Source organism: Stegodyphus dumicola, chromosome 7 (genome assembly GCF_044657685.1).
Source record: "Stegodyphus dumicola isolate Sdum_Otavi_A_Nest chromosome 7, ASM4465768v1".
Taxonomy (NCBI): Eukaryota; Metazoa; Arthropoda; class Arachnida; order Araneae; family Eresidae; genus Stegodyphus; species Stegodyphus dumicola.
The window spans coordinates 103,442,308-103,503,255 of NC_140774.1; the positions used below are offsets into that span (position 1 = coordinate 103,442,308).

The 60,948-nt window shown below is 29.8% G+C and overlaps 2 protein-coding genes across 5 annotated transcripts in view; one reads left to right on the forward strand and one right to left on the reverse strand.

The window, feature by feature from the left end:
- Positions 1-7,341, forward strand: part of LOC118191862 (very-long-chain 3-oxoacyl-CoA reductase-like) — a 13,271-nt gene extending 5,930 nt beyond the window's left edge. For both annotated transcript variants that reach the window (XM_035362715.2, XM_035362714.2), the window contains 3 exons: positions 935-1,000; positions 6,166-6,312; positions 7,113-7,341. In XM_035362715.2, the coding sequence (XP_035218606.1) occupies positions 935-1,000; positions 6,166-6,312; positions 7,113-7,238 (339 nt within the window). In that variant the 3' untranslated portion in view covers positions 7,239-7,341. The remainder of the gene's footprint in view (positions 1-934; positions 1,001-6,165; positions 6,313-7,112) is intronic.
- A 2,496-nt stretch (positions 7,342-9,837) lies between these two features.
- Positions 9,838-60,250, reverse strand: nSMase (neutral sphingomyelinase). 3 transcript variants are annotated; one of them, XM_035362713.2, is made up of 8 exons: positions 60,041-60,245; positions 53,137-53,233; positions 47,790-47,866; positions 38,310-38,493; positions 33,409-33,630; positions 25,360-25,480; positions 18,488-18,607; positions 9,838-18,397 (listed from the first exon to the last, which is right to left on the reverse strand). In XM_035362713.2, exons 1-8 carry the CDS (start codon positions 60,082-60,084, stop codon positions 18,015-18,017), a joined length of 1,248 nt encoding a protein of 415 aa, XP_035218604.1. In that variant the 5' UTR covers positions 60,085-60,245; the 3' UTR covers positions 9,838-18,014. The 3 variants fall into 3 exon arrangements, with proteins under 3 accessions (XP_035218604.1, XP_085676789.1, XP_085676790.1); XM_085820664.1 differs by lacking the exon at positions 9,838-18,397 and adding an exon at positions 22,661-22,776 and having other exon boundaries at positions 18,489-18,607; positions 60,041-60,250; XM_085820663.1 differs by lacking the exon at positions 33,409-33,630 and having other exon boundaries at positions 60,041-60,249.
- Positions 60,251-60,948: the final 698 nt, after the last annotated feature.

Below are 60,948 nucleotides of genomic sequence, written 5' to 3' on the forward strand. Positions count from 1 at the left end.
TATTCTAGTCTAAAATATTCTGTCATGTGCTAGATAGTCCCATGAATTATTTTCGAGTATACTCAGCTATGCACAGTAACTCTATATATTTGCCCAAACATAAACAGGTTTGACAAGATTGATCCATTTGAGTCATAGTTATCTCAGAATAAAGAAAATTCCATACATTATGCATAACAAATTAACTCTGGTTACATTCTTAAGTGAATAAGAAAAAAAATTTTTAATCAAGTGAATGTATATGCTTTAGATATTATGCTGTATAGGAAAGTGCTTTAGGATATCGAAAACTTTCTTAATGAAATTGTTAAATATAACTTTGCAATTAGATTTTTTTTAACAATTGTACAGAAAACAGTCTGTAATAAAACAAATCTTTGAACAAATCTATAGAATATTTTAAGATTCACACAGTTCAGTTTGGGTTTCTATTCCTGACAATTCAACAGGTTAGCTGTATCAGGTTTTACTCGTCTGTGCTGTAAATGCAATTTGCAATAATCAAATATTTAGTCTGCTTTTAAAAATGTGGATACGTGTATGAAACAACACATGTAGTTAAAAATAGATCATGTTAGTGAATTTGGATTCTATTTTTGAACACTTTTCATTAATTAATAATTTGATCATTTTTTATTATTACTTTTATGTTATTTACTATACACATTATTTATCTTGAAATTAATTTTATAACTAAGGGCACTGACTTAAATTATTGCATTAATTGCTAAGCATTATATATAATTTACTCTAATATGAAAATATTTAAGTATTAACTTCAATAGCTCTTTATCAATCTTTAATAAAATATTTGAAACATTTGTATTGAAAATAAAAACATTTAATTGCAGGATGAAGCAATTTTAGAATTTCTTTTACATTAATTTGTCATGATGGTGGTGGTTAAATACAACGTTTTGACTTTTATTTTTAGGCATATGTAGACTACTTCTCGAGAGCTCTACAACATGAATATAAAGACAAAGGGATCTCCATACAGGTTATTATATACATAAAATATTAATTTTAGTTGATTAAAAATATAAGGTTTTCTAAATATCAAACTGACTGCAAATGTTTTTACCTATTTCATAAATAGTAATTTGATTTAAAATATTAGTTTTATTTTTAAAAAATATGAGTTTTTAATATTTGAAAGTACTTTATAAAGATGAGTCAAAAACTTTATTAAATCCAAATATTCATTTTGGATTCAAAAAATATGTGCTACTTCCTTCATGTAAAAATATTTGCTACTTCTTTCTTTCACAGCTCGCTAGCATTCTTACATGCAACTGAAGTTATGTAACTTAGATTATAATGGTCATTTATAACAGCATCACATTATAGCTTACAAAAAATTAAGTATCTAGATTGAATTCAGTTTCTTTCAAAATAAGATTTTGCTGAATCAAGAGGTTACCTATCGGTTTATGATGTTGACTAAATTATAGGTTATATAAATGCACATGATATTTTAGACTTAATCCTCCTAAAAGTAATTTTATTAGATATTTAGAAATGTTCTATAATGCCACATAGTATTTAAACAGGTTTAGGTACAATCAAATAGTTACTCCTTTCCATAGATTTATAACTGTTTCTGAATGAAACATATACCTAATTTTTTATAACTGATGTTTGACTGTTATAATAAAGTCAAACACTTGTGGTTTATCCAGAACCAGACATTTATGGTTATGACAGATGCCAGAAACAGCAACAGCTTGTCAATAAATGTCTACCTCCTTCTTGTAATCATGCCCTAAAATTTTGACATATAACACAAGAGTTCTCTCAGATCTCAACATGGGATAAAATATACAGCTTCAAGCTAAGAAATGCATTTTAAATCCAGCACGGACGATGAACATTTATCTTAATTGACTATATCAGGGGTGTGTAACACCGGTGGTACGCAAAAGAAAAATAGGTGCTACACAAAGAATTTTTAACTATTAAATTAAAAAATTAAAACCCCAACATCCTGATTGAGTTTTTTATTTAACTTATAAATTTATGCGATCTGAGCTTTGTTCTGAGTAGTGGTAGTAGTACTTTGTTGTAGTGGTACTAAAGGTTTTCAGTTTTTGTTTAGATGGTATGTGTTAGTCAAAAGGTTGAGAATTGCTGGACTATATCACACACAATAGCTAGACAGTATCCACTAGAAATAACAATGAAAAAAATTGATTACTGCTGTAGTTATGAGTAAGAAACAAAGCTACTGGTACTGAGACTGCTGCTAAAGTTACTTCAGCATCTCCTGTCACTGCTATGTTCAAACAAGTTACAATAACAAAAAGTTATAATAACAAAATACAGTACAAAGTCCGAAATCTGGATGTCCATTATCTGGAATAATCTAAAATCCGGACCTCAAAGCCACAAACATTTTTTTATTAATACTTTACGCATGTGCATTTGATTTTTTCTTCCATAATAAAAACATGTGGAAATTTTTGCTTAAAAATTCCGATTCTTAATTTAACTTAGGCACTAAATAAAATGCCTTGTTATGGAAAATAATCATATAAGCATAAATTTGTGAGATTAATAATTTGGCTATGTAGCCGAGTATCTACTTGGCATACATCTCAAACCAAAACATTCACCTATTTTATATCCCTGACGCTGACCTGGCGAGTCATTATTTATTATATTTTGCTTTCATCACCGTATGTTTATCAATGTATGACAGCTTCAGTAATAACTCGTGCTGTGATGTCTAAACTTTTTTTATATTAGTAATTGAATAACAACTTTTTATGCTAACATTATGTTTGGTGATGATTATAGATTTTTAAATGCTCTAAGAAATGTTGACGAGGAAAAATTCAACAAAAATTTCTTTTCATATGCTAAAAGTAGATTTTTTTAATGAAATTCATAGGCCAAAAGATTACATTTAGTGCTATTTTAATTAAGAATAACTGATATGTTATTCACCATAAACCCTGAAGCGGCAGCAGAACTAAATTTTTGGAATTTGGAGAAGCACCGAGCGGCAAAATTAAGAGATGAGAAGTATTTATGATTTAGGGAAAGCACTGGGATCTGAAGTTTAGGCATGGTGAAAATGTAGAATGTAGGAAAGTAGAATTTAGGACCCGTAGAGACTACATCAGGCGATATCGAGCGCCGGCCCTTAAGTATATGTGGGAGTTTATTTATTCAGGACTCGGATTAGTTTGAAGCATGTGCAAGAAATAAACGTTAGGTATACTAAATAACTAAACTAATATAATTGAGTATATGCAATAGGAGCAAGACAAAATTTAGCGAAACAACTTGGCTTTCATCGCCAATCTTGTGATACACAGCCAATAATGTATAACAGATGCTACTATGTTAGGCTAAAATTATCTATACTGATTCTAAGGCATTTCAATTAATGTAGCAGACTGTGCTACTCCCTGATCTTCTAATTTGATCCAGCTTATTATTTTTTGCAGACTCTTATTACGGTAATTTTATAAAACTAAGCTTGAACTTTTGATTATGTCAAAAAGAGTTTCCAATTCTGGAGTTGCCAAAGGATCTACAAAGCGAAACCATGCGTTGATGTCCATTAAACAAAAAGTGGAATTCCTGCAAAAAATGGATAAAGGCATATCCGTCTCAAACTTATGCAAGGAGTATGGCATTGGAAAGTCCACTGTATATGACACAAGAAAATATTTTTTGTGGAAACATCTTAAACAACTTACATTGAAAGAAATGTTTAATAAAGTAAACAAATAAATATTAAGCTTTCTTTTGTAAATTTTGACACCCTTTAGATCATAATCGTTCTTTATTTCTTAAATTGCAGTTTCGTACTTTTAATTGTATAATTTCTGCATGCCATCTCTTTTCGTGGTTTTCCCCATGTGTAACGTGTATACGAGCCAGTTTCCCTTAGAAAGTTCTCCACGAAGGCATTCCTCCTCTTGGGCAGATAGCCCTCGAGGCTTTGCCATAATCACACACACACTGCATGCCATCTTACCAGATTTAAATTGATGATCGATTATCTGGAAAAATCCCAAATCCAGAATCGCCGATGTCCCGACCAGTCTGGATTTCGGACTTTGTACCGCATAACATTACTTTTTATTAGAAAATAAATTCCAATTAATTGTTGTTCTCTTTTAGGTGAGTTCCTTAAAATGCAGTCCAGTGTTTAAGTAGTGTAATTTCAAATCACTATTACCTGACAATAATATATATTAAATTTTTGAATCGAACATTTTCTATAAAACATTAACACACAGATAACTGCTTAATAATATATGGATATTTTCTTAAAATATTCTTCTAATTGAAATTATCGAATCTATTAAATATTAGCTTTGAATTTCCTATGCTCAGCCTAAAACATTATTATAGCAATGCAGATTCAATATTAGTGTTAAATAAGAAGTCAAACTATTATCTCTTTTAACATGCCGTAGTGTTTTTAAGAATTAAAGTATATAAGATTTTAATAGGTCACACAAGTATATTACTTCAGATATTATATGCTGATAAATAGAAGTATGGCTTCAAAATATTTGTTGGTCATACTTTAAAGATAATTCAATTAAATATTGAAATTTTCTCTTTTATTTTCTGCATTTTTATCTGTATTAATGCATATGATCATTTCATTCCATAAAGTATCAAGTGTGCACTTCCATGTCTTTTAAAAATTGCCTGCCATTTACAGGAAGTGGCAAAGATAACTACTGTATCTCATGCAAATAACAAAACAAAGATGGATGTTACATAAAATTTTATTTCACAGTCGAAGGGAACTAGGTTCAGAATTTTATTTCATGTTGGAAAATAACAAAATGTATCACTCTTGCATACCATTTTTGTCAAAATTTTAAGAATTTCCAACAATTCCTAATTCTGTGTAACATAATTCCCTTTGTTTTAAAAATTTCATCCAAATGATGACTTGCACAGTATATGTATTTATGAAGTCTCCCTTTACCCACTGAGTCATGTATGGGTTGTGTTACCATGATTTCCTGCCTGATACATTTTTCAGTTCATTGATTATTCTCAGCTTCCCTTAGTAAACGGTGTCTGGATATTCTCCTAAATAAGATGCAAGATGGGGGAAATGAGCTGGCCATGGAATAGCATCTTAAATGAGATCAGATGCTCTGGAAACATTTCAAGCAGCATGTTTATACTCTTGTTATAAATGCTACCATCCTGTTGAAACTGCACACAAAGTTATTTCCTAATATATGTGGAAGCAAAGTAATAAACCCTGTTCTTTCCAAATGTGAAGGAAAATTTTAGCATAATACCCATTTCTGTTTTGTTATATGAAATCTGGGCAATATTTGTGGCACACATTGTACTTAAACTCCTGATGCTATCTTTAGCCCTTCATTTTATTTGTCCCAGTTTTTTTTTTTTTTTTTTCTAGATAAGCGTACTGGACTATTTGAATATAGTCCAGCACTCTATTTAGTTAAACTGTATTGAATATACTATATAACTATACTGAATTCATAACAAATTAGCAGTTAAGCACATCTATAAAAATATATTTGATTATCCAGTATAAACTTTTCCTAGCTGTTTATTGATTTTTAAAGTAATCTAAATGCTAAAATTTCTACAAATATCTCTCTGGAGTACAGAAACAGAATAAAAGTTTTTGGGTGTATAAGGTGAAAGATTAGAGAAAGTATCTGTGTTGTAAATTGTACTGCCAACCAAAATTTTTGGCAGTTTTCAAGAATTAAACTTCAGGTTAAATTTTGAAAATGAAAGAATTTTATTTATCCTTCCCCCCCCCAAAAAAAAAAATTCAAATCAAGAATTTGCTTAAATTTTAAGCTAGAATATTCACCAAATAAACACTGTCAAGAGTACAGATAAAGAGTTAACTTTAAAATTAAAATACAGAAGTGTTAAAAATATACAAGTATCTAATTAGATGTTGAAACGTGGTATGAAGATACATATCCCCAAAATTGCTATATATAGGCTTACTTTTCCTTCAGAGTTTAATTTTTCTTAATTTTTGGTCTCCATTTTGAAAAATGTACCACTTTTTTAAGAATATTTCACTGATTTTTTTTAGTATAACTTTGTGACTTGAATATGAAGGTTTTTAAAAGTATAATGATTTTTCCTAATCTCAAAACAAAAATTCATTTTCAAATTTTGTTTTAGTGTGTGCTCCCAGGATATGTTGCAACAAAAATGTCAAATAGAAGAAAACGTTTGGAAGTACCATCAGCAAAAGCATTTGTTTCTAGTGCAATCAAAACAGTAGGCTTAGAAGATTACACTTATGGATATCTGCCTCATAAATTGAGGGTGAGCTTTAATTTCCTTTATAATGTACATGATTTATGGTATAATTTTAAAGGCATTTTGTATGCTTTAAATTGTGCATTGTTTAAATGCTGTCAATGTGAATTTGAAAATAAGGAGAAATTTTTTAACTTGCGAGATATTTGAATAAAATCATGTTTCATATCATTATTACAGCCAATGGCATATACTTCTATCATGGAGAAATTTTTTCCAATAATAAGTTTTAGAAAGAAATTAAACCTTTTAGAATCATAAGATTCCTTTTTATGTATTTAAATTCAGAAGACAGTTTCCTTTAAATCTAATCACTAGGGGTAAAGAATCTCACATAATCTGTTGAGTGAAATTTTCAATAAATAATAAACAGAACATTTCTAAACATATTCTCTATAATGCTTTTTTAAGATTAAAATATCCCATATGGTAATAATAATATAATGGCATGTCAGATATTCAGCAAAATATATTGCTATCAAGTATACAATTTCAGAAGAAAAATAAGGAGTATTTTTTTTCCCCATTTCAAGCAATTTTAATTCATAATTTATTTTATTTGTTTACTATATTTAAATATAGAATTTACTAAATGTGAATATAAATTTTGTAAGTTTCTCACCCAAAAAAACATTTTTAGTTTCATAAATTACATATATTTTTTTGTGAAACTATTTTAATACTTTTTTCGATGAGAAACTCGTAAAATCTATACTAATTTACCTTGCAGTAACATTTTTAGAATGCATGCATGAAATGTAAAAACCACTTTTTCATAATTTTAACTTTCTGATTTTTTCTTCCAGGGTTTTTTCCATGAATGGTTAAAAGCAAACATGCCAACTTTTGTAAATATGGCAATAGCATTACATTACATGACCAAAAGTAGGAAAAATTATTTCAGAAGATTGCAGAAAAAAGATAAAAAGTGAAAACCAGAAATTTCAATGCATCTTGATTATTTAACACCGAGCTGTTTTCAGAATGTGATTCATTTACTTAAGATTATTAAAATTAAATGTTAGTAACAGATTATTTAAATAATTTATTTTAAACTAATCTTTCTCAACTGTACTGAACAATTTATTTTTTTTTATATCAGACATGGACTATTATGAAAACTTAAATGCTACGTTTTTAATTGACCTATATAAATGATGTCTGTCACCCTATAGCTATATGGGATTTTGAAGACATTTAAGCAGCAAGTAAAATTATGTCAAAACTAAATTCTTACATATTTAAAACAGTCAGATAGTTCTACTGAAACTTACATGGACAAGTAGCCCACCTTGTCAGCTTGTTCTCACTCTTTCTTTATCTCTTTTTATTCCCATGTACTTCCTCCTCACATTGGATTCATCTCCAGTTTATAATAAGTACTTGCCACCTTGTGACTTTTATCTGCAGGTGAATTATTTTATTCTTTCAAGTTTGGCTGTCTAAGTATATGAAAAATAAGTTGAAAACTTGTTATTGTGTCATGGCTTAATCATAATTTCTATTGCTTCTATAATTTTAAAATGATGTTGTCGATAGGTTGGCTGATTCATTCTAGCATGGATGACAAAAGGTTGAACAGAAGTTTGGATTTAGGTCTGTTCACGAGCAAAAAAAGTAGACACATTAGTAAAAATCCATAGCATTTGGGGAGGGGGGGACTGACTGTCATAGATCCTCTATTTATAATAATTTGTTATTAAAAAATTAGGAAGAAAAAGCTTAATTTTCTGAAAGGAAATATTTTTCAGTACAAGAATTCATTGCTGACCATGATCTTAAAATATACAAATAAGATAAAAGCAAATGATGTTGGAGATGACAGATATATATTTACTCATATCTAAGAAATACAAAATATATATCTATACAGTCCAATAACCATTTTGTATGTCATTCAGTTCAAGATGCATAAATAAAACTTTCCTAGATCACATCTAGTAAAAATCAGTCACATGTAGGAAAATTTGGAAAGAAAATCTAAATTTTGTTTCTCATTGAAATTTATAATTTAGTATTCAGTTTACACATGAATTCTGTACACAACTTCCCAATAAAATATAATCTGGTATCACTATGTTTACAATAGATGTTAAATTTCCTTCAATGCTTCAGTTCAGAGTGCAACTGCCATTAATGAAAAAACTGATGACAATTTAAAACCAAAACTCGACTAATATCTGAAGCATTTCACTTTATTCATAATTTCTTTGTTTTTAAAGATCATGAGCTGCTGTTTGAACAGTGGAAAGATCACTGCAAGAACTATTTTCTTCCATCTTACAAGATATGGAAGAAAAACATGGATTTTATGAATATGGTCCATTAAATAATCTTTATCCTTTGAGACTATTCCAAGAATGAACTTGTAAATTTACTAATACTTCAGATATCTTTCTTAATAGCAATAATTCCCTTTTTTACAATGTCTATTAAGATGGTGCTTTTCTTTGAGTTTAAAATTCTTTAAGGCTGAATTATATAAAATAAATACTAATGCATCTAACAGATTGTGAAGAATAACCAATATTTATCACATTTTATATAAAAAAAAAAATTAATAGCATTGAAAGACAGTTTACAAGAAACTGTAACTACCATATATATATCAGCATTCAAGAAATCTGTCTAAACTTTCAATAATACCTGAAAATTAATCAGGAAAGACAGAAATAATGCAGAGTAATTAGGTGAATAAAAAACGTGACTACTGTTTCATTACCTGCAATGAGACAATAGGGCACCAAATACAGTATACATGTTTTAGAAGTTGAGACAGATTTATGAAGCACAGAAACATTGAAAAAAATAACAGCATTAATGAAAACTGTATATATTTAATTAGATATACAGAAAAATCCTTTATGTTCAAAATAGTTCTAAGTGAAGTTAAAATAATCAGTAGTTATATCCATAGAAATAGCCTTGAAATTACAGCAGCAGTCAAAATTATGAGTAGGCTATATTGTAATAAAGCAGTTCCAAGCCATTTTCCATGTATCTGAACTGCCTTTCTTCAGATTAAAATAAACTATCTGCAGAGGAACATTATAGATAAAACTGATATTATGAAGGGGAATATATGTGTATATATGGTGGAACTGGATACCATCTAAGTTCCGGCTCAGAAAGAGCAAACCGTTGATGAAAGTGCTGATAAAAGTATAAAAATAATGTAGCCTCACTGTACAATTTTTGCAAATTAAATTATTAGAATGTCTTTCAGTCATGTAAATTACCAAATTACTAAGTAAAACCATTAAATGTTAATTTATTACAATTTTCCTAAAAATAGAATTAATTGTGTAACTATATTGGGAAAAGTAAAAAATGAAAATTATATCAGAAGCAAAATAACTTGCATTTTTAATTAACCAATTAACTCGGGGGGGGGGGAATTTGTTTAAAAATGCCAAATGGAATTAATTACTTATTTCTTAACATTTACAAATTATACAGAATTTTTATGGAATATCTTAACTTTTCTCTCATAAGATGCTATTTAGAATAAAATAACTACAGACACAGAAGAAGCAATTATTTTAACAATTTATTTTACTAGTAACCGTATAGATTATACACAGATTATCCACATTCATACTGCCAAAATCGGGTATTTTGATTACAAAAATATGTATCAAAATGTTCAGCCACTGTGACTGATATATAAGACAAAGATTTTAAGCAGAAAATGGAAAGCTTTTGGGAAAAAATCAATGGGAATAGAGAAATGATAGACATACATTTAAAGGTGGTGAAATACATGAAATCTGGAAGAATTCTGTAAGGCTGCATAATTTAAGGCATTTTACTGTATATAATTTTTAAAATGTAGCAAGGGATGACAAATTTATTCAGAATGTAAACAATACAGTACAATTGAAACAAGTGACAATTGGCCCAGAATAGAATATTATAGTTTCAGAATTTGCAATTTATTTTAAAATTTTAGGTTAGCAAATTAGGTGGAGTGGTCAATATGATTCTGCATATGATTTCAGAAAAGAATAAAATGCATTTTGAAAATTCATAAAATTATACAAATGAAGTACTTTTTATTACACTTCAGTAATATGAATTTGCTTAATATGGTTCAAAGTTTTAGGGGCAGTGACATCACAAATATGTATATAGAAGTTATATTTAAAAAATGAATCAAAATCTAGCTAATAAAAACTCAATTTAAACTTTTAATTTTCTAAAGGACTGATATTTTATATGATTACTGATATCTGAAATATATTTTAATGATTCTCATGTTTGAAATCATATACATGACATTTTGACTTTAATGCTACAATAAAAATGTAAACTTTTCTATTGTATATTTACCACATCAAGTAAAAAAATAAAATCAGATTATATAATAAATTTTACCAAGTAAAGAGAAACACTGAACATAGTTTCACAATCCCACATTGAAAATTTCACTTTGTTTTCATGACACACTCAAAGCAGCAATAACATGCTTATTTAATGATCATATTTAAAGGCAATGATACTAGCTTCATATTTAATAATATTAAAACAAGCAACATTTCAACAAAATTCTAAGTCTTTTATTTCAAAAGAGTAAATTCTTATTTTGATCATATACTCATGAGCATGTTATTTGAGCAAGTCATCAGGAGATGTAACAAAATTATAAGACATTAGAAAAATAATATCACATCTGCCAATTCATATCAGTTAAATTTTACAGATATATATTTTAATACACATATATATATATATATATAGCTGCTTTATCCCATTTCATAAAAATGTACATATAAATATTTCTTATTATGTACATGTCTTACTAATGCTATAATAATGCACCTGAACTGATATCTGTGTAATAAATTTAATACTTTTACAGGCTTGTGCAAAAAAACTTATGATTGACATTCTTTTTACATCTAAAATGATAATTATCTAGGCAATGATTGCATCTATTTTTTAAAGACTTTCAACTAATACTTTAATAATAAATCAGTATCTTTTTTATCTGCCTTTTAATGCACAAAATAAAGTTCTGGATCAAATTAAAATTATAAAATATCACAGCATATATTTATAGTCATTAATAAATGTATAATGCATAGCTCTATGCTTTATACTATGCCAATTGCCTTTACAGCAGGAAGAAAATAAGTAATGTAGAAATATATACTTTTATATGCATGACACCTTGGCAGATATGATATTACAGCAAATGTAATAGTTCCCAACTATATTGCACTTTAATATACCTTTGATTTTGTTAAATGTGTTCTTTATTCGTACAAAGTTTTTTCCCCAAACTGCTTGGCTGATCTTTATAGCTATGCATTCATTCATTTCTAGAACTTTATTTGTGGATATATTATTAAGTAGTGTTTTTTTGTTGTTGTTTTACTCCATCGGAAGGATAACCAAGGGTTGAGTGGCTAAAACTTTTACTAGATTATTCTGGTTTCTATTCCTAGTTGTTAAACTAGCTATCTAGATGAAGTTTTTCTTATATGCAACACAAATATGGGACAAATTCCCAACTAAAGTTTCCTATCGAAGAATTTACTATTAGGCATATAGTCCTAATGTGTTTTTCCATAATCAAATAATCTGATCTTTTGAAGGTTTTAGAGTTTACTACTTATTATATATTTATAAATGAAACAAATGCTTTCAAATTATGCATACTATACCAAGCAACCTCAAAATGATTATAATAAAAGCAGATAAGATAAATACATCAAATACCATCAAATATATTTCATGTATGTAATTCTTATTAACTTATTTGAATACTTTAGAGATGCAATTAAATATGTAAAATAGTACACAATGATTTAAATTTATAACATAAGAGAAAACATTCCTTAATTTGTAAACATGATATTAATTATTGTGCAGAAAAGTCATTTAAAGTTTCTAATGAAGGACATCAACTACAATTACAAATGTAATAAAACTTTCACTTTGGTACCAAGCATCATATTTAAATGTCACCTAAGTATTTTATATAATATTTTTGCCTAGTATTAACTTACATGTTGAATGGTGAATGCTTTATAAATTATAAAGCTATATTTATTGGACAAATAATTTATATTCTGTTTCCTTCAGAGTTCATCTATAATTATTAAAATATGTTTATGAATTAAAATTGTCTTCACTTTCCAATTTATATTTTGTAATATCCAAATTAGACAAGTTAGATATGCACATACATATAAGCTTATAAGAATGCATATTTTATTTTAACCATTTTTAAATTACTTAATATTGAGATTTTTTACTTACTAAGCCAATGTTACATTTCTTTGTATTGACATTGTAGCATTATTATGTTTGGGCAAAACACATATTTATAATTTACACTCGCTTGACTCCTCTAATCCATTATTATTTATTGAATTATTTGGTAAGAACCATTTGTAGATGTTATTACTGACAGACCTGTCTTCCCAGCTAGATTGATCTTTCTAAAGTTTTACCTTTCTCACATCATAATTATCTTCATTTTCCTGTTTACATAGCTATGGATTAATGATATAATTTTTCAGTTACTTTACTGTTGTTATATAAGTAGCAGCAACTAAAACAACAGCTCCCTTCATCCCTTCTCAGTCTGCTGGCCTAAACAATGATTGATGAAAATTTTAAATTCCAAATAGGTGAAGTAAAAGATATATAACCTCTTCCATAGTTTTTCAATCTATACTCAGAACTATTTTACTTCTTCATATAAAGCTCTTTCCACTTTGTTAAAATGACCAGACGTCCTGAACTGAAAAGAATAATCCCATTTTAATACAGTATCACACTTCACGGTTTATCCCAGAGAATATCCAGTGCTACATAAATATTCATGGATTTTGTAAAATATAATTTGCATTAATTTTATTAGTGCTCCTCAATGAAGTTGTTTTATGTGGTAAGAAATATGTTCAATAATCAAATAATGATTTTTATAGGAATACTTGCTTGGGAATTAGATAATGAAATCAAATCCTCTGAAGAATTTAAGACAGCATGCTTTGAAAATACCATAGAATATAACATGAAAGTTTAACTTCGAACAGAAAATACTTGAAACAAAATTTTTTTAAAGTACTTTTGATGAAAGATATTTATCTGAAAACAAATTACTCAATAAAATTATGCATTTAGAGTCTGTAATATTAATAACTTAACACTGCTTACTGACAGTAATTACTGCAATACAATTCATTGTATTTATTTCAGCAATAAATTTATTCAGTAATAAATACAATGAAACTTTTTATGGCTGGTGACCTCATCTAAAAGAGGACAGCATTTCTGTGAATATAAACACTGGTACTGTGTATGATTAACAATCATATTACTTTGATCATAATTTAGTTTAGAGCATATGGAATAAAGTTTTCAATAAAATCAGCTAATGATACAAAATTTATAGTATATTTAAGATGCACTGTTAGAATGCTAGTCCATGCACTGTTAAAATATTTGCAGTCACTTTTCCTTGATATAATTACAAATGACTTACAGGGTCTGTTTCTTTACCTCAAATTTAAAAAGTGACCAGTTATAACAAACATTTTCTATTTTTTAATCCTTTACTTTCTTGGTTTGTATTTTCATCCAGATTTCACTACATCTTCAACTAGTTGTTTGAATAATGTTTTTGCATGACAGTTGGTAAATTGTGAATTTTTTGCTTTAAAAGTAACTGAATTAAGTTGTTCCTGTTCCAGTCAAGGTTTTTATGCCTTAAGTTAATCTGCATGCAATAGTTATAGAATTATTAAGAATTTAAAAGTGGCACTAAGTCTAATGAGGCCACCATTTGTTTGCATTTGAAAAGCAGAATACTTAAGTCAGTTGGTGCACCAACCAGTGTCTGGCCTTAAGTTAACTTTCAATTTCATGCACTGAAAATTTTGTCTTCCTGCCCAGTGGCGGAATTGCTCGCTTTTGCTTAGAAACTCTAATTTTACTTATAACTCTTAATGAAGATATTTTGAGTTTTTATGCAGTTTTGCCTTACCACAAAATGAGAACTAAATTGATTGAATGAGAAATATATTTCTAATGAAATTCTCCAGGAAAAAAGTTGAAAAGTGCAGCAAAAATTGTGTACAATTTAGCAGGCCATACAAGAAAGTCATATATGGTGCCTATATCAGATACTTTTCTTTTCATTTTTTCCAAATGTGAACTATTTAAAATAAGCAATATAGTAATACTTCATTGAAAATCTTGTATGAATCAGAAAATTAATGTCATACAGATTTTCCAATTTTATGTGACAGGGGTGATTGTGATCCCATTCCAAAAATCCTGAAAATTACCAAGCAACACAAACCTGACATGATTTTAAATAATTTAGAATATTAATGTGAAATACATATATGAGCACATTTATTTTCAAACAATTTCATGAGCGAATCAAAAATTATTTTTTAATTTATTCAAAATTAATTTATGTTTCACTACATCGTTTCACACAGCTACTTATTTTACTTAATCTGACCTTTGTGAAAACAACTGTAAACTTTGGTTTTTTTCTTTTCTTTCTTTCTTTTTTGTTTTTTTTTAGAAAGAGGAGGATAGTTTAATTTCTGGAAACTGCTACATTTATACATATATATATTCCTTTTTTTTTTTTTTTTTTTTTTGTTATATCAGCCCCCTGAAAATAATGCGGCGACAGATGTAAATACTTCTCTTCTTCTTTTCATTTGTAATTTTTATTTTTGGTATGCACTGTTTTTCACTTTTTCATGCAATTATTTACTATGTTTCTTCATTTTATTTCTAATGGTTCGTTTCATGTTGAATGTGAGATGGATTTAGTAGATCAGCAAGATATTTTGAAGCATACCATGACTTTCCACTTAACTTTTTAAATAAGTATTAGATTAGAACTTGAAGAATGCATATTAATAGGTGTTGTAGGTGTGAAACTGCTAGATGCAAAAGAATGGTTCATGGCCTGTAAAAAATTTCGGCAGAATGTTCAGTTATTCAATAAATTATCCTTAACATCTTTATAAATTGATCCAAAAGCTACATATTTTTGTGCAATGAAAATAAATAATATTTCAGTGTCGGAACAGCACCTGGGTTACCAATATTCAAGGGTGTTCTACATTCTGCCATAATTACCAAACATATGAATAAATGAAATTTTAACCATGGATCTAAGAAAGCAAATTAAAACAAATTTAATCAGATTTGTTAATACTGAATATTTTTACTTTCCATCTTCTTTTAGCCTGAATACTTCTGGCAAAACTTCATGAGTTTCTTCTGTATAACACAAAGAGCAAGAATAACTTTCTTGTATAAGATATATATATCTTATCTGCACAAAGTCAATTAGCATATACAAGAAATTTATTTCTCACTGAAATTTACATTTAAGTTAAATTTTTTTATAATCTCTGACTGTATTTGTTCTAAAATAAATTTGAGAAAAATATGAGTCTATATTTCATAAATATCAAAATACCAGATTTGAGAAAGTAAAAAATCCGGAATTCCAGTTATCAACAATATAAAACATTTTTCAACATACAGAAATACTTATTGTTATTACTTCAATTAATGTCATCATTCCTGGTATTGATAAGTGTGCAATATAATAAGGGATTACATAATATGCATTTAAATAGATTATTTCATTGTAAAATAGATTATTTGTATACTTTTAGAACAATTCTAGATATTTCCAACTAAAAAAGAATTTGTTAATATTACTCTAAGAATGAATCTACTCTACTAATTCTGGAAATATTAAAACTAGTTTTTAAAATATACAAGTGAATGAGCATTATTTGCTATCTTAAAAGATATTGGCACACACAGCATGATTATGCTATAAAAACTGAATTTGAGAAGGCAATGCATTTTTGTTTCTGTAACATACAATTGAGAAAACATGAAGTATCTAATTTGACCATTTAATGCAGTGTACTTTTTAATAGCATTAAGAAAAAGTACATCATTAAAACTGAGAATGCATAATTCAGCTGGAAATATTTTAAAGATAGAATTAACTATAATTTAAAATTGTTATTCAAATAAATGCTCTTTCTTCAAATAAATTTCAACCTGGTGGTTTCAGAAGCATCCTTCAATATAAAAGACCAACTGACTTCAATGTATCTATTTTAAAGTTTTTTAAATTAACAACAGTGATGTGACTGCAAAACATTTTAACTTACATTATGTAGCAATAAGTTTTAAAATATATGAAACTGTGAGGCAGTGCATAAAACAAGGGGCGAAAGAAGAGAAAACAGGAGAAAAATAGCTCAACTGTAACATTTTAAACAGCTCATAATGAAAGTTAACATGTTTTGATCCAAATATAAATTATACAAAGGAATGAGTATATGTACTTATATTTTAATATTCCATAGGAAAAAAATCTGCATTTGAGTTAAAAAGCTGCTTTTCTCAATAATTACAAATTAAGGTGTTTTTTTTTAATCTTTTTCAAAAATTTTATTTTTATTAAGATTATAAGATTGCTAAGTAATAATTTTTTCACATTAGTGTAGAATGCACAGAAAATTTCTTGAAATTTTGTAGAAATGCAGTGCTTAAATCTGTTTTAGTTCAATATCTGATGCAAAATTGGAAATATTTCTGACTTTTGTAACAATTTAAAGCAGCACATTCAGTTTTGGATATAAATCACACAGTATCATGCATCACTGTACAATTAAATATTTTTGTGGCATTTTTTAAAATAAATTATTTATATTCTGATTATTAGAATTTCACAGCAAGGTACTATGAAATTTTATTGAAAATTACATGGCATATTACCCAAGCAAACCGTTAATGCACATTTGTATTACTGTAAAAGTAAACTTTAAAACTGTAGAATCAATACCAACCAAAATCCAATATAAGAGTTATCAAAAGAATTTTTCAACAGTCAGTTAAAACAATATAATATTAACTGCTCTGCTGATTTGGAAAAATCATTATAACACTGCCACAGCATGAAAAAATATCATTGTGTAAATTCTGTTTTAAGTTTGGATATGTATATTAGTTTTCAATTAGCAAAATATAGATTATTTATCTTTCTGTCTATATCTTTAAATAAATCAATATATTCATATCTATTTATTTATATTACTTCTATTTTATATAGCTTACAAAATAAAACTAATTTTAGCCAGCTCGTAAAAACATTCTCATACAATAATTTGCATGAGAAATTTAAAATGATCAAATGCACAAATATTAATTGGAAGAATGATTTAAAATAACTTATGTAATAATTCTCTATTAACTTAAGTTATCTAATTTTTCAAAATTAATCATACTTAAACACAGGCTATTAAGAAATCCTTAAATGATATAATTTTTATAATGAATTTTCATCGAACTTAAGTAATATAAAAATGTATTAATGAAATTTAAAATACTGAAATATCATACATCAAATTACAATAAATATAATACATGCAAGAGGAACACAAAAATCATATTGTATTGATATTAGAATCTGATTTTAATGTACTTAAATATTTGTTGATCTAATCTCTAACCTTTCCTTAATTTGAAACATTCACATCACACACATTATCCTTTGAGTGCATTAATTTATTATATTATATCTATCATTAACAGTTGACGATTTATTAACAGCTGTATCTTTACATTCAATGAGCAGTAATTAAGATATGCATGGCATATAATATATATTTCCTAAAACATATTCAGGAGCATTTTCATAAAATAATTTGTGATGATGAAACAGGATATTCTGTATTAAGTTTCAAATTGTATTCATTCATCAATGAATTTGTTAAAATACCCATTGCTTTACAAGCTGAAACCAAAGCACTATACTCAATTTTATTGATTATAAGTGCCATCCATAAACAAAAGGCAAGAACAAATGTAGCAATGAACTGAAAGAATAGAATAAGTATGCCAAAAACACCAATGTCCTCTATAAGTGTAGTTACCAGAAGAAGAGCCATTAAAAGGCAACTCAGAATAAAATACATAAGACGACTGTTATGAAGTTCTTTGAGACTTTTTTGTAGAATGGTATGACTACTATCTATAGCTTCCAGCCTGGCCCTTGGATTTGACTGCTGAATTTGTGCTAGAGATACAATATATCAATGAATGAATGGAGTTATAAGACAAATTAAAATACATCTAGCTAAGAAATACTATGCTAAAAATCAAATACCTTCAATAGACTTGAAAATGTGTAAAGTGGCAACCACAGCTTCGTGATCAGAGTAAGGAATAGATGAACCTGGAATTTTTCCTAATGGTGTATCACATGTCAAACATTCTGCACGTGTGCCTGCAATGTATTATAGATTATATTAGCCTATAAACAATATATTCTGCACATGTGCCTGTAATGTATTATAGATTATTTTAGCCTATAAACAATATATTCTGCACATGTGCCTGCAATGTATTATAGATTATATTAGCCTATAAACAATATACATAATTACTTATACTGCAGAACAAAAAACGTACAATGAACATAACTTTACAATTGAAAATAAATTTTAATGAAAAAAAAAATATATATAGCCTAATGGAATTATTGCAAGTTGAAAAAGAAATGAAAATGCACATAAATTAAAATAACTGAAAGTTTCACACACACCATGCATGTATTCATTTTCAAGGAAGATTGAAAATGAATACATGCATTGTATAGCAACATGAGTCTTCAATTCAAAGATAACACTGAAATCAAACATTTCAACATTGCAGTCTTCAAGCTATACAGTTATAATGATTGTTAATGCAATTCTTAAATATCAGTTCAATTGCATGCAGATTTTGTTTAGAATTATTTTATTTAGCAAACTAGTTTTTTTTAATCAAAATTTATTTGAAATCTATTACAATTAATCACAGATAACAGCATGCACAGAGAGTTCTAAACTATCTGTACCCTCACCTTTCAATATATTATTGTTTCTAAAATTTAGAAAGTTTATACTTTTCACTAGTTAGATAATAGTAATTTTTATATGATTAGTATTTTTACTTCTGAATCTCACTATTCAGACTAAAATGGAATATCTTTATGAAATGTTTCATCACAGTATTATTATTATTATCACTATTTATGTTTATCAAAATTTCTCTTTCTATTAATAAGATCCTCGAGCTTACTCGTGCTTGTGCAGTCAAAATTTTGTACAACTTTATGAGCTAAAATGGTTTACATTAGTTTAGTAAATTTCTATCTATACTTTAAAAAAATGTAAATATTATTCTCAATAATTTCATTTTACATCAAAAGACATTGGTGCAGCAAGTAATCTGAATTTATTTGCCCCATCATTCATCAAGCATAATTGTAACAAAAAATATCTTAGATATTTTTAATCAGATTTAGTTGATTATTTAAATACGAAGCTTATATTTAAATAAGGAACTAAAATTGGATCATATGAAACTCAAATTCTACCACAACATGATTTAATTTTGATGGCATGAGTTTTCATTCTCTATGATCTGTAATTGCATATTCCCATCCCCCCCCAAAAAAAAGCCACATGTATGAAACTCATTTAGTACAGTTAATTTACTTGCACAGTTAATGAAAATTTTTTGATTGAAAATTTTTAAACACAAAGATATTTGATACATGACTTCTTCCTGAACTCAATTTCAGAAAAAAATATATTTCATACAATCAAAGATCATTTCAAACACAATTTGAAAATTATCTTCATACATTGCAGACAATAACTTCTATTCCTCATCTTTCCAGTGCACCAAATGGATAAAAAAATAAACTCTGCATACACATGGGAAGGCTCCATAATTGCATTTTGCCTCATGATTCCATTTCCACTAGAACATCGGTAGCATTAAATTAATGTTTCCTTCCTATTTAACTAGCTGCATTCTTATTTGATCTTTACTTGATTTATGTTTATTGTATTTATTTATTATCTATTTTATCATCATTGAGAGTTTTTCAATTACATATTCCGAGTTTATTTATATTCCACATTTTGAAGAGGGAATTTTTATGCTGCTGCATGCGTACAGGTTTGTAATAATAGATTGAATGCCCACAGAACTGATTGTAGCTTGATAAAATTTATTTTACAAAAAGGAACACTTAACAACTCTGGAACTTTCCACAAAAAGTATTTGTACAGCTTTTAAATATTTTTGTGATATTGCTGTTGAACTGAATTTTAAAATTTAAGTACAAAGAACAAGATATTTAATAAATAAAGGTAATACAAAAAATGTTAGAAGAAACAGCCCTTTGTGCATAACATAAAATCTGAACGCTTTCAGATTTTTTATTTTTATTTTTCTGGTTGTTCAGATCCATGTAGGGAAGGGATGATGTTATTCAGTTGTTTTAAATTTGTTTTTATGATCTGAAAACTGCTGAGTATCAGAAACCATCTTTACAATCAATTAATTACAGTGGGAAATTAAATTATTTTTGCCCATCACTCTGACAAGAGAAAAATAGTTCAATATGACTGTTCTAATATTTTGGCCTTAGGCTTAGACTTCTTAAGTTCTAAATTTGTTTTTACTGGCCCTTAACTTTTCCTTTGGCATTTTTGCAATGCTTTGGAAGGTTATAATTTTAGTATTAAACAAAATTTAATTACAATATATATACATTATAAGCAGAGCATACGATATACAAATTTAGTGACGTAACTTTTAAAAAAAGATGAATTTGGGGAAAGAAAAATATTGAATTTGGAGGTTTATTTAGTTGCATTATTATCTGCAAAACAATTTTATTAAGTTTGAATAGGGTTATGGAGCTTCAAGCAATTTTTTTGCTGTCAGAGAATTTTGCATATGATGCAGCAATTTACACTCTCTAAGAAAGCAGACATGCATCTTATGCATGGGGCTGCAAATTGAAATAAAAGAGAGGTGTTAAGGTTGTACCATGAACATTTCCCTAATAGCACACAGCCAGATCCCCAAAATTTTTTTGCGTTTACACCGGCAGCTTTGCGAGAGTGGTTCATTTCATGTCAAGAGACTGGATGCTTGTTGCTCAAAACATCTACAAGTTCCAGAAATGGAGAAATGTATTCTGAGAGAGGTTGAAGATAATTCAAGCACTAGCACAAGACTGCATGAACTACAGATGTGAATAAAAACACTGTATGGAAACTTCTGCATGAGGAAAGACTTTTTTTCATACCACTTATAAGAAAAGTCAAGCACTGAATGCAGCTATCCTTGCCACGTAGATTTCTGTCACTGGATTTTGCAACAGATTACATTCATTTTGAGCTTCTCTGGAAATGTACTTTTCATAGATGAGGCCAACTTTGCTCTTACTTGAGCTTTAGAAGGTTTTACAGTATAATTTGTTTATATATATTACTGTACATTTTTTCTGGACTACACCTTTATTAACAGAGTGCCTAACCTATTCTATAATTCATCATGATAAGCCCATAGTGTGAAAATTTTATTCTTTGCTAACATTTGTTTCTTTTTTCCCTCTCTTATTTGCATTACTATTACGCTTTCCAAATCTTAAAAAAAGGAAAAAAAATTTTTTTTACTTTCTATAAATTCACCTTTTGGGAGATTTTAAACTTACCATTGCAAATTTGTATCACCAATAGCACCAAACAGGCAATCATTAGCATCTACTTTTTCCGTCTGAATTACTCTCCTTTGCTCTTTTGTACTTCCCACAGTAAATTGAAAAACTTTGTTCTCTGTTCATTTTTAATATATTTTGTAAATTATTATGTTTTAATTTGTATTTTAATATTAGTTAATAGTACATATTTTACTTTTTCTTTATCAAGCATTGAATTTACATCATTAAAATTTGTTTTTGTATATTTTTATTTCATATGAAGGGATGGCTGCTGCATCAAGGAGGCATTCAGAATTTTCTGATGAACTATTATAATTAAATAATTTAAGATGGTTCATCAGCTAATTTTAGATGAACGAAAACACAGTGGTTTGCCTAGAAAGAGGAATTAATTGAATCCGATCTAACCCCTCTTGATAACACTGAATCATATTTAGATTGTATTCTTCTTCCTATTTTATGTTTTTTTATACATTTCTGTTGTTTCTGAGATTTTTTTTTTTTTTTTTTGTTTGAAACAGGTTTTTGATTTCATATCTTTTATGGATAATTTGGTTCCATTTCTTACTATTTTGTCTATAATTAATTTTTCAGCAGCATATCTCATAGAAATAATAGTGGGATATATTTATTTTAAAAAAATTCTTTGTAACACTATATATATATACACACACAAATGGTTTACTTGTTTAAAGTTTAAAATATCCCCAAATGACTATTTAACTAAAAATATTAGCCAACAGATTTTTTTTTGGTTTACAATTTACTTATTACCAAGTATCAGCAGAGTTTTTCTTAAGGCTTCATAATCAGCCTAGCTAGCTTGAACATATGTTGAAGATTGATAAGAATAACTGTGAGATAAAATTTTCTCATCTGTTCCAGTGTTCCTAGTTTGATAAATAAAATAAATAAACCACACATACACAGAAACAATTACAAACTTTTTTTTTAATTTGTGATTTTTGGCAGTATACCAATGAAATTAATACATTAGTATCTAAATTTGAAATTATAAAAATAAATTACATAACACCAATTTAAAAAAAAAAAATGAGAAAATAACAGCAGCATTATGAATTAAATTTTTTATTGCTACAGAATATTGATTTTTAAGACATATGTCCTCCAAGATCTCCAAAATTTGGGCTTTTACAATAAAATTACTTTGTTGTAAATAATTAACACAAATCCAATCAGCAGACTGTGGCACAAGAAAAAATTAAATATTGCTCCTAAAAGGTAACACATTTATCCAGAAATTATTAGAATGTTTTAAAGCTGTATAGTGAAAGAAATTAACTACTATTATAGAACCTATCTGTCCCTATATACTGGGGGAGGGAATCAAAGCTGTTTTCAAGTCAAAGAAAAGAAAAAAATTATATTTTCTTTTCAAATTTTCTATAAAGTGATTCATAATTAATATTAATTATCAATTGTTATGATATTGTTAATAGCGTTTCTTGCAGTTTATAATAAATATATTTTAGTTCAATGGGCATTTTAATATGCAACCTACATACAAACAGCAACCAAACTAGCTAGTCACGAGAATGGGTTCACCCTACTACCAATCCAGCACCCCAAGGAAATGTTCTAAAATATTTATCATGATTTTTTCCCTCATTTACAGTTATCATAAAATATAAATGAGTTTATCTAATTTATAGCTTAATGCCTATATTAATGCCTCATTAAATCATATTTAAAATAAAACATTCAGAAATTTTGTCTAAATACTATTTTATTTAAAGATGTAATTCTTTTAAAGAAAGAACTATTATGTATTTTTTAATTTTTAACAAATAAACATGATTTTTCAAGATCAAAATACTGTGAAATGTTTATCAACTGACAATATATCAATACAATAGGTTCTTTTTCATTTAATTGTTGGCCATTTTTTTACCCTTTATTTGTTATTATTATTGATAACAGAGTAAAACATGAAACTGAAAGCAACTTTGGGAATAAAAGAAACTGAAAGACTATTGTCACTTAATGTGCAAATATCACCAATAATAAAATACATTCTGGTTATCAGTCTGAAAACTAGAATTGTTGCTTATTCCCCAATGAAGTAGTGTCACTTATTTTAATAGTCTTTTTCCTTCTATTACTTACTGTTCATAATAACAGAATATAAAAAAATTACACTTTGAAAATTCCAACTAATATTATTACAAATTGTATTGAACTTATTACAAGTTGTATTACATTGACATTTTTATTATACTGCTTTTAATATTATTTTAAACACTTCTCATGTGAGTTACCAAAAATACTACTAAATTTCTAGTAGTTCTGAATCAGTGACTGTTAACCAAAGGGTGATCAGTTAGTTACTGGAAATGTAAAAAATAGTGTCATTTAAAGATTATAAAGAGGATAATCTTTCCATCTCAAGCACTATTCATTTCTGCATTACCCGACTGATTTTATTTGCATCCAATTTTCAGTAAAGGAAATAATATTTGCTAATTTTAAATATTCTAACTTTAATAATAATGAAGTTATATATCCTCAAGAAAGAGGGAAAAAATAAATGTTTTTAAATTAGAAAAATTAGTTTTCATCACAAGAGAAATCAGCTTAATAAAATTAAAACAGTAGTCTGGAACTAAAATGCAGAGTATAGAGCCTCCAGCTGCAATGAATAAAAAGTGATCTTTAATCACTTAATAGTAAAAATACAGGCATATCTTTTTCAATGTTTTAGTTTTTGACTATATACATTATCCCAAATTTTAGTTTACTTTTTCTGTTTCTAGATGGTGTTAACTGACTGTAAAAATCAGTTTGTAGCATTTTTTATTTCTGCTATTGAATTTAGCAAAACATCTGCTTTCTTACATTGTAACGCATTTGCTAAAAAATTACAAATTAGTAAAATTTTTATAATTTTATTATTAAAAGAACATTAAATAGCTTTAAAATTATATTATTGTAATTTGCATGTTTTTAATTTTCTTTCATTCCTTGTTTTAAAATACACTAAAATATATCTTTTCTTTGCCAATCCCACCCAATTATACATAAAATTAAAATAACTACATGAAAATATTTCTGAGCATTACAATGAAGTTATAATACAAAATCCGAATATAATGACTTGCTTTTTGAATAAAGCCAAAACAAAAGGTACTGAATTAAAATTTTTTTTGTTTTTAATTTTTAATATGTTTTGCTTTTAATTTCAAGTTGCAGCAAATGAAATACCAATTTTAAACAAATGCATCTATATTAAAGGTTCTCTGATTCAGAGATGTCACGCATCAACAATAAAGCAAACTCCATAAAGTTAGTATATAACTGATACATGTGCAATATATGTGTATGTCAAAATATATAGACACTATTAACTTGCACAGCTGCATTAACCTTACCATAGAAGCGAAAAGATCAAATCCTATATTGGAAATTAAGTATACACAACAAATCTGCTTAAAGAGCGATAATGAATTACTTACCAGTACCACATTTGTATAAAATGTAATCAATCCTCTTGCCAGTCGGACAATGATTAATTTCTTTTCGGCTGGTATATAAATTATCAGGATGTCCACATGTTGTCTTTATTGTGCTGCAATTCTAAAATTTTACACAGAAAAAAGGTAAAAAAGAGTGCTTTTCATAGTAAAATAAATTTAGCAATTACAGGATTCTGAATACCATTCTGCAGAAGCAGTTAAAAAGCTCATGAAATGGGGGAAAAAATCTTAATTAGAATAGTTTTTGTATGAACATAATGAAAAGCTAGTTAAATAAATAAGAAAAAAATAGATAAAAAAATTATAAAAGACTTTCAAGAACTACAAGAATGAATATCTTCCATCATTCATTCCATTCTAAACACAAATATTGAGGTCAACTGAAAAATCCTATTTTCAGATCACAGAGATTTTTCTTCTAATTATTTTTTTTCCTGTGAATAGTGACCTTGATCAGAGCGAATGTTTAAATACAGTCTTGTTGTTTCTTATGGCTTTATTCAGAAATCAATCCAGTTACATCAGGCCACTTGCACCCCCCCCCAAAAAAAACATTAAATTCAAAACTGCATCACGAAATTTTTTTTTAAAAAATAAGAATTACAGCACTAAAATCTTTACAAAACATAAAAATTTCACAATTAAAATCTGCTCTGGAAGTGAAACAACCATGTGCTCAGGACATAAGATCCCTGGCCATTCAGTACAGCTGGAGAACATTACCACTATGTTGTAATGTAGGGTCAAGGTCCAGACAGATGAGCAAATACTTCTTATTCATCTCATCCTGGTTTAGAAATACAGCATTGGCTATCTAGTCAGTATACCTTTTCTGCTAAGATGTTCGGCTGAGCAGTCGTGCCCAGTATGCCTCTAAGGTACTTCAATGGAAAACACAATCCGTGTTGCATAATTCTAGCATGTGTTATGATGCAATTCCCTTTTTTTCCCCTCCAGATCAGTGATAAGAATTGAAAATTTAAAAGTTCCTTTTTATCAGACTATGTTCTTTTAATTTAACAAAGGAAAAAATACTATTCAGACTGCTTGTAAAATTTGTGCTATACATGAACAAAGTGCTGTTTCTGATGACACAGTTCGAAAGTTTTTTGAGAAGTGCAGAAATTTGAGCTTCAAAGGTGATGCCCATTCTGGATGAACATCTTCTGTAAATAAGGATCTGTTAAAATAAGGCTACTGCTGAAAATCGATATTATACAGTTCAGGCAGCATCAGAGACTCCAAATATTCTAGAAGATACAGCACATGATATTTTGAAGAAACTTGGGTATGTTAGCTACCATGATGTATGGGTACCCTATACTTTTAACAGAATACAATATGCTTGCTCGAGTTTCAACATGCAAAGTTTCACTAAAAAAGAAGCAGAGAAGCTCTTTTTTTTTTAAATGGCTCATTACAGGAGATGACAAATGAATATTATACAAGAAGATTAGAAAAATAGGATCATGGGCTAAGCCAAAAGAGCATCCTTTAACATATTGACGGTGGCACTGACATGCATTGTTTTTTTTTCGTGCAGCGGTGCTTGAATTAGCGGTCTGTTTTGTGGAGTGGTGCTGCTCCGCACAAAAAGAACAATGAATATCTGTGCCCCTGTCAACTAGTTAAACTGTAGTATATTTCCAGAAATTGTTAAGAAAATATTCTTAGTCATAGAAAAAATTAATACTTATATTTCATTATATTTAATTTATAAGTTACATTTTAAGTTATTTGTTCTGTATTAAATGTTTCATTATAATGTTAAAATGTTAATGCATACTGTTGAAAATTAAAATAAAATTTTGTACTACGTATTTTTTTATATACAAGCATGACCCATTAGTGAGTCATGCTGGCCCGAGGAACAATCAAACATGACCCACCAGTGGATCATGCCACCCCACGGAACAGACAAGTATGACCCACCAGTTGGTCAGGCTGGCGTCAACATGTTAATGACATCACTGGCACCTAAAGAGTAATGCTTTATGTATACAAATGATGTCTTTTACAAAATAAACGTTTCATACTTTGATTGAATAATAGTTTACCATAAACAAAACATTGAGGCTGAGGGTCCATTTCATCCCTGTTCCAAATAAACCCAAATGATAAATAACTTTCATTATGCTTTCTATAAACAATTTTTCTTTGTTTTCAGTATTCTTAGGGCTAGTAGATTGTCTTGGTTCCATTACCTGTGAACCATGACTTTTTCGCTTAGTCAATCCTAGCCCTTTTTCCATTTTGAAAATCTAGGTTTGTTCTATTATTTTTTCACAAAAATTTAAATGCACAATATATTAAGAGTTCTTCAAAAACAAACGACGATATTCTCAAATCGCGTAAAAAAGTAAGGAATACAAAGCAACAAAGAAGACAAAATACCTGCTGTTAGAAACAGCAAATCTATGTGAAAAAATTATTGTAAATAAAATTAGTGCAATATGAGCCTGGAAGTGTTGGCGACATGAAGTGTGGATATTCTAATAAATCCATCAACTCTAAAAGAATTCGTGAGATATTTATCATTTTATAGGAACATATTTCCTATTAAATACAATATCCATTTCTATTACTCCTTTTAAAAAACATCATTTATAGAAATTTGTTGTGTCTATTGCTAAAAGAATATTTGTGAAAATAATAACAGATTATTTTGCTAAAGTCTGTGAGCAGCTATTGACCTTGAACAAACCTAAGATTGCATAAATTTATAAGTGTTAAGAAAATACTTTAATGGGAAGATGGGGTATTTAATTTTTGAATTTAATAGTTAAAAGTAATTTGTTCCTTTGCGTACAACCTATCTTTCGCTTGCATACTGCTAGTGGTACACGTATCACTGGTTGAGAATCACTGCAATAGGCTATTGTGACTTCTTACTACTGCAGAAATAAATTCGTATCACTGAGCTAACATTTAAGGGGTTAAAGATGTGCAGCTGGGTGTGATAATTCCACTGAAGTTCCAATCCATATCATAGTGCTGCCACATCTGAAAATGATGTTCTGAGTCTGATTCCTTGTGCTTTGGTATCTCCAGAGTTTTACATGGTTATCATCTGATTCCAGGGCAAATCTAGACTCATCCATGAACAGGATTTTAAGCCGATCTTAGACAATCCAACTGAGATGCTGATAACTTCTTTGCTTCTACTTTACTACTACAGTCAAAAATCGTTAATTCGGACACCCATAATCCGGAATGATCTATAATCCGGACCTCAGAGCTACAAACTTTCTGCGCATGCGTCCCGTTGACGCATGCGCGTAAGACCTTTACGGCCGCGAATATGTGTGTGCGCATGCCCAAAATACGTTTACGCATGTGCGTTTAATGTGTAACTGACGGTATAAGCTAAGCCAAAATTATCTAACTCAGTTAATGTTGCAGATTGCGTTGTTCCTTAATCTTCGAATTGGATCCGGCTTATTATTTTTTGCAGACTGTTAGAGCAATTTTATAAAAGTAAGCTTTAACTTTTGATTACGTCAAATAGAATTTCCGATATATATTTACTAATATGTAAAGGACCTACAAAGCGAAAGTATGTTTCGAAGTCCATTAAACAAAAAGTGGATTTGCTGTAAAAAATGGATAAAGCCATATCCTTTGTTTACCTAACCATTCGAAATCTGTTTATCAATTTCACGCTGCTCTGTGGCGGGGGGGGGGGGGGGGGGCTACGGCACGCAATTAATTGGAAGTTGATCTGTCAGTACTATCCTTATCTTCAGGGCAGATGTTTTTATTTTATTTGGCTTATAATTCCTTACTAAATGTAGTATTTCATCCCGATGTACTCCGTCTTTGATATGATTTAAATCAAATTCCTCATCATTATAATTCGCTTCCGATATGAAAAAGAAAAAATTTCGATTGACAAAACTAGTCGGTATTCTCAACACAGCAATTATAGGACTTGAACAGTGTAACTTTGTAACTGAACAAGAAATTATGTCTGTTTATAGAATTAAAGAGAAAGTATTATCACATAAAAAAACGAAGCAACTTAAACAACTTACATTGAAAGAAATGTTTAATAAAGTAAACAAATAAATATTAAGCTTTTTTTTTGTAAATTTTGATACCCTTTTAGATCATAATTGTTCTTTATTTCATAAATTACGGTTTCATATTTTTAATTTTATAATTTCTGCATGCCATCTTACCAGATTTAAACTGATGATCTATAATCCAGAATCGCCGAAGTCCCGACGAGTCCGGATTAATGACTTTTGACTGTATAGCAATATACTGATATTCAGAAAATTGGCAACCCTTCTTCAACTGACCATAAGTCTTTCGGATAACTGTTTGACTTGTTTAGAGTTACGTCCACATTAAAGATGATCATTACTTTATAATCAATAACAAACAAAGAATGACATCTTTGATTGACTGTCTTGCTTCAATGCGTCCAACTGCATGCCCAAACTCACTATTTGCCACTTGTCTTCCTTCAGCCATAGAAATAAAAATAGCAACAAAAAATTATCCTACAAAAGTTTAAATATTTCAAATTCGAATTTCAATGAACATCCTCAACCCATTCAGAGAGACATCTTCAACAATTACCTAATTAGCATATGTTCGGACAGTCAGTCACGAATGGCCATAACATACCATGTTTGCAATTGCCATCTGCATCCACAACAATTTAAATTCAGATACACTTCGGAAAATTGCCAATTGGCATTGCATGCTTAACTTTTGGAAGCCAGTGCATCAAATAAGCATCCTTGAAAGAAATCATTACTATATAGTTAAACTAATGCAAGTTTAAAAGCAAAGAATACACTTAAATGAATCATAACAGCCTGCTGTATTAAGATACAATTCTCCAGCATTATGTCTGGTTTTTCAAGGATGTAGTAGTAGATATAGGACCCCCCCCCCCACAAACTTCCATTAAAGAAAATAAAACATGCCAAACAGAAACAACCTACAGGAAAATATCTAAAAATAGAAGAAGAATCAGAAACTTGAAATTACTCATTCTGTTATCTAAATAAATTATATATGAAATGCACATGAATGACTAATTGGAGAATGAAAATTCTCTCCTAGAAAGCTCATGAAAGCATCGTATAATGCAAAAAAGAAACTCTTTACAACAACTCTGAAGAATTTTAATTTTAACATTGATTTACTGTATTTCATGCATATCATACTGAAGGTATCATCAACATTACATTTAATTTCCTAATTTCTCAGAAAACACATAAGCACTTTGAATCTGGAAGTTGTTTGTTAACTACATTTTTGCATTTAACATAATAATTATGCTATCTTTTCAAAAATTTTATATTAACTATCTGCGAGAATGATATTTTATATAAAAGAAGATATTTGACTTCATTTTGACAGTCTGACGTGATGCAACGATCATTATAATTTTTTAATGCAATGCTAATGGCAAAACTCTTTTAAGTGCTATACATAAAATTTTGAATTATATTTACAATAAACATGGTAAAATAAATTTCGGTTCCCTTAAGTATATTTTGGACCAATGAAAACACTTTTTATACAGGGAGTAATGTGGATGCATACACAAATTTTAATACTGTATTATTTAGGTACTTACATATTAATAAAGAAGGACTAGTTAACTTTGGTTCCAATTTAATACAATTAGTTTTTCTTATATTGGTTGGAAAATGGTTGGGAATTTCTTCTAAAATAGTTTTGAAGTGTTTCTACTTGAAGCTACAACTTCTGTTGCCATGTGAACTCAGCCAAGTACGACTTCAAACAGTGCCTTACTGTAAACCTATGTTTCTTCTTCTGCTATTTTGAAAAACTCCATATGCACTCGATATTTTGTGTATGAACTGCGGAATGAGCAAACTGGAGCACTGATACTTACACAATATGTTTTGTAAGAAACAAATAGCTTTCATTATTTGGTAGACCCTACACACCCATGATTAAATTATAAAATCAAAATAATAATAATAATAAAATAAATAAACTATTCTTAAAAGTGTGGCTTATAGGTGTTCTTAAACTTTAGCAACATGATACAGTTCCAACAGTGATTAATTTGTGTTATGGTGCTAAAGTTGGCAACTATTCATTTTTTTCTGGAGGGGTGAATTTCGGCCTTTTTCTTTGTTAACACATAAGTACCACAATTTACACACTATGCTAATAGATCTAACAATTTATATGCAATAAACTAATGTATATCCTTGCAATCTCAACTTAAATTATAAGAGGTTAACTTGTTTAATTAATTCACACAACAAATTGCTTGAATAAAAATAAAAATAAAATAAAACCAATGAAAAGCCTGAGTGCACAATTCACGTTTTAACATGTTTCCATATAACCAACAATATAGCAATACTGGTTATGCTAAGCACCAAGCTCACAGATCAAAACATTACGTAAGATATCAATACAAATTATGTAATATAAAACAGAATAAAATTAACATTTTCTAAATTAAACCAAAGATAGACAATCATAAGAACAGGTTTACCTACAATTTACAGCCTGTGACTGACACAGACTTTTAACAATACTTTTTGAAATATCTTGGATATGTTGCATTGATTAAAATATAATTAACTTCTTTGTGTGCCTAACTATAGCTTGACATCAATTACAAATTATATAAAATTTATCTCTTTAATAAATTAAAATTCATTAATATTTGTTTGCTGTCATATCACACTATAACAAGGGTTCTCAATTGAGAGGATGGTGATTCACAGTACAATGGGTTACATTAGGTTTTATATATATTTGAATATGGCAAAGCACACAAGGGCTATTTGTCTAATGAGAAGTATATGTTCATGGAAAACATTCTAATGAACTAGTTCTCAACAGAAGTGATACCTCCCCCCAGGGGGCAGTGGAAGGATGACGAGGGGCGATGAACTTGTTTCGGGCAGCAGGGCGCTAGCAAAGATAGTTTGGGTGGTAGGGAGAAATGAGCATGTTTTGGCATTTGAACTTAATTTAAAACTCCCCAAAAATTTATTTATCTGATTTATACAATTTGTAACAGCAATAAAACGAACTTACACGATACCTCTTTTCATGCAATTCTAAGAATGGTGAGACGAATCTGCAAAACATTCATCCTGGCAAGTAAAATAAAGATTTATCATTTTTCCTGAACATCAGAGCCAAATTTCTCAAGGCATCATATGTCTCAGGGTTACTAGCAACTTCGTTAAAAAAACTGGATGATGGTTTGATAGCCTCTTATAACATAACAAAATTAGGGAAAGCTCATACCATGGGTGAAGAGAGAAGTCAACTCCAAATCGTGGGAAAAGGGAACTTGCACCTTTATCTCTCTAAAAATACTGAACCAAACTTTCAGACACTGTCTCTGAACCATTAAGCACAGACATCCAACTGATTGTACTTGATTGTTTCACTGATATTACTCTTTTAGTGTATTTATTTTGCCGTTCTTTTTTAATTATTTAATGAAGAATTTTTAAACATAAAACGTCTCTTAAACAATTTTTTCTGAGCATTCCAGGCAAAGCTATCAAGTTAAATAACAAATTTATGTTTAAGTCTACTGAAATATATATATATATATATATATATATTTAGAATGTTTGCCTTTTATAATTTAGGAACCTCCCTTTCCCATACCTAAATTACAGGATTTTCACAAAGGGTGTCATTGAAAAATTTTTCACTTCTTGGGGGGCACCAGCTTCAAAAAGGTTGAGAATCACTCTTCTAATGCATATTGGTTCATATTTATGCTACCCATAGCAAAAATCAACTATGCAGCCACCCAGTTTGCTTGGTATCTGCTACACCTAAATCATTAGATGTCAAATTATTGCATAAAAGTAATTAACATAATTTACAATTTTCAATTAATATATCAATGAGAAAGCACACACCACTTGAATCAAATAATTTTATGGGAGGATAACATTAATACACAGAGAGGAGGATGAAAAGAGAAGGAGAACTGAAGAACAACTACACTATATAACAAAATTTGAAATAATAATAATAATAATATATTACCAAAAGATCAGGGTTTTTCTGGCTGAGATAGGTATCAACACATCCTGCATTGTGAATAATTACTTTATATGGCAAATCAGTAGGTTCTGTGTTAAAGTCACCAGCTACTATGCTTAAATCAGCTGTTTCTGAGGTAAGTTGCACAAACTGACTGAATTCAAATGCTTGAGCAACTCTGTGCGGCAAGTACTGGTCATGAAAGGCATCATATTCAGCATGCAACTAAACATATTAAATGAAACATGATTTTATGTAAGAAATAGTATCTCAGTATTTAAAAAAAAATGTATGATAAAAAATATCTACAGCAGATTCCAAATATCCAGACTATTTATGAATACAGACCAACATGATGTTTAAAAAATTCTGATAATTATAGTATTTTTTCACTGTAGATCAAATGCATATTTACTATAATATGCAAGAGATAGAATTTCATTTTTTTGTTCATCATATTTAATTCTTGCAGAAATTATGCAGTTAAAAAGGTAAAATGTTTTTACTTCTATAAAACAAAATACTGAATACAACACTTTTGTATGACAAAATTAAGCAATGAAATTATTAATTTGCTATGCATCAGAAAGCTAATTGTGTGTAACTGACTGCAGTATGCTATACACTGTACAATTAAATTTCTTGCACGGAGAAGGATTTGAAATAATGTAACCACACATATTTGTCCTTTTAGAAAAAAAGTACTTTTTATGTCTAAGAATGAAAAAAAAAAGCCTATACAAATTGGCCTACAACAATAGGCCTATATACAGACAGGCCTACAACAAATATATATATTATATATATATATATAATGTTGTATGATCTTAAATTCACTTAGTGCATTTAGTAAATAAAATATATTATATATATATAATTATCCTCTGTATGTACTTGTAATTTTTTTTGTGTGTGTGTGTGGTTTTTGTATTTTTTGAGGTTTTAGTATTTCACATTTCCTTAATTCTTTTGATTTTGCTTAATTTTACATATTTATAGGAAATTTTGAAATTTACTAGTTTTGAATTTCACTTCTTTTAGGTCTTTGTGAAATTGGTTCTGTAACCAATCCCTTAACATAAACTGTTGGACTAACTGTGACAACAAGGTTGCCCTCTGGTGAGTAGCCAGAGAAGTACTTCAGTAAAAGCCAAGGCTCCCACTTGATAGGTTGTACCAGACTTTTGCTCTGTAATTTTTCTTAAAGTTAAATGTAATGTCCGTGTGTAACTTAAACCTGTTAATAAATACTTGTTACAATACAGGACTCTTCTATGACCCTATCAAAAACGAGCCCTTCACAATTCTAAATTTCTTACCTTTTGTCTTTACTGATTAATTTTCACAGCACTTTGAACAGAAATAACTAGGGATAATTTTATTTTAAATATAAAATTGTGATTCTCTCTATATATATTTGTTGTTGCTACATTTCTTTTTCTGGCCCTTTCCTATTTTTACGGCCCTGGGTTTTAACACTTTGTGGCTCAGTGTTCCACTACATGGAACATCAAAATTGAATCGCTTCTGAAACCTTTAAATTCAACCGTAAATAGATAAAAATGCCTTTATAATATACTTTGAACTTTACTTTTTAAACAGTAGATAGCAGCATATCACAAGGAGACACAGAATTTTCATTTACAGTCAAAAGTCGTTAATCCGGGCTCGTCGGGACTTCGGCGATTCCGAATTATCGATTTTTTCGTATTATAGATCATCAGTTTAAATCTGGTAAGATGGCATGCAGAAATTACAAAATTAAAAATATGAAACCGTAATTTATGAAATAAAGAATTATGATCTAAAGGGTATCAAAATTTACAAAAAGAAAAGGTTTAATATTTATTTGTTTACTTTATTAAACATTTCTTTCAATGTAAGTTGTTTAAGTTGCTTCGTTTTTTATGTGATAATACTTTCTCTTTAATTCTATAAACAGACATAATTTCTTGTTCAGTTACAAAGTTCCGCTGTTCAAGTCCTATAATTGCTGTGTTGAGAATGCCGACTAATTTGTCAATCGAAATGTTTTCGTTTTCACTAACCTGTGGGTCACTTTCTTCACTATTGGAAGCGAATTATAATGACGAGAAACTTGATTTAAATCATATCAAAGACACATTGAGATGAAATACTACACTTAGTAAGGAATTATGAGCCAAATAAAATAAAAACATCTGCCCTGAAGATAAGGAGAGTGCTGACAGATCAACTTCCAATTCATATTGGGAGCCGCGGCGTTTCTCCCCCCCCCCTGCCACAGAGCAGCGTGAAATTGATAAACAGATTTCGGATTTCAAAACATACTTTCGCTTTGTAGATCCTTTACACATTAGTAAATATATATCGGAAATTCTATTTGACATAATCTAAAGTTCAAGCTTACTTTTATAAAATTGCTCTAACAGTCTGCAAAAAATAATAAGCCGGATCCAATTCGAAGATTAAGGAACAACGCAATCTGCAACATTAACTGAATTAGATAATTTTAGCTTAGCTTATACCATCCGTTATAAAGTAAACATGCATGCGTAAATGTATTATGCGCTTGCGCACACGCATATTCGCAGCCGTAAAGGTCTTAGCATCAACGCGACGCTTGCGCAGAAAGTTTGTAGCTTTGAGGTCCGGATTATAGATCATTCCGGATTATGGGTGTCCGAATTAACGACTTTTGACTGTATTATGTGTTATTAAAATCCACTTTTTTTCAAGTAATTTTCTCTATTTTTTTAATGATATAAAAATTTTTATTTGGAAAAAAAATTACGCATAATTTTGCTGCCTGTACTCCAAATTATTTGTTCTATATTTTTTTTAATCTTTCATACAAAAACCATAAGCAGAATCTTGAATAAAACCGGGTGTTCCATTAGCGGGAACATTGCGCCTTTAGCGATCTCATGCTGTTACGAATCAGAACATCTGTGCTTAAGAGAAAACATCCGTTGTTTACGTTTTCTGTTTCCGTTGTTTTTTTTTGGGGGGGAATGAATTCAAACAAAGCAGTATTGAAGAGTGAGGTGTGTTTTGTGTTATGAAAGCCCTAATATTGGCATCTCGAATTTTTTGGGAGTAGTTTTGAATTTTATTAGTAGCTTGACTCATCTTTACTTAGACCTGCGCGAATTTTTTGCTGTCGCTTTTTAGTCTCATTCCCGTTTATTTTCAATAATTGTGTAGATATTTTTCGTGTATGTATATATTATAGGCTTATTTTTCTGTATTGTTAATATTAATCGTAGTTAATTATTTTAATTGTAGTTGGTTTGTGCTTCCATCAAAAAGGTGTGACTTGCTTTGAACAATTTCACGAAGCTAAGAAATAGGGAAATTTGTGTGTATGGATATTTATCTCATTTATCGATGAAAAATATCATGAAAGGCATCATATTCTTTCATGATGCAATATATTTAAGAATATTGTGCATATCCAGGAAACCATGTATACAGCCATAATACAGAGTTTTTCATTTATATACAAACGCTTCTTTCTACTCATTTTCATGCTTCACTGCAATGCTCGCTTTGTCGCACTTTTAAAAGCTTTGGCGGCGCAGTGTTTCACCTCATGGAACACCCACAGAATTAAAACGGTAAGTGCAATTTTTACAAAATTGTACCTGTATACTCCTTTAGGACTAAATAGACTGCATGCAACTTTTTTTGTTGAAATTCCCACGTTAACGTATAGTGTGCCGCAAAGGATTAAACACTGTCAAGAGTAACTATAAACTGTTTAAATCTGCATCTTGCATGCACTCATCACGGAGGTAAACTTTTGATTGCATATTTTGATTGCATATAAAAAAAAGATAAGAGCAAAGCAGTTTTGAATTAATTTTAAGATATGCATTACAATTCTATAAGACAATTACTGTTCTGCATGAAGTGGTTTAATTTTCAATGCAATTTCGATAAATCTGTTGTATTACCCATTATTTATCATTCTTATTTCTGAAAATTGAACTGATGTTTACACTAATAACAATCTCCTGATTAGTTCATTAATCATGAGAAAAGCTACAAAAGCAGGCCACCCATTAATGAGTCATTCTTTTTTTTTTTTTTTTTTTTTAAATGTTTCAACAACTTTTGAATTAAGATGATTCAAGAAGATAGCAATTAGCGCACTACATTTTAATGAATTTTCCTCCATTTTATAAATGTTAATAATTTTTGGTTTATCAACAACTGAGGAAGATGCTACATCATTCTTCCCAGAGTGAGGTATTTTACCTTACAATCGAACATGCAAAATTGATTATGAAATGAAACTATATAAATGAAAGCTTTTGGATGTGCAGTGTAAAAAATTGCAAGCAAAAGAAAAAATACATTCTTACTGTTGGTTTAGTTATAAGGTATTTCTCCCGCTATCCTAGCGTGCCTTCATTGTGTAGTGGTTCTGCACACTGGGCCGGTATTCCAGAAGTCCGCAGTTCGAATCCCGGCGAAAGCGTTGCTAATTTTTCATCTTGCCTACTTCCAAAAATACCTAATGTCTACATAGTTGCTCCAGAATATCATTTGTAGAGTGTTATGATTTATTTATAATTAGGCAGGGAACTGACACTGATTAAATGGTGGGAGAAACGGCTCAATTTTTTTCAAAATTACAATCATTGATTGGAAAAGTTTTGTGAGAGAGATGTTCTCTATACTTATAATCCAAGAACCAAATAAGCAAATAAATAAATATATGAAAATAATATATGCAAAAAGTTAAACAGTAATATAGTCTCTCCTCTCAAACACCACATAACTCAGTTTTTAATGAATTAAACTCTAAACTTTTTGCATATGTTCATATATACATGATGATTTAGAAAATTTATGATTTTAAAATCATACTGCACATATATAGATATAGCAAACAGGAAGTTAAATTTATAACTTACATGAGTTACATACAAATTTATTTTCAAACCATGATGAATGACCTTGCATAATCCTACAACCTTGCCTCCATACCAGTCCCCATGGAGAATTTTATGAGCATATCCATTCAGAGCATACTGAAACTGTGCAACATCAACAATGCAATTTTTGGAAAGTATACAAACACCACTGCCAAGCACACCACTGTGAAAGCAGATTTTAAAAAAGCAGTTACAATTAAAACTAAAATTTACTTTACAATAAAATACAAAATTTCTCTTTAATTAATTTATAAAACTTTAATTACATATACAACAGAACACTGAACATTATACAGAAAGCAGAGTTCAAAACTTGTAGAGAAAGAAGGTATTATTGAAATTAATAAATAAGAACATAAAATTTTATTTATACTGATTAATTAAACTATAATTAAGGTCTCAATATGTTCAATTATTTCTAAACATAAACCCTCAACTGTATTACTTTGTATTAAAATAACTTGCCAAATAACAATTACTAGAGGAGCTAAAGAAGCAAGAATCAACATAATATTTATAAACTTGCAGGCTCTTTTATCATTTACATTTTTGCAGCTGAAGAAGCAGGTTCTGTTACAGAGTTTACTCTTCTTTGGTAGCATAAACAAAGTCCAAACAGACTTTGAATTATTGTTTCTTCTGAAAAGAATGACAAAGTTTTATGGAGGTTTTTAAAATAAATCAGAGCTTTAACCCTCCAAGCATTATGAGTTTAACTCTGAAATTTCAAAAGTTCCTCAGAATATCCTGAATAAATTGTATTTTCTTAATTATATATAAAAAATGGTTCTTTCACTTTGTACCTTGATTCCTTTACTTCCAATATACACCCAAATTGAAATTAGATACATTAAAAGCTGGCAGAAATTTTCTGTGAAATGAATAAGAAAGCCAGCCTTCTATGTGGAATTTTCCATCAATAACACTGAGAGGGTTAGCATAAATGCATGACTTATGCTTGGCAAGCTCAGGCACCACTTGTGGCGAAGTGATTTAAAGTAGCCAGTCAAATTCAAGATTTAAATTAAGAATTAAAACTAAGTCTAGTAGAACACAATTTATTTAATGTGAAGTTGGCTCAAACTTCTCACCAGCATAAAAATATAAATGTCAGCAAATATAATGCAAAGCCAAGGAATTCTCATCTATCAAAGCTAGCGAAACCTAGTAACATGACTTCAAGAAACAGAAACATGCTCTGACTTACAGTCCAAAATCCTCAGCATAAATATTCTGAAACTAAATTTGCATTTGGGTAGGGAAATGGATAGGAAAAGTGACAGAAAATATCTAAGTCATTAAGATCATTAGATCTAGACATCCAATTATTGTTTATATTAATATAACGGAAGAAAAAATTGTTTCCAACTGACAGTAATCCACTCTGTGCTGCATTACTTAAAAAACAGCATACATCTAGCTTTGCATGTAAAATAACATGTACTCTGCGCAAGATATTCTCATCTATATATTTTAAATCTTTCTTAGATTAACTATACTTATACTGTCTCTAATGCACAATAACTGCTGTACAAAAAAGGCACATTAATTGCATAAAGTACTGTTTAGAAGATTGCAAGAGCAGAATCATTTTAAGTTATAGTACTTGTTTCAGAAATAACTAGTATCATATACAAACATATACAATATACTAAAACATCAAAAATAATTTCATTTTAACTACCACTAAATGTTGCGGTAATGATAGGTCTGACCAGTTTCTAAGAAATGCAAAATGCTTACTACACTTTAATATATTCTAGATTTTCAATATAATTCAACACAAAATTTCTTTCCACTCAATTGTTTGAATGTTTCTATGATACGTTTATAAATAATAAGTCTGAGAATAAGAAAAGTAAATATATGTAAAAGAAACAGTGCACAGGTTTATTTATTCTTCATCTGAACTTCACATAAATCTCAAATCAAATACATTTATTAAGATGTATAATTTAGAAATCTGATGAAGGTGGCTATTTTTAAAGGAATAATAAAATCTTGCCTCTATTGGCAGAATCAGACCAACAAGACTCAACTTTTTATTCTGCTGAGCAACGCTCATACGTTCGCTGCATTACATGGGCCACAACATAATATACCATATTTCATAGCACCACTGTATAAAAATTAAGGTACTGCTCTGTTATATTGGGACTGAATTCAGAATGATTTGTAGTGGTGTTTACTCCTTTGGTTTTCTATTGTTATTGCTATCTGTATGTGTTTTGTTCTAATTATGTCTATGTGATTATAGTATTTATTCAAAACTTGCACTTGCACCTTTGTAATCTTATGCTTTGTCAAAACTACAAATGTACCCTTTATTTATCTATTTATTCTATTTTTTGAGCCCTTGTCTGGCCATGTATTTGTTGAACTTTGACTCAATAAATACTAGGCACGGGCGGTTGGTGTGAACATGCTTCTGGGGGCTTCTTTGGTCTTTTGGACTGCCACCTGGATGACCTGGTCGCTGGGTTTCGATGTATGGTGCAAAGCACCTGTGTGGCCCATCTAGCTCAAGATAGAGGTGGACGGGTTGCATATGCCAATTAACCATTACGGTAAAGGGATGGTGCACACGTCCCCCATCAACTATCAACTAACTATGAATGTATGCTAAAGAGACCGCATTTTCATTGAGACAAAGCGAGACAAATGGAATGAAATGAAAATTGTAATTTAGTTCTGAAAGCAGACCAATAATTCAAAATAATATATTTTATCTTATACATTCATTTATTTGTCTATAAATATACAAAAATATATTTATTATTAACTATTGGTAACTATAAAAATATTTGTATAAAAAACTATAATTTGCATATGTTTTTTAATTAATTAAAAATTTTATTTAAAAAATTATGATTTTCTTTCATAGTCATATCTGTTTATCCGAGTGAATATTTTGCAATAGATTCGGATCATTTATTAAAATGTTTTGAAATTTCTCACATGAATTGGTCAAATTATATTTTACGCTTAAGACAGATTTTAAAGATTTAATGTTCAACTGTGTTTTTTCAATTGTCCATATTTTATTGATACTCGAAAAAACACATTATGTTGCTGCATTTGTTCCTGGAAGGGAAAGTGAGTGTTCTACAGTTTTCAAATTATTTTCATAAGGAATATTATTATGTTTAAAATGAAGGAATAACTCCGTGCATTTTTTGTCTGTGCCCACATTTGCAGACAACCAACATTTAATTTTTTCTTCAGTATCATATCTTTTTACCAATGACATCTCATCAAAAAGATCATTTTCGCAAATATTATTTTTCGGAAAATGGTTACTAATATATTAAAAAGATTTTTCCACATATGCCCATAAAATTTCCTTTTTTAATGTCACTCAATGAAAATTTTTAGTATCTTCGAATTGAACTGTCCGTTCTTCAAGATATTCCAAGCAGTTATTATAAAATTTTCTGACTTCTTTCAGAAAATCAGGTCGTTTATTGGCACCTTGTTCTTCCAACCTAGTGATGTCCTTTCGAATAACTAAAGGAACGTAATCGTTATCAATTCTCGCAATTTCATTTTTAAATTATTGATTTCATTTGCCACTTCCATAATTGAAATTTTGTCCCATTCAATAATTTTCACAGCATTGTGAAATAATGTAGCTTGGTTGTGAATGAACTGAAGCCAAATTTGTGATGTGTCATTTTCAAAAAAGAGCTGCAATATTCTTGGACTAGTGATAAAAAGTATGATTCTGTGATAAAAAGTATTAAAAGATTATCTTGTGATAAAAAGTATGATTTTAGTGGTTTGTATATTTTTAAAATATTTTCTAAAACTGTTAAAAGAGCTAGCCATCACGTTTTGCTGTAACCAATAATTCTTTTATATTTGATTTCTGCACTTTCACAAAAGCCTTCAAACTTTCAACATGCACAGTATATATATATATATATATATACAGTCAAAAGTCTTTAATCCGGACTTATTGGGACTTTGGTGATTCCGGGTTATTGGTTTTTCCGGATTATAGATCATCAATTTAAATCTGGTAAGATGGCATGCAGAAAATATAAAATTTAAAATATGAAACCATAATTTATGAAATAAAGAGCAATTATGATCTAAAAGGTATCAAAATTTACAAAAAAAAAAGCTTAATATTTATTTGTTTACTTTATTAAACATTTCTTTCAAAGCGTGCATGCGTAAAGCACACATTATGCATAGTCGAAATTAGAAAATTGCAACCAGAAAACTATTTGATGTGAATTCATGATATTTATAATGACGAGGAATTTGATTTAAATCATATCAAAGATGGAGTATGTCGAGATGAAATACTGCATTTATTAAGGAATTATAAGCCGAATAAAATAAAAAAATCTGCTCTGAAGATAAGGATAGTGCTGACAGATCAACTTCCAGTTCATTGCGCGCCGCGACATTGCGAAAGGGTTAATATGCAGCGAGAGGGTTAAAATTCATATCTTTCTTAGCTTGATGAATCTGTCAAATAGAGCTGCATAATCATATCTCAATACAACTAGTTCTGTTATTTCTACAGGTCAGGGATTTTCAAATAGCGACAAACAATTCTTAACATTTCTCAAATTTTTTAAGCCTCTTTTTAAATTCTTTAGATCAGGGAATGAAATAATTTGAAATTATATCTGAAAGAATGATCTTTGGTTGAGATATGGCAGATAACTTGCATTTCAAAAAAGATAACTTGCATTTCATAAAAGCTCATTGTATAGCATTCAGGATGAACTAGACTTAACATCTTGGAAGGTATTAAATTTAGTTTCATCTACCAGCTTTAAAACAGATGATGATGTGATTTGATTTACAGTTGACAGTCTGTTCTTTAAATTAATTGCTAAAGACAAAATAGATCATAAAATTAATCTTAATGCAAACTGACTGCAAATATATTATTCAAGACAATTTCTTCATCAGCATCATTCGAATTTCCACAATGAGAAATAAATGTAGATCTTTTGTACAGATGTGCTCTGTAACATTTTAACATTATACACACAGATTCGTTGATTTTTCCAAGCTTTCATGCTGAAAGTGAAAATCCATGCACATGCTCCATTACAGTGCTTTTAAAAATGCTCAAAATTCAAATTTATCTCAATACAGTTAGCAATATATGCAGAAAATACAGTATAATTTAGCACTGAGCATCATCTAAATAAACCCACATTTTAAACACAAATTCTCTCAGTTGGAAACTATTTGGATGATCATGTGAAAAACTTCATTGAATTATAATGGAAAGCTTATTCTATGAATTATGAAAACAAACCTAAGAATTTTATTAAATTTCAACTACACATTTTTAACAAAATTGAATATGTTTATGAAAGAAAGAAAATAAGCCACAGGTAAATTAAAAAATGTTGGTACTTTCCGATTATCTACAGTCCCTTGAAAAGTACACAAAACAACATGCTACATCAGTACAACAGGCAACTTATGGCACTGCCAAATGCATTTATGTATTTATGAGGTAACCCAGGTGTTCCATCTCGGTTAGAATATTTCTGTCTATTTGTACTGGCTTAACGTTTGCAGTGTCACATAAGGTCAGTGGTGAGAGCCCAGTACTAATCAGTAAGCAATAGGCATGCACTCAGTCCACACCGAGTCTCCTTTCCTCTGCCCGATCAAAATGGCTGTCAATTATTAATCTTAATCCTTACTCCTTCTTTGCCCATTTAAGTGGCATTATTGTGCATGAAGGAAAGTAAATGTTGTTAAGTTTTCAACTTGACTTTTATGAATTAATATACAGTTTACTACTACTATGCACACACGCAGCAATCAAGACACGATTTCCACCTTCAAATTGGATGGCGATTTTTTATTAGTGTTTGTTTTTGTTGCATTGTACTATTTGTAAGGACTCGCAATGGGACTACGCAGTTTGCTGGTTGATGAAAAAGAAAGTGTTGCATTTCTTCTAACAATACAGAATGCAAAAATTCAAATTCTATGATGTTGTATTTCACAAATAATCACATTTTATGGATCAAAATCTGTGCATGCAGAGTCATAGCTAGGGTTAGTCATAGCGCCCAGGGACAACTGAAGGTTTCGTGCCCCCTACTGCTTGCCAAGGATGGAAAACATTTAATTCTAAACTGTCGTAACATCAGTTTGGCGCCCCTTGGATTCTGCACCCGGGGACAGATGCCCCCCTTGCCCCCCTCTAGCTACGCCCCTGTGTGCATGATACCAAATTTGTGTGATTATTGGATTATTTTTAAGCAAAAAGCTATCACTGTGTATAAGCGAAAACGAATAGAGTAGAAGAGTAGACTTTAAGGCACCCCTTGTATTATGGTGAAGATGTTTGATTTATCGGCAAGTTTTTGTTTGATTTATCGCCAAGTTGTTGTTTCATTTATGGTAGCCTGAACAGTTGAATGTTATGGAAACCTATTCTGACGTAATCGGGTGCATGATTCTGAGAAATTCTGAACAGGGTTCATAGCCACATTTTAATTAAAAAAATAAGTACCTATAAGCACTTTTCAAGCACATTTAAAAAAAAAAATAAGCACCTGTCTAATTACATCATACACAACTGCATAACCTTAAAAATTAGACTTGTAATTTAAATTATGAGAAATGATGTACTTATTAAGAGAGAATAAGCATTACCTCAACCATGGAAAATAATTAATTTTTCTTGTTTTTAATTATAAATAATACTTAAATTTACAGAACTAGTTTACAATAAGAGGAAAAAAAAACTATGAAGAACTAAACTATATTACAAGATTTAATGATGAAATTTCAGTTCAAAATAGAAAAAATAAGCAATAATAAGGCATATTTATTGTATTTGCTTGGAACCTAATAACAAATACAATTTATTTTTCCACTTATATTGATATTTAAATAATTTAAATCTAAATTCTAAACATTTTCTAAATTTTCATTGTATATCAGTTTTCTTTTAACAGATATTGCAAGCAACGTAATTTAAGTAAAAAAGAGGAACATTTCTGAAATCAGAAGACAGAAATTTGCTTCATGCAGTCATCTTTAACAGTAAAATCTTAACTAACCCGCTTACTTGGAAATTGACGAATATTCGGACAGTCGAGCGTAACTTGAAGGAGCGGAGGGGGAGGGGAGGGTAGACTGTAGCCGCTCTTTAGATTTTTCTGCTAAATAAATGCTTTTGACATTTCAATATGTGCATCATATAAAAATAAACCAACGGAACTAAAAAATATTCTGCTTAGCAAGCACAGTATAACTCTTTTAAGTGTTCATAAACATATCTCGGAATGAACATCAAAACTAATTATCTCTGCAAAATATCACAAACGTTATTGCGCAATATGTGCGCCGTAATTCTTCCCTACGTGATATTACACAATCGGAATCAACAACTGCTGGTATTGAGAGAATAAAGAACTAAATAACTGGGGTGTTTTTCATTCTAATTTTCAACAGACGGCGTTAAATTTCTGGAATAGAATCATTCTTCGCTTAGGTTGGTAGACCGCAGAACTTTTAGTCCTATTCAATCCAGATTGGAAGGTGACCCCCCAAAAAAAATCCGTTGCATGTTTTGCAGCGAACTATAACAGTTTCAATATTCAAGATTTTATGGAGAAAGGGAAGACCTCCCAACCTTCGTACTGTATAATATACTGGCCAAAAAAATGAAATTATTTTGACTATTCAATTACTTTCCCTTTATTTAAGCCATTCCGAATATTATTCCTTAGAAAGCTAATCTGTGTTAAAACACAACCATTTTTGGAAGTTTACTATACTTCAGCAGTTACTGCAACTATGTTATTATAAACATTCATACATATGCTCATAATATAAGCATAACGATCATAATAAACACGACTATGAACTGACCAAGCAGAACGAGAATGCAAATTTTTAAGATCTTGATAGAAATTCAAACGTGTGTAGTATTTGGGTGGGAGGAAAAGAATGCCGAATGTAGCAGAATTTTCTACTGCTTTCGCAATTCTTTGACCAATAGAGCGATGGGCACCTGTCTGTACTCTTCGTGCACACCAAAGGTTATGCTAATGCAAAGAAAAGGGGAAAAGCTATTTCCGGGAGTATGACTCACCATCCGACATTCCATATTAGGAAGAAAAGTTGTTTATTAACTTTTGGCTTTGGTACAGGGAAAAATAACGCGTTCATTAAAAAAAAAAAAAAAAGCACTAAAAGCAAAAAAATAAGCACTAAAAACAAAAAAATAAGGGCTTTAAAGAAAAAGTAAGCACCTATAAGGGCCTTTATATTTTATTTTCAAATATAAGGACTTATAAGCACTTATAAGGACCGCTATGAACCCTGTTGAATCATGGGATGTTTTGTAAACGTTTTTGTGGTGTGTGTTGGTTTGATTCTTTAGACAGTACAATGGTCGAATGTAGCAAGATTAATTTGAAGTTTCTGTACGATTTGCAGCAAAAGGGGAAAAGAGCTTTAATTGACTGGTGTGTAAATGAAGGTTTACTTAGTAGCCATTATAAGTGTCCTGTACGTAGGAAAGATAAGCGTCTAGTCGAATGGAAAAGCCGTTTTAGATGGATTTGAATGGGTTTGTAGGAAGAAAGGTTCAGATGGTCACTATGTGAAGCGTTCAATCAGAAAGAGTACCTTGTTTGAAAAAAGTCATATAAGTATGATTGATATTTTCATTTTTACGTGGCTCTGAGTGTACGAAGCAAACTCGAAAATCATGGTAAGTGAATATTTGCTTTTGGTAGTGCTTAAATGTATAACATGTTTTTCCTTTTTTGTTATTTTATTATTTGGTTTAAAATGTATTTTATTGAGATTATGTATTTTTTGTTTGCCTATATTGTAGAATTTGGTGCACCTTTGACTTTTTAATTGAAAATATATCGATAGGTACATGGACAAAGTAAAGGGAGTGCGCAATGCAAGTTTGTGCAATTCTGGGATTTTTTTTGCAAGGCAAATAGGTCGACATGTACATGGATAAAGTTAAAAGAGTGCGCAATGCCATTTTTGTGCAATGGGGATATTTTTTTAAGTGAAAGTAGGTCGACGTGTACATGGATAAAGTCAAGAGAGTGCTAAATGCAATTTTTGTGCAATTTGGTAATTTGTTTTTAAGTGAAAATAGGTCGATGTGTACATGGATACCAAGTTTGTGCAATTCTTTGTGCTGTTATTTTGGCTTTGTGTAGCAGCCATTTTTGGCACAAAATTCACCATTATGCAAGCCAAAATAATAAGTCAAAGAACTGCATATTCTAAGAGAAACTTTGTAAAAGAAAATATTCTCATGAACATTTGAAAGATATGTATTCTTTAAATTCAGCTTAGAGTACAAAAATCAACACAAAGACAAATTTTAGATCTCTCATATATTTTACAACTTCAGAAACAAAACAAAAAAATAGTTTTTTCTTACACAGCAAAATCAATCAAAAAATATATATATGTTGAACTTACCTATGAAAATAATGTGAAAAGGGAAGAACAGCAGCAGCTTTCTTGCATATTAATTGGAAGTCTTTGTCATTCCATACCTAAAGTATTAAAATATAAAAACAATAGGTACTGTTCTGTTATCAGGACCGAATTATATACTGTCTTTCAGATGCGCTCATTAACTTTCAAATTATTGAGGGTAATAAGTAATGAAAACAGAAAACATGATTAATACCGAATCAAAACCTATAGTATAATAATTTAAAGCAGAATTCACTTAGACACATCTTCAACCTTACAGTTACCAAAAAAAAAAAAAAAAAAAAAATATGGCTAATCTTTGGAATATAGTAACAGGTAGTTTGGCGACTGGCTAATCTTTGGAATATGGTAACAGGTAGTTTGGCGACTGGCTAATCTTCCGAATATGGTAACAGGTAGTTTGGCGACATTTTGGTAAGGCGATAAAGGTTACTAGCTAGGACTTTAGCAGTGTACATGGATAAAGTCAAGAGTGTGCGCAATGCCATTTTTGTGCAATTCTGGGATTTTTTTTAAGTGAAAAAGGTTGGCATGTATACGGATGATACCATGTATGTGCGATTCTTAAAGACGCGGTAAGCAGTGGGCGATTCTGCACCCAATTTCGCACCTAATCTTTGTCATGATTAAGCCCTTTTGTTCAAGAAAAGTTCTAGCATAAGCGTAATTCGGCTAGCAGATTTTGGAAAAAAATGCCGAGTTAAAAAAAAAAAAAAATGCCTTTACTTCGTGAAAACAAAATCACATCCAAAAAAAAAAAAAAAAACTAGCAGGTTGCTGTAGCAGGATTGGTCACCAAATTTTAGTTACCATAATCCGCAGATTAACAAAAAATATTTTTGGAGAAACTCTTTACAAAAGAAAATACAATACAAGTTTGAGATCTGGACTCATCGAGACTTCAGTGATTCTGGATTTCAGATTTTTCTGGACATTAGATCATCCGTTTAAATCTAGTAAGATATGTTGAAATTATAAAATGAAAAATATGAAATACTTATTTATGAAATAATGAAGCATTTGTGACAAAGGAATCAAAATGTTAAAAAAATTCATATTTATTTGTTTTATTAAAATTCCCCCCCATGAAAGTTGTTTAATTTGCTTTGTTTTTTTGTGCTAATATTTTCCATTTAATTTTATAAAGAGACATAATTTCTCATTCAGTTATAAAATTCCATTGTTCAAATCCTGTTATTGTCACATTGAAAATTCCCACTAAATTGTCAATCGAAATTTTTCTATCAACCTCTATCACCTCTATCTATAATATCTGCAGCGATATTTTCTGCATTTACAGTCATACCACGAATTTCACCATCCGTTAATTGATTGATGACTGGGGCACTGTCATCGTAATGAAAACTTCTGTTATCACAACTTCATTTATTACTTCTTTTCCACATTTCTTCACAAATTGCATTTACTGGAAAATTTTGCTTTTTATTTGTAATATCTGAAAGCTATCAAATTACCTGGCATCATCAGAAAGCTTAGCTAGCATCCAATATACACTAATGGTAATGTATCATGAGATTGACAACTAAAGGCATGGGTTAGTTTATAGTTTAGGGTACCCCTTGGATTATCACCAAGTTGTTTTTTCATTTATGATAACCTGAGTAGTTGAATGTTATGGAAACCCTGTTATGATGTGATTGGTTGTAATGCATGATTGATGTGATTTTGACTGCTGAGAAAATATTTGTAAGAATTTATATATGAGTTGGATTTTGGTTAGGAAGTACATTGCTTGTTTTCTACTTTACACCATAAAATGCCTGCTGGTGGTACAGTACAAAGACCGAAATCTGGACTCGTGGGGAGTTTGGCGATTCCGAATTTGAGATTTTTCCAGATATTAGATCATCAGTTTAAATCTAGTAAGATGGCATGTAGAAATCATAAAATTAAAAATATGAAGTGATTTATGAAATAATGAAGTATTTATGATAGGGTATCAAAATTTACAAAAAAAAAAAAAAAGCTTAATATTTATTTGTTTACCTTATTACACATTTCTTTCAATGTAAGTTGTTTAAGTTGCTTCTTTTTTTGTGCTAATACTTTCTCTTTAATTCTGTAGACAGCCATAATCTCTTGTTCAGTTACATTGTTGAAATTCTGTAACTGATGTTTCGAGAATTCCGATTAACTTGTCAATCGAAATTTTCTTGTTTTTAGTAACTTCTCTGTCACTTTCTTCACTATCGGTAGTGGCATTTTCTGGATCTAGAGCCATACTCCAGATTTCGCCATTCATTAATTAATTGATGATTGAGAAGCATTGTATTCACAACGAAAAACTTCTTTTATATCATCTTCATTTATTACCGTTTCTCCACATTTCTTTACAAAATCCGCTAATTGGAAAATTTCACCTTTGTTTTGTGATATCCGAAAGCCTTAAAAATTAGCGGCTATCATCATCAAATTTAGCTATTCTGTACTATACATATTTCGCTATTTATAATGAGATCGGCGACTAATGACAAGTTGTTCAGTGAAATTTTATCTTGCTTCTATCACACACTGAGACTATTAAGCCTGAATTGCATTAGTTTAGTTATTTATTGTACTTATGTCTATTTCTTGCACATGCTTAAGACTTATCAGAGTTCTGAATAAATAAATTCCCACATATACTTAAGCCTTATTAAGAGCCGGTGATAGATATCTTACCGCCTTATGTAGTCTCTGTGGGTCCTAAATTCTGCAACTCGGTAAGGCCATACAAGCCCTGGCGTTGGTTCTGAGTTTATGTGAATAACAATTCAGTTATTCTCAATTCAAATAGCTTTAAATGTAATTTTTGGGTCTATAAGTATCTATAAAAAAAATCTATTTTTGGCATATGGAAAGAAATTTTGGGTAAATTTTTCCTCGTCAACACCTTTTAGTACATTTAACTTAAATCTGTAATCATCGCCAAGCATAATGTCAACATTAGAGGTTACCATATTACTTTATTATTCAATTACTAACATAAAAAAAATTTAGGCATCGGTACATAAGTCATTACTCAAGTTGTCATATTTTGATAAACATGCAGCGATGAAAGGAAAGTATAATAAATAATGATTCACCAGGTTGGCATCAGATCAATGATGTATCTGTGTGGAATGTTTCGGTTTGAGATGTGAGCCAAGCAGATACACAGCAACGGAGCTAAATTACTGATCTTACAAATTTATGCTAAAATAGTTGTTTCTTCAATAACAAAGTATTTTATTTAGTGTCAAAGTGAAATTAAGAATCAGGACTCTCCAGATGTTTTATTATGCACAGAGGGGAAATCAAATGTGCATGCTTACAAGAAAAACGTTGTTGATGGTTTTCAGGTCGAGATTAAAGATCATTCTGGATAATGGACGTCAGGATTTCGGACTTTATACTGTACAGTTAACCTGAAGTTTCTGTACACTTTGGAACAATTGGGAAAGAAAACATTGATTGATTGGTATGCAAATGAAGACTTAAATGGCTTCATTCACCTCTCAGTAAATTACGCAGCAAGATTTAAGGATTTGGAAACCGGAGCTCTTATCAACGATATGGAAGGTATATGGGGTGTAATGAAGAGATTTTCGAAAGAAATGCTATGGACAGTCCGGAGGATACTTTTTTGTAAATTTATGTGGTGATGGCAGTATACAGATTCTAGTTTAGATAATTTTAAATAGTTTTGGATGCTGTTAAGGAATTCTGTGTGTCGCACATATCGAAGAAACAGAAATTTTTAAATAAGGTAACTTCATATTTCCTTTTTGTACTGCGTAGATTAGATAACATGTATTTCCATTCTTATAATATTTCCTTGTTTGATTTAAAATGCAGTTTATTGACATTATTTTTTTGTTTTGTTTTAATCATGTTTTGGACACCATTTTATAGGGGAAGGCATCGGATGTAAACAGGAATGGCACCAAATTTCACCAAAGGGTACCCTGAAATATATTTTTACCAAGACATGTTGCTCCGCAAAATTCTGTTTTGCTTCTACTGCACACTGACAAACTTAAATCTGAATCACATTACTTTTGTTATTTATTATACTTACAAAAATTTATTGCACATACTTATCTGAGTTTCGAATAAATAAATTCCCACATATACTTAAAGCTTATACATGGCTGGCATTTGACATTTGGCAACCCAATGAGTTTCTGTAGGTCTGAAATTCTGCTGCTAAGAGCCTCCTTAAATTCTAAGAATTTTGATGCTACTAAATTTTGCATCCCAATAGCTTCCCTAAATTCTGAAGATTTTTATTTTGTTGCTTGCTGCTTCTCTAAATGCTAAAAATGTCTCTCTAAATTCTGCTGTCTAGTACAACCAAACCAGCTTTGGCACCAGTCCTAGGCTAACTAATAAATCAGGTACTCTACATTCAAACAGCATTAAATGTAATCTTTTAACCTATGAGTATCATTTATTTATCCATCTTATTACTTGATAAATTAAGGACAGTTAATGTCATGTTCACACACATACACACAAAGCAATGAATATATTTTGAAATAAACAATGTGAATTCAAAAACCTCATAAGAAATGAATAATATAAGAACATGCAGCAAAAGCAAAAATGCAACAAGGTGCCGATATATGATTACGAGGCGAGGTATAAGAACACGTAGCCAGTGCTAATACATGATCATGTGGCAACGTATAAGAACATGCAGCCAGATTTTGGCGAGATATCTCAGTTGATTGGCCATTCAATCTCGACGGACCGCTATAACAAAGAAGTACCAAAATTTATATTAAATTTCTCCTTGTGAACAACACACTCCACACTTCACAGTGGAGTTAGCTGAAGTCTAATCATCACAAAGCATAATGTCAACATAAGGTTACCATGTTTTTTGGCATTCAATTACTAATATTAATTTTTTTTTTAATGTTAGACATTACTGCACCAGTCATTTCACAAGTTGCAGTGTTTTGATGCAGTGATGAAAGTAAAAATAATAATAATAATAATAATAATAATAAATAATGATTTGCCACATTGGCATCAGTGCTGAAGTGAAATTAAGAATTGGGTCTCTTTATGCATTTTATTACGGAAAATATCAATTTGAAAGCATTAAACCCCCCCCCCATCCAAAAAAAATGATTGCTGGTGATACAGAGGGCTGGGTTATAGATCATTTCAGATCTCAGAAGTCCGCATTCTGGACTTTGTACTGTATACTCTGAAAATCTTTTATTTTTTTTTTTCCAAACACGTTTTGGCCAATCCTATAAAAAAAAAAAAACTTGAAAAACATATTGAGAAATAATTGAGAAAATACTTTGAAGAATTAAATTTATAAGCATACCTCCTGAAGAAACACAAAATCATAATTTGATGATGCGATGTGAGATGCAATAGCTTCCATCCGCTGTTTCCTGTGCCTGCTTATCCCCACAATGCCCCTACATAAAGCATGAAAAAAATATTCAAATACTGAAAATGAAGTGCCTTAAAGATAACAATATAAATCATATAAAGTTTGATATTAACAAACACAGATCAAGTTTATTACATAGATATGCAGAGAAAACCAATTTAGTTTAAATTTCATTAAAAAACTACAAGGTAACCAAAAAAAAAAAAAAAATTCTTGCTGTTTTTGACACCACATTTGATGAAGTGTTCACAAAAATTAAACAAAATGACCTATGCATCAGAAAGGCAATGGAGGGTAAGTGTAACCATTGACCAGCACTAATTATAAGTACATTTTATACATACAGCAACCCTAGCTTATCCAGTGTTGAAAAGATATAAAAGTATCTAAATAGCTCATTCATAGTTACTTGCTGTGCAGCTTTGAAGTGTGCCTGTCAGCAGCCATATCAATTCAATTGAATACGTCAGGCAATTGGATGGCAAAGGATGTTTTAAGTAAATGTACTACCAGGCTTTGATTCCAGAAATTCAGGCCAGGAGATCTCAACCTTTATTTTTCCAGTGGACAAATATAGGTACTGGATGGCAAGACAGTCACAGAGGAGGACAGAAGTCAAGCCTATGGTAATCTTGCCAAATGTTTCATGATTTTTGAGGAAAAGTCGACTTCATTTGCATCCCACATGAAGATGCACAAGTTGAGCAAATGGGTACCCCACAGATTGTTGGCACCCAGCAAGGAACAAGTGACAGTTGATCTTTGGATTACGGTAACTTGGCGATTTCTTGGCGAAAATTTGGCGACCAACTCTGCTACAGCAACCCTCTATTTTTTTTTTTCCCGCCGCCATTTTGTCTTCACGAAGTAAAGACATGTTTCTTTTCTTTTTATTTACTGAACACTTTTTCCAACAATCTACTAGCCAAATTACACTTATACTAGAAATTTTATCTAACAAAACTGCTTAATCATGACAAATATTCACTGCAAAATTGGGAAAAAGTGCACAATCGCAAACTCCTTGCGCGTTTTTCACAATAACACATACACATAAACCATGTACACGTCGACTTATTTTTACTTAAAAAAACATCCCAGAATTGCACAAAAATGGCACTGCGCACACTCCTCACTATATCCATGTACACTGCTTTTTTCTCATAAATTAGAAAAATTTCACGAAAATGCATGACAATTTTCTGAATCTTTAGACCCGATAAAAAGAACATATATGAAATTACCTTATCGCGAAAAAGTATATACCCTTTCCAAATATGAACATTTCCACGTATAAAATAAATAAAATATCTAAAAACTTTTACCTCTAAATTATCTATTATATTATAAACGTCACCAACGAATTCATACCGCAAACATTACAAATACTTAGTGTCAAATATTTAAATTATTTCCATGGACGTTTACTTCAACTAAAACGTATACCAAATTCCTACAAACATAAAATTCACAAAATAACTATCATTTAATTAAAATATCACTAAACCATGTACACATCGACTTATTTTTACTTAAAAAAACATCCCAGAATTGCAGAAAAATGGCATTGTGCACACTCTTCACTATATCCATGTACACTGCTTTTTTCTCATAAATTAGAAAAATTTCACGAAAATGCATGAAAACACTCAACGTATACTACTCAAACATATTCCAAAATACTACAAACATATAACTCACAAAATCACGATCATTAAATTAAAATATAATTAAATTAAAAAACACTACTTCAAATATAAATAAGCACATACATTAACATTACAATCCTAATTACTTTAAACTAAATCATTGCTAATAACAATTTTCAAATAATACCATTTCAATTTATTTACTCCTTACATTTAGAACAATGCATAAAAATAATATCCTCAAATGATTAAAAATACTAACTTACCTAATCTTCTTCAGAATCTTCATTACGTCGCTGCAGTACTACTGCTAATTTCTAAATCCTAAATCCAGTAGTCAACTGGAAGTCTATTCACCAAGTAATAAGAAATTAATAAAATTTCACCTATACTCAAACTACTTTCAGCAAACCACGTACCCTTCCTTACACTCCCTTTTCACAAAATGTCCATTTTCACCATATTTCTTGCACCGCCATTTAAACTTGTAATATCCTTCCTTTCACACAATCTCAACTTATTATCAGATAAACACATTAAAAATTTACAATTCACTTTACATAGCGCCATGCAATCCAAAAATTAATCAACACTATTTCACACAACACACAATGAAGCTTTTCCAAATTAACCCCTTTTTCCGATTAAAGAACTGTAATTCGTCCATTAATGTCACGTTTTACACAACACAGAATATAGCTAAATACGACATTTCCAGATTTCTCCCCTTTTCCAATTAAACAACCGTAATTCGTCCATTAATGTCACATGACATATCTCATGATCTCTCATTCCCCTCACACAAAATAATGCGTAATCGGAACTGAGTGCTTCTCACATTATTACCAAAGTCCTAGGTAGTAACCTTTATTGCCTCCAAAATGTCGCCAAACTACCAGTTACCATATTCCAAAGATCAACCCAAGTGACAGCCTGTTTGTCGCTAATGTCTTGTCACTGCACCACAACATACACATAATTGGTAGAGTGCTCTTGAGTGACAAAATTGGATTCAGTATGGGTGTAGTCAAAATTCAAAGTCAGTATGCAACGATGTTAGATTGAGAAAATTAAACTAGGTTTCCCTTCAGTATGCCCACTAATGACTCATTTTTATAATTAGTGTCTGTTTTTGCATCCAATACATTTTTCTTTTTCTTGTAAGGAGTCATAATGGAACTGTGGTGTTTGCCAGCTAATGAAAAAGAAATCATTGTACTTCTTCAGACCATGGCATTTTGCCCAACAGTGGAAATTGAAAAAATTCTCATACAACTACATTTCTTAAACGGTTGAATTTTATGGATTGAAATTTGTGTGTGATGTCAAGTTTGCACCATTCTCTGATTTTTTTTAATGAAAATAGATCATTGTATACTTGGGTAGAACAGTAGCATGCATAATGCCAAATTCATGTAATTCTCCGATATTTTCCAATAAGTAAAAAATAGATTGTTGTGTGCGTGGGAGCATGGCAGCAATAATGGTGCAAAAAAGGATTAAATAAAAAAATCTCTCAAAAAGATAAGCGTCTTACTACAGATATTCCTTCCTTTTTTATTTTTATTGATCACTGCTCTTTAAGAGAATTCTTAGTGCACTGCTATTTTCAAAATAGTTGTTGCCTTTCACTTATTAGCTTGGTGGAAAATCAGCCAGTAATGAGTTAGTCATGTTTTGGAAGGAGATATAGATAATTAGAAAGTACTGTACAGACCAGAAGCTTCAATCCCAACATACTAGTTGGCTGCATGAGTGTTTTTATGGTTTTTTTTCATGTGTAATGTCAATATGAGCCAGTTTCCATTAGGAAACCATACGTGTAAATATGCCTTTCCTTGGTTAGATAACTCTCATATGCATAATCAAATAAGTAAATAAATAAATAATGAACTTGAATACATAAATAAGCACTGTTGAAAGCTTAATAATACAAACAAAAAGCAATTTTTAACTTATTACTGCAATACTTTTTCTTCTACCCCCTGTGCTACATCTGTCTAGAACTTTTGATCTATTTTGATTCTTTCTTCTTGAACAAACTTTTGACACATACTCAATATACAGAGTGCATTCAAGTAATATGCTCTATTTTAAAACAAAAACACAGCAAAAAATTATATTTTTATAATTTTATATTCTTATTGAGTACATATGGTATATGAATTTTAAAGTTCTAGTAATATAAATTATTCTTGGCTACACAAACCAAAGTTTGTTTAATGTATTTCCTTTGGCAGTTTTTACTGTAAGGTACCTTCCTCCTTGATGCATGCCTTCAGGTGTAACTGGAAGCACACCTGGCTGGCAATCAGAAGGTCCGGAATTTAAATCCCGGCAAGGGAATTTCATAATTTTCACATTTCCTCCCCCAAAATAAAGTGCTTAATAATCTTTAAAGTGTTGCTTGAACTAAAAGGTGCAAAACAATTTGTCACCACCAGGATTTGGCAACTGGGTCTTCTCCCTCTCAGTTATAAGTAGGGTACAGGTATTTTCTCCCTCCTTAGCACGCACCTTTGTGGTATACTTGAAAGCATGTTCGGCTGGTGGTCAAGAAGTCTGGAGTTCAAATCCCAGAGTGCTCATTGCACATTTTTCACATTTCCTGTTTCAAAATAAAATGCCTAGTGGTTTCTACATTATGTGATATATTAAAAACCACAGGAAACAAGTTATGAATAGAACACAAAAGTAAAATTTGGATAATTATTCTATAATAGATAACTTTTTAAAAAATTCAATCAGATTAATAAGAAAATGATATATTTTGAAACCTCCTTATCCTGGGATAACAACATTTTACTTTATCTGTCAATTCGTTTTGGTAATCAGTATTACTCACCGTTTGCTTAAAAAATATTAAATCTCTAAGTGGATTTTCTGGTCATGAAATTTTTTGTCATTTGGTATATATTAGCTTATAATTTAAAATATTTCCCTTTTTTACTTATTTTGATATGTAAATATTATTTTATTGAATGGAATTTTACGAAAACAGACATTAAAATAAATAATACATATTTGGCTAATAATAGCTGTTTAAATACAAGTTTTTATAAGCAGATCCCAAAAAATCATGCCACTCAAAGGGTTAATTTTATTACATATGTGGTAATATCAGGATGGCATTCATAGTTATTTTGATGATTATTCTGAAAAATCACACTTATACAAAAACATGTGATGATAATTTTTTTTTTTTTTTTTTTTTTTTTTTTACAAGAACATTTTTAATGCCACTAGATTTTACTCAAGAAGTAACTGTTAAAATAATCAACAGTTAAATTAGCAGTCTCTTGTTTGCTCCTCCCAAATAAACAAGGTACATATATGATACGATTGAAGAAGCACAAAAAGCTTTATTTTCACATTATATAATATTTCTTTCAATGTTAAAAAACATACCATACCACTTTGTCACAAGCAATAAATGATAAAAAACACATTTATCTTTCTTTATATAATATGAAATATTTTTAATGCCTACAACTGAAAAAAGAAAGAAAAATACAGTTTTCCAATTAACTTGTATTTACCATTAAGTCTGAAATTTAACATATTACATCAGCATACAAGATACACAGCTTAATATCATTAATGCATTTTAACAATACTCAAAGACACAAAAGTAATATTAAAAATTAAATGAGAGGCCTTGAAACAGTACACTGGAGAGATGGGGCTTAGAGACCTGGCTTACATTTAAGTTGCCTTACATGGTTATAATGCCCCAATTCATAGAGGTGATCAAAGGAGGCATAACCCCCAGTCAACCCCAGTGGAACTCATATAGGCCTTGATACAATAAAATCAATCATAAGAGGATATTACATTCAAGTGAAAGAGTTACATTTTCAAATTTAAATGCATTAATAAACTGCATTGGTCCTAATAATTTGACAATATAATCATATTTAACTATTTAACTAACTGACAGTTTAAGCTATTAGGATATTAATCAACATTAAATGATGCAAAATATATTTATCAACACACGTAATTTTGCTATTATCATGAAAAATTTTTAAATTAAGAAAATCTAACATGTTACACTTCGTAACACTTAAAATTCCAAGATTTCAAATTCTGTAAACTGTTAATTTGTTTTAAGTTAAAGCTTTTTTTTTTTTTTTTTCTGCTGAAAGATGAAAGTATATATCTTAATTTTAATACAGATGAATTTTTACACATTAGATTAATACTGTTAATAACATACACATAACTAATACTTGAAATATAGTATGGAATACTTCCATATGCTTATCAATATTTGCATTTAATGAAATTTGATACTCAGGATTGAAATAAATGCTCATCAGTACTTGTATTTAATAAAATTTCATACTCAGGATTGAAATAAAGTAATGTAAAAAATAAAATGTCAAATACAAGTATATATATATAATATAACTTGTTCTGTTTTGTTTGTAACTTGTAAATTGTTACTTGTTTTAAGTTATATAGCCTCCCCCCCCCTGCTGAAAGATGAAGGTATATATCTTAATTTTAATACAGATGAATTTTTACACATTAATATTGTTAGAAACATACACATAACTAATACTTGAAATATAGTATGCAATACTTGCATTTAATGAAATTTGATACTCAGGATTGAAATAAATGATTATCAGTACTTGTATTTAATAAAATTTCATACTCAGGATTGAAATATAGTAATATAAAAAAAAATGTCAAATACAAGTCTGTAAGTAACAAATGTAAATATAATCTCCGTTTTCATGTTACTGTACAAATTCAATATTATTCTAAAAGTAGAATTAGGTTTAAAATTTTACAAAGAGGCAGAAACAGAGTAACCGCAAATTATATTAAAAGATTAATAAATTATATTTCTTCTCCTTGAAATGTAAATTTATCCATAACACAATTCCATATTTTGAATATTGATTTTTTTTTTTTTTTTTTTTTTTTTTTTTCAAGATATTAAACATTACAATGTTGTCCATGTGGATTATTACAATGGCATATCGGTACTTCATTATACTGTGCTTTATATTAAAATTCTTTCCAAATATTTTAATTGCTAAATCATTAGTTCTATTAAACTTGAATTTATAGTTCATATAGCTTTTAACATGGTGAAATAATTTTTGTTTACATACGAAAACTTTGTGAACACCTGTCAGACTTTCATTATAAACAAACAGACAGCTTACCAACAATTTAACGTGAAAATTTTCAATTTTACATCCATCTTCATTCCTGTATCATAGCCGGTACTTTCACCTAAATCTAAAAATTTATTTTACGCAATACAATTCGTTTATTACGAAAATAATTGGTATATTAATATCGCTTAATATCATGATGTCAGTCTCCCGCGTAGCCAACACGAAATAAACCACTTTCTTTACTACTGCCCTCTGTCGGTCGTTAGGAGAAACAAGGTCAAAAAAATGTCGGTCATAGAACCAGCAAGAGCAAGGATCTCTTCCACTTTTACTTTAGCAAACGACCATAAGGAAAAGTATTTAAAGAATGTACATACACATCCGTTTTGAGAAAGCTGCGGTTTTATTTTCATGCTCTGCTGAGTTTATAAAGAGACCACTACTGACGTTCGGGTGTCCACGAGACTTTATTGTTCTTCATAAGTAAAGAATATTAAGATTTGGACTAACAAATAATAATAAACGTCAAAGCCAAATACGTAGATAAACATTTACAACGAATTTTGCAAAGACTATCAAGGCTGTTGCTGAATTCAAATAACAATTTCAGCCTGCAGCAAAAAAAAAAAAAAAAAAAAAGATCAAATGCTGCAGAGCAAAAAATAGGTTTCTATTATTAATCAATACGTAAATAAACATTTAAATTTGCTGACCGTGAATTTTTCATTTTTAATTGCTTATTAATTAATTAACAGACAAATTTAAATCTTTATTGACTGTTTTATACTACTGCAACCTTTTGAGCCTTTTAAATTTAGTAAATTTAGTATTTTGAATTTATTTTATATTTTGACTTTGGCTATTTTTTTCTTGTTATTGTTATATAAATATGTATAAACAGAAATTTTGACGTACGGAATAATCTTAAAACTTTAGTTATTTAACTGTCTTCA

Coding starts and splice junctions, on each gene's coding strand:
- nSMase (XM_035362713.2), bottom strand. CDS start 60,084: ATGAAGATGGATGTAAAATTGAAAATTTTCACGTTAAATTGTTG. Junction 47,867..53,136: donor ATTTTGTGTTTCTTCAGGAG/GTATGCTTATAA, acceptor TTAATACTTTAG/GTATGGAATGACAAAGACTT. Junction 33,631..38,309: donor TAAATTTGTATGTAACTCAT/GTAAGTTATAAA, acceptor TAATATGTTTAG/TTGCATGCTGAATATGATGC.